Source organism: Dipodomys ordii, unplaced genomic scaffold, assembly GCF_000151885.1.
Source record: "Dipodomys ordii isolate 6190 unplaced genomic scaffold, Dord_2.0 Scaffold234, whole genome shotgun sequence".
NCBI lineage: Eukaryota > Metazoa > Chordata > Mammalia > Rodentia > Heteromyidae > Dipodomys > Dipodomys ordii.
This window is the reverse complement of record NW_012267450.1, coordinates 996,216-1,068,304: the sequence shown is the minus strand read 5'-3', so window position 1 is coordinate 1,068,304 and position 72,089 is coordinate 996,216. Positions and strand designations below refer to the sequence as shown.

At 37.5% G+C, this 72,089-nt stretch overlaps 1 protein-coding gene across 2 annotated transcripts; it reads left to right on the top strand.

Annotated features, from left to right (window-relative positions):
- The first annotated feature begins 44,800 nt into the window (after positions 1-44,800).
- Positions 44,801-51,217, top strand: Sec61g (Sec61 gamma subunit). 2 transcript variants are annotated; one of them, XM_013035965.1, is made up of 4 exons: positions 44,801-44,885; positions 46,634-46,736; positions 48,037-48,139; positions 51,039-51,217. In XM_013035965.1, the coding sequence occupies exons 2-4, from the start codon at positions 46,643-46,645 to the stop codon at positions 51,046-51,048; spliced, it is 207 nt and encodes a 68-aa protein (XP_012891419.1). In that variant the 5' UTR covers positions 44,801-44,885; positions 46,634-46,642; the 3' UTR covers positions 51,049-51,217. The 2 variants fall into 2 exon arrangements, with proteins under 2 accessions (XP_012891419.1, XP_012891420.1); XM_013035966.1 differs by having other exon boundaries at positions 44,866-44,889; positions 46,637-46,736.
- The last annotated feature ends 20,872 nt before the right edge of the window (positions 51,218-72,089 follow it).

Genomic DNA, 72,089 nt, shown 5'->3' with positions numbered 1-72,089 from the left:
TTCTTTCAACTCTTGATTTTCCTCAAATTAGGGATCATTTTAATAATATTACTGGTGAGTTTGTATCGATCATTGTTTCATTACCACTGGGTACAGATGTTTCTCTTATTAAAAAAAATCCATTTCCTGAGCTATGTGCCGGTGAGTCACTCCTATAATTCTAGCTACTCTGAAGTTGAGATCTGAGGATTATGGTTCAAAGCCAACCTGGCAGGCAAGTTTGTGAGACTCTTACCTCCATTTAACCACCAGAAAACCAGAAGTGGCACTGTGGCTTAAAGTAGCAGAGTGCTAACTTTGAGCTCAGGGACAGAACCCCAAGGCCCTGAGTTCAAACCCCATGACCACCACCACCAACCACAAAATTTAAAAAAATAATGCTAACTGTATTAGCAATGGGTGTCTATGGACTGACTATACCTTTTGGGACATTCCCTCTGACAGAACCAGTATGGTTAGAACAGAATGGCAAAAGTGGAAAGGCTAGCATGCTAGCATTTCTTTGCAGGCCAAAATACCCTTATTATACCAAACAGAAGACCAAGTTGGCATCCTAACTATTAACACTCTTCAGAGTTGGCCTGCTAACTCACTTATGATACCCACCAGCTCAGATCATTCTAAGACAATATAAGGGCTAGTGTTCACAAAGATGGGCTGGCAGCCAGAGTGCTAAGGGATGTATTCCTACCCAAGAATGCATGAGGAACAGCATTACAAACACGAACTGCCCACAGAGTGCAGGAAATGCTCGGCTAGGGAATGAATGGAGAGTCTCACTTCAGACTTCTCTTAAAGAACTGCAGGTGGACTTGGTATCAGTAGCAGAGTTAGGAAAGCTGGAAGGAAGGGAAGTGGCAGAGATCTTATTTCCCTATCTCTTCAACTGGTAAAATAGATACAAGGAAAAACAAAAACAGCCGGAGAAATGCAAATCATCTATTTCTGCAAGTTTCCTTAAGGGAGAGAGATTAGGAATGTAGTAAAATGAAAACTTTATATTCGCCCTGTTCTGTGGTAGCATGGTAGCAGCATGACCATCAGAAGTATTTTCTTTTCATTCTTTCCTTTTTAATTTTATTTTTTTTGCCCATCCTGGGGCTTGAACTCAAGGCCTGGGCTCTGTCCCTGAACCTTTCTGTGCTCAAGGCCAGCACTCTACCACTTGAACCACAGTGCCATTTCTATTTTGTTTTTGTTTTTTTTTCTGAGTAGTTTATTGGAAATCAAACTCTCATAAGGACTTTTATCCCCCAGGCTCACTTTGAACCATAGTCCTCAGATCTCAGCCTCCTGAGTAGCTAAGATTACAGGCATGAGCCAATAGCCCCTAACTCAGAAATATTTTCTAAACTGGAATTCCTTACAGGTTAAAGGGATACTCCTAATAATATCAGAAGATGAGGTGCAGTCTGGCATTCCAGGACAAATGTTCGCTGTATCAAGACTGGATCTTTCCCAATAAAAAAAAGTTATGAAAGAAATAATACGAGGCATACTGAAAAGGAACAGCAAATCAGTGACAAATGAGCTGTTATAGATAATGATTTTTATCTAGAAAACCTCCTTTCTTAGGTGTCTTCAAAAGATTCAGGAAAACATAACTTCCATGAACATGAATACATAGGAGCACACAGGCCAGGCTGAGGGCAGATATGAAAAAGGAGTGGTATGTTTCAAGTCCCTTTGGCAGGAGACGTTGCTTCCTGCTTGGCATTAGAGTTGAAAGTGGATACTCCATTGTTCGGCACTGTTTTACTTCCTATAAACACAACTACACATTCTTTGGCAGCTAAGTTTGGGAATGGATGGGAGCTTTCTAACTTTATATCCAAACCTCTGAGTTTTACACACACACACACACACACACACACACACACACACACACACACACACACACACACAGAATAGCTGAGATTTAGGATGGTGGTATAACACAGAGACTAAAAGCAGAGCAATGCTTTATGGAAATTATATCCAATTGGGAATCAAGCTGTTCAGTGTCTCAGCAGGGTTCTCAGACATTCTAATCTCTTCTATGTAAATAGGGAAACTCATCCCTACTAGTGAAAGATCTCTCGTGGAATATGATCCATTAAACAAGACAGGAAAAGTATGTACTTAAAGTGACTAAAGCAAAGATGACATGTCTGAAATGACTGTATGAAAGATACAGTTTCTAGCCAGGCACTGATGGTTCACACCAGTCATCCTATCTACTCAGGAGGCTGAGATCTGAAGATCAAGGTTCAAAAGTCCTTGTGAAACTCTCTCCACTCAAAAACTGGAAGTGGCACTGTGGCTCAGAATGGTAGAGTGCTAGCCTTATAGGAAAAGAGCTCAGGGACAGTGCCCAGACCCCCAGTTCAAGCCCACAAACAACAAAAACAGAACAAGCCCCCAACCAACAAAAACAAAACAAGCCTCCCCACCCAACTTTCATGCAAGGAAATTGTAAGATGTACTGTAGAATCCTAGAGTAATAATTGTTGGCCTATCATTGATGAAAACGGTCATAAGAGTAATTATATTATTAACAGCAATAAAATGCCCTATATTATGCTTATTATATAACAAACACTATATTAAGAACTCTACTGTTGGTGTGGTATTGCTCACAACAATGGCGAGAAGGCATGCTATCTGTATTACTCAAATGATGAGACACGAAGTAACCTATCCAAATTTGAACTTCCAATAAACCTGTGGATAGTATGTGAGTACAGTCTGTCAGAGGGCCACAATGTTGAGTATCATGCCAAACTCTTGAAGAGTCTTATCTTAGACACTTATCTAAACAGAAATGTTTTTGAGCCCACAGTTTAAGGCAGCACCACAAGTACACAACAATTATCTAAGTCTGTGATATATATGAATATATAATATAAATATAATGCAATATAAAATATGAATATATTCAATATAATTATATAATTTGGATATAATATATATATAAGTATATAAGTGTTCATATATATACAAATATATATTATTATACATACATATGTAAGGTGTAATATATGTCATATATGTTATATATATCATATATGTCACAGACAGATAGATAGATAGATAGATAGACAGACAGATGACATCCTGAAAATGACTATGAAATGGTTCCTTTTGGGATATAGTTCTGAAAGCAATATTCCTTTTACACCAATAAATTAATTAGATTATAATTTATAGTAAATATAATTAACCTCTGTATATTCATTGTTCACTGGTTTTCTGCAAAAAAATAGACATTTTGTGAGAGTTTTTTCTATGAATCATTTTCTTTTTCCCAGAAACCTATATCTAAGTTTAAAATATGTTTTAACAACTGAAAGTGGCGGGTTCAATCCCTTAATTCAGAGAGAGAGAGAGATAGAGAGTAGAATTCTTGGTATTTGACATAATTAAGTCATTTTCCAAGTTCTGTTTGGAGAATGGCTATCCACAGTTGGCAGTGAACATAGAACCAATTGGAAAACATACCATGTATAGCTATTTTATACACTGGCAAAAGCTAAGCTTTGAAATTCCAGACCATGGAATGTGTATAACACTCTCATTCTGTCAACTTAATAAATAAAAGGTGTATGATTCTGATTATAACATATATTCCCAGAAATGTATTTACATAGAGAAACATATGGTCTGCCAAGGGTCACTCGGCAGTGTAGCTTCTTCCTTTCTGTGGTGATGGGAGCCTGCAAGAGTCAAAATTCTCACGAGCAGCAGGAGCATGGCAAATCTCATTGGATGTACAGACCAGAAGCAGATGTGGCACAAGTCTTCTGCACAGCTTGATGAGGATTTCCTGAGCTAAGAAGATCTTGTGGCAAAACAAACAGGTATCTTTTACTTTTCAACTTATTGAACCAAGTGTGTAACTTGATAGAGTAGCTGCAAAGTCAAGACCATTCTCTTTTTTCAAAATGTGCCCTTTGTAAAGTGGAGGTGATTGTGAACATCTGGAAATATTTTGGGGAATAAATCACTACTCAACCGAACCATTAAATGGCAAGTCTTTTGGCAAGTATTCTATCTTAGCATTACTTAGAAATGAACTTCTGGCAAACCATGAACAACTGCTCTCCTATGAGATCAGCACATAATTTGTTGTATTCTTAGGATTATTTTGGTCAAACTATTTTGAGTTTTGCCTAGCAGGAAATGTTTAGGGAGAAGTAGAGATGACAAGCACCACAGTTTCTCAGAGTAGAATTATCAGTTGATACACACATGAATAATTGCACCAAGTCATAAAATGTTACAGGAAATTGTCTTTACATACTTGGTTAAGAATCATATTCCCTCAACACCAGAGTCAAAGTAAAAAAAATATGTGAAATAAGTGTATTTGATAGAAACAGAGCAACTCTACCAAGGACAACATGAAAACAGTAGAATGGGATTAAATACACAAATTTACACTTATCTGGAAGAAAATGGAACAACTATATCAGGACCTCTGATAAAGGATTCACTACTTTGTGTCAAACAAGAAAGGAGGGAAAAGGGAAAAAGAAAATTAAAAAATAGGTTTCCTATTTCGGTGCTCACACAAAAACTAGTAGTATAGCAAATGTGTATAAAGATAAAAGAAATCATAAACAAAACAACAGTAAATATAATAATAATAATCCAATGAAGAATGATAAACAAATGAACCCAGAGATTTATAAGAAAGCTAGAAGGAATCTTTATTAACTTGATTTTGTTCATGTATTCTTTCCTTAATTGTCCTTTAAAGGCCCAAAGAGTACTCTTTTAACTAACATGTATTTTGGGGCTTCCTCTGAAATAGAACTCTGACCAACAAAAATTACAGGCATTTTCCTAAGTGTGTGGGAGCATTTTTCAGTGATTCATGGGGTTGTTTGGGCAGCCTTACTTAATTGGTAAGAAAATATTTAAGATGGATAGAAACTCATTTTGTTAGGAAGAAAGGAACCTTTCCCTAAGCTTGGACACAACCACTGGGCTTAGGTCAGGAAGTGAAATAGTTTTTAATCACATATATACACAATAAAGGGACAAAATGACATTTTATTCTTAGCCAAAAGGTACAAGCACCATTCCTGTATTACCTCTGAAGACACAACTCATAATCTATGAAGAATGCCGATACCTACTAGCTGCATGGCAATCCAGTGATGATCATATGTCCTGAAGAATGTTTTCATTCTAAAATTCAGATGCTATGGGGCTGGGAAGTTGGCTCAGTGGTAGAGTGCTTGCCTCGCATGCATGAGGCCCTGGGTTCGATTCCTCAGCACCACATAAGCAGAAAAAACCGGAAGTGGCGCTGTGGCTCAAGTGGTAAAGCGCTAGCCTTGAGCTGAAGAGCTGAGGGACAGTGCCCAGGCCCAGAGTTCAGCCCCCATGACTGGATCCAAAAAAAATAATAATAAAATTCAGATGCTATTTCAAGAAGATAAATGGCTTTTCTCCATATGGTAGCCAGGATTTTTTTTTTGTCGGTCATGAGGTTTGAACTCTGGGCCTGGGTGCTATCCATCAGATCTTCAGCTCAAGGATAGTGCTCTACCACTTGAGTCATTGCCACTTATGGTTTTCTGGTGCTTTGAATTGCAGTCCTCAGATCTCAGCCTTCTGAGTAGCTAGGATTACAGGCATAAGCTACTGGCACCTGGTGGTAGCCAGGATTTTAAGCAAGTTTACTGCTAAGTTTGGAGAAAATATGTCAATGACTATTTCATTAACCTTCCTCATTTACTCGAGATCTTTTGCCAGAGATTTTAAAACAAGACAAAAATATCTTCTCATGTATTTGAGTTTTTATATTTTTATTTTTATTGTGTCGTGCTAGTGCTGGGGCTTAAACTTGAGGTCTGAATATTATCAGTTAGGTTTTTTATTTTGCTCCAGGCTGGTGCTCTACTGTATGAGCCACAGCTCCATGTTGGGATTTTTTTGGTTAATTGCAGATAACATCTCATGAACCTTCCTGCACAGGCTGGCTTGGAATCATGATCCTCAGGTCTCTGCCTCTTGAGTAGCTAACGTTACAGGAATAAATCACTGACAACTGGTGCTCTTTTTACATATAGAAATTGTACAATGAGGCTTCAGTGTAATATATCTATAATGTATATAATAATAATATACTTTGATCAAATTTACTCTATTACTTTTTCCTATCTCCTCTTCTTATATTATTTTAATTCATTAAATGTGTTGTCATTCATTTTTACTAGGGCTAATTTCCTCTTTGTCTCATTATCTGCTACCTCCTTGAAAATTTTAGCCAACAGAAATATTGTAGAACATTTACTGAATGATGAACCAAATGATAAGAAAATTACTATAATTGAGGATCAGATTTAGTCAAGGCAAAAATGATCACATACCAAATTTACACTACTCATATATTTAAAAGAATCTTGAAAGAAAAATAAGCATTTTCCTAGCTTTTATCTGTTAGACTAACATTACATATGAATTTTACATTCAACAAATATTTTGGCAACTATTTGTGTCTGATTCATTGTGGACAGTGGTGGCCAAGTGCATCCACAAAGTAGATAGGACCAACTGAATAAAGTCTTCTAGACCTCTTTCCTGACCTGGAGAATCTGTATGTCTAACTGTATTTGACCACGGTAGTGGATACATCATCATCTAGGTTTCCGAAATCCTGGATAATTCTTCCAAAATCTGTTGCTACTTCTCTTGTGATGAATATTTCATCCAAGGTTAACCCATGGCTTCTTCTTTGAGAATCTACCTTCAAGGCCAGGTGGATGAATTTGTAACATATGTTCACCAAAATCTGTTCATTTCTCAGCACCTTCATTACCATGCCACCTACAATGTTCAACTAGACATGTCTCTATGCAAACACATAGGACTAAATATTTAAAATCTATAATCCAAACTATTAAAAAAGTTCTTTTCTTGGGGCTGGGAAGGTGGCTCAGTGGTAAAGCACTTGCCTTGCATGCATGAGGCCCTGGGTTTGATTCTTCAGCACCACATAAGCAAAAAGAAAAAGCCAAAAGTGGTGCTGTGGCTCAAGTAGTAGAGTGCTAGCCTTGAGCTAAAGAGCTGAGGGACAGAGCCCAGGCCCAGAGTTCAGGCCCCATGACTGGACCCCCCCACAAAAAAAGTTCTTTTCTTGTTCCTTAACCAAGGAATCTATATGCTTACACAGGTAGTTAAGGAAGAGAGACTAGATTTTTTTCTTTAAAATGTGAAAAGGAAAAAGCCTGCAAATGGTACAACAAAAAACTTGTTGTTTCTGTCTCTTAGAGTTCATTTCAATAAGCATCATTTTATATGAACATATACACATAGCTATTGAGCTCTTGTGATCCTCTCCTAAGAATACCCTCCTTTGTTTCTCACTGTGTAAATGTTTAGAGTGCTGTTTAATTAATCATTTCCAAGTATAATTATTTGTCTTTTACTATCCATTGGATTTATTGTAGATTTATAGGCTCATTCTAATTATTACAAATGAAGGAAACCATGTAGCCTATGTTTCTTTGGGTCTGGATTACTTTGCTTAAGATAATTTTTTCCAAGTCTTTCAATTTCCTTACAAAGGGGACAATGGCATTCTCTCTGATGAAGCATAGAATTCTATTGTATATATATATTCCACATTTTCTTGATCCATTCATCCATTTAGGGGCATCTGGGTTGATTCCACATCTAAGCTGGTAAACAATGATGTAATAAACATTGTTGTGCTGGTAGCTTTTAGTGTGGCCTGGTTTGTGGTCATTTGGATAAATGGCCAGAAGTGGGATTGCTGGGTCATAGGGAAGCTCTATGTTTATTCTCTTTTGCCACTATTTTTTTTATTTTTGTACACTTTGTTTTGTGTATAAGTTCATCTGATTTGGGGAGAGGAAGAGGAAGCACAAAAAATTATGTAACAAAGGATGAACCAATTCAGCAATGATACTCACTAGACACTCTGCTGGAAATGAACTATACAACCTGAGGAGAAAGGGGATCAGGAAGGAAAAAATTGGGAGAAAATGAGGGAGGGGTGCCAATGTTCAAAAAGAAATGTATTCATTATCTGACTTATATGTAAGCTGTAACCCCTCTGTATATCACCTTTACAATAAAATTTAAATAAAAACGTGCTAAGGATTAGAATCAAGGGAAATTTATCAAAACTATTTCCTCCCTTCCTACTCATTTATCTTCTGTATCTCCAACATGTAAATTCTTCATAGTTGGATTGTAGCTAAAAAACATGCCAATTTATGTGTGTGTGTGTGTGCGCGCGCGTGCGCGCACGCGCTCCTGTGTATACTGTGTACTGGTCCTAGGGCTTGAACTCAGGTCCTGGCGCATGCGCATGTGTGTACTGTGTACTGGTCCTAGGGCTTGAACTCGGGTCCTGGGTGCTGTCCTTGACCTTTGGTGTTCAAGGTTGAGCCACAGCTACATATTAGGGATTCTTGTTGTTAAATGGAGATGAGTCTTACAGACTTTCCTGCCTGTGCTGGCTTTGAACTATAATCCTCAGATCTGTTTCCTGAGTAGCTAGGGTGATAGGAGTCAGCCTCTTGTGTCCAAGTTGAACTTGGTTAATTCTTACTTTAACTGTTTTATGACTATTTTTCTTTTATCTGGAATTATCTACTAAACACTAAAATGCCTGATATATAAGCAACAATTCCATTCTGTCTTCTCCAAAAATGTTTCTATATATGTTTGTTCAAGCAGACAGAACCCAATTAAGAAGGTTAAGGTATTTCAGTACCCAAATCTGACTTAAGTTTCTTCATGTTTTAAGTGTTATGGATACATAACATGTATCCATATGAAAGGAATTTTGAAGGAATTCTTTGCTATTAGCAATTTCTTTTCAGTTTTTTAACAGATGTCTGAATAAAATTCAGGACAGCAATCAGTAGCCAAGTTCAGAATTAAGAGGGGTGGTAAAGAAATCTATATTCTACAGATTTCTCATTCCTGGAAATATATAAGAAACTTTTAGAACTTCATACTGAGGTATTATGTTTTCCCCAAATATGGGCTGGGTAAAAGCTTTGCTTTTTGAAAGCAAGCTATCTTTTATTTCACAATATTTTCGTATGTATATGCTAATCCTGGAGCTTGCACTCAGGGCCTGTGTGTTGTCACTGAGCTAACCCACTGTTTCTGAAACGTAAGTTTGGATCTACAAAAGAGTAAGCTAAAAGATAAGAAACCAAAACAGCATTGTATTCTTCACTGTCCAAAAACCTCAGTGGCCAGCCTTATACTGGGATCAGAGACATCATACAGTGTCTTGCCAACTCTGGTAAAAATTCAAGATTCAAGAGCATCACCTTTCTGTATCCTCTTTAAATCTGTCTCCAACTGCTTCCTTCTCTTGGTGCCCTGGAGATCTTAGCTTTTGGCCTACAATCTTCTTGTGACTTCAGCTGCACATGAAGGCTTAATTACTTCTTGGTCTCTGGGTGAGGGGCAAAAGCAGATCATTCTTTGGCACCATTGCATTCACGGAGGGCTGAATATTCTTATCTTTCTAATAAACTTTGGACTGGCTACTTTCTGAAGGCTAGTGTTTGTCCTGGTCAACTTTATTGATATTACATACACTTCAATGAGGTGTATTACCAGGTTTTCTCTTGGTGAAAAGCTCATTCAGCCATTCATTTTGCCCAAATTAATGCTTGAACACCACAGTTTTGTACTGGACATTTTGCCTGGTCCTTTCCTTGGAAGGCCTTATTGTCACTACATTCCATGGAATGTAGTGACAATAAGCCAAACTGCATTTGTGACAGTCCAGTGATGATAGAGGAACCCACTACACATTCCTGAGGTGAAGCACAGAAGTTGGCATGGGTGGGAAAGGGAGAAGTTGAGTGTGCACCGACGGAGGTGAGGAAATTAGGAGAAATAAAAATGGAATACAGATCCCCATATCATCCAGTTCCACTTCTGTGGTGCTTGGGATCTCAGAAGGGGAGTTGGCCATCTGTCTGTGCTAAGAATGGATGTAGAACTGAAGCTTCTCTAAATAAACAACAAAAAAAATCACAATCATTGATGGAAAATGGAAAAACAGGCTTTGGAACGCCACTTTGGCTTGCATAATTCTAGAAAAACAAAACAAAATGTTTCCAGAATGGTGTTCTGGCATGTCTCTTTCATAACTCAAGTTTGTTGTTGAAGCATTTTTTGAGATATGGCCTAATGCCTAGAGTGAATGAATGCTGAGTGCCTAGTGTAAATGAAGAATGGGTAAATACAAACTAAAGCTACTTTATACTATATCATTGGCTGACTATATATCCTAATTTACAATGCAGCTTCTATGTGAAATTTTAATTTTACTTCTATCAATTCAAACACAGGATTTTCCCCCCTCAGATATGTAAGTTTTCAAAGTAATACATTCAGGTCCAACATAAATCTGCTAAGAGAGAATTCTGCAGAGAATTCCACTTCTTCTGTTCTGCCTTCTCTGAACCATGGCCAACACTTACAAAATGAAGACTTAAAAATTGGTGTTCAGTCTAGATCCAACTTAGGCAGAGTAATAATTCAGTGTCCTGTAGAACAGATATTCTTTATGCCCACAGCTTTTCTAGAGGAGGTTAAGAGCTGCTCTGGGAAGAATGGAAGTGGTTGTTGTCAATAGTCCTTATCTTTCTTCATAGACAGAAGGGCTCTGGGGCATTAGACCTGCCTCCCCAGCCAGCAATTAGTGACCATTTGTTACTTGAGCATACCCTAATGACCTACCAAAGTATTTGTTCCAAGTATATCAGAGCTATTTGGAAAGGTTTCTGATAATCACAGTTTGAAAGCATCTTTCTAGCTGTCCTCCATGATGTATTATTGCTTACTAATGGATTGGTTACCCAAAGAGATGGCATCAAAAATGACTTAATACTATACTGATGATAAAAGAAAATTTCTGTATAGAGACAAGTCTAAAAACAGATTCTCTGCTTTTACTCTGCCTTGGTGAATCTCAGGTTACACCATAAAAATCATTCCTTCCCTCCACCAAAGAACAATACAGAAGCAGTTTGAAGAATTGTTGTTTAATCATGTAACAAGAAAATCACACTGATTTCAACAGTGAATTCTTAGGGAATTTAATTCTTAAAAATATTGTTTTAGTCATATGCTGGTGGTTCATGCCTGTAATCCTAGCTACTCAGGAAGCTGAGGTCTGAGAATCATGGTATGAAGCCAGCTCAGCTCAGACAGGAAAGGCCATGAATTAAGTGCCAAAAAAAGCCAGAAGTAGGGCTATGGCTCAAGTGGTAGAATGCTAGCCTTAAGCACAAAAGCTCAGGGATAGCACCCAGGCCTTGAATTCAAGTCCCAGGACCAGCAACAAAGACAAAATAAAACCAAACTCCATATTCAAAGCCATTATGATTTGTACATAGTAGAATCCCAGCAAACATTTATGGATTTATTGATTATTGAATTATATTATCTCCATTTTTTAAAAAACTGATAATTAAGCAAGCTAATACTATTTAAAGACATCATTAAGTGTTTCTCTGCCCATGAAAAGTCATATAAATAAAAATTCAAGAAAATGTGGAAGGGGCGACATTGATTCAGATGCATTATATATGGAATTTTAACCTCTTATACAAGTACATAATAATAAAATTTGGAAAAGAGAAAATAAGCTATGTAATCTGTATAGGGATTGTACAAAGAAATTTAATGTCCAATTGAAAATCTCCAAAGAGTGGAAATAGTATTTAAATATTATTAAATATTACTAAAGAAAAACAAGAGAAGGCTAGAATATGGCAAACACTGACCTTCTGATACCCTGTTACTGGGAATATGATTAAAGAGTGTTGACCATTATTGTTGCTGTTGCTACTCTAGTCTTTATCTATAAAGTACACAGAAGAATCCATTAATAATGGACAAATAAGGAAGTCCTAATCAGTATTTTTCTCAGTGTTTAAGGAGAATTGAGAGTGATTGTTTTGAGAATAATTGGAAATATTTCATTAATGGAGCCTAGTCTTCCTGCTTAGCTGTTTTGTAATAATTTGCATTTTTTGAAAAGAAAAAGTCTTTATCACTAGGAAGACTCATTATGAATTCATTATTCTGTTGAGGTTTCTCTAGGATTAGAATAATCTTAAGCCTTTTTGAATTGGATTTGTATTGGAGTCGTTATCCATAGGAACAAACACTTCCTAAAGCTGTGAACAAAGTATTCACATATAAGCATCTTACTCAGCAAAGTCCCAACCTGGAGTCTTTGCAAAATCAGAGGACATTGCCCAATTGCTGTTCTGAGAAAACATGTTTGAAGCTTCCATAAACTTGAAATCCATGAATTCTTTTACCAAATGTATTATATTTGTGTATGCCTATGTTCTGGGGAGCAGATTCAGTCTCAAAGCAGTCCTTGACTCTAAAACCACCACGTTAGGGCAGTTTTGTCACAATGCTGTTCCTTTTTTATAGTTTCCCAAACATCCTAACTTTCTGAAACCTTATAACCTTGGATTAATTTCAAGAGATCTTCCCCTTCCATTGACATCAGAGTCCTTCGGCATGATTTTTTCCCCATGAAATATGCCTCCTTTGCACCCAACAAAGGAAGGTCTCTTTTCTTTAGTTTTCTTAGTCAGCTATTATGATACTGTAGTAGGATTCCTGTGTGTTAAGACCCCTGAAGGAATGAGAAGCCAAGCCTCTGACGCATCTGTGTGTCTCAGTTTTCAGCATAGCTTCTGGACTAGGGCCCAAATACGTATCAGATTCAATCAATACAATGGCTGTCCTCTCCTTTCACTTCTTCTACAACAAAACACCCCAGTTTCTGACTTGTACCATGAAATTTCCTGTCTCCTCAAGCACTTTACACATCAACTTTTCCTTGGGCTGCTTAATCCACCACCTAGGGCAATTTCAAGAAATACAGTTAATAGTGGAGAATTAAATAGTCATTCATCTCCTCTTAAGAGGTCAGCTTTGTGTTTACAGTCTGTTTTTCTCTTTCTCAATTATTTTGGCAAAATGAACTGAACAAATAAAGGATTTGGGAGTGTGAAATGATCAAATAGTGATCTAACAGGCAACTTCTAGTTAATGGGACATAGTCAGAAGATGGTCACTCTGCCAATGTTTGATATTTTATTACTATGTTCAAACTAATTAAACTTATTGCATTATAAGCATAGCTGGCTATTTCTATATACTTCCTTCTGGCCGAAAAGGTGTTGCATATAAAGTTTGATCATAAATGAAGATCGGCAGTGACATTTACTTTCCTGACCTGCAGAGCCAAATTAAAGTTTATATAGTTTTTTTTCCTTTAAGCCAAAAGAAATATAGGTTTGAGTCAAAATTGCTTTTATGAGTCCCATGTGCGAAGCCTGGGCGGAGTTCATAAAGGCGAGGCAGGTGCCAGAGGGCACTGCTCTTAAATATAGAAAACTATTTCCTTACCCTGAGCCAGGATTCGGCTACAATAAGATCATTCTGAGAACCAGGAAACAAAGAATGGGCCTCTGATGTCTTCAGATGAGAACATTATTCCTAGGACTGTAGTTTTTAATGCCTGGATATGGCTAAAAAAATTAGAGACATGTGTGTGTGGGGGGAATGGTATTTAGGGGAAGGTGATAAACCAATATGATTTTCACATGTTAGAAAGAATAGTAAGTAACTTGGGTCCCAGAAACTGAAAGAAGTTTTCAGACATAAAATGAAAGCCCTGGGCAACTTAGTTTCAGACAAGAGTCAGGGCTCTTTCTCAGAGTGGTTGTTAACCACTGGGCCTGGCTGGAAGGCATCCTGGCATTATCAGTCAACTGAAGAAATGACTCACTTGGCTGTGAGAAGAGCGCGTTGGGTGAAAGCATGTGCACAATGGGCGCCTTTTGGCATCCAAAGGGAAAATGAAGTACAGGAGTCCTCAAAGCACTTAGTGAAAAACAGTATGGAGGGCCTGCACAGGTGCCGCTGCAGAGGAAACCGCTGAACCTGAGGAGGCAAAGGCCATGTATGGAACAACCAGAGCATGTAAGCATCACTGAAAAGCATTGCTTCTTCTCTCCCATGTACAATCACCAGACAGTCTGAAGCATGAACTTCAAAATAAGCATCTTCAATGAACTTCAAGGATACCTTGCAACATTTGAGGTATAGAACTGTGCTCTATGTCTGCTTAAATTCAGTTTCAAAATTGTTTTTAGAAAGTGCTTACTCAAAATTTTCTTGACAAGTTTTAGAATCAAGTTCATTTGAGGCATGTATATGGAATTTTTAGGGAAATGTCCTCTACAAGAAGAGGGAGATGTTAGTTGGGCACTGGTGCCTCATGCCTCTCATCCTAGCTACTTAGAAGGCTGAGATTTGAGGATCACAATTCAAACCCAGCTAGGGATGGAAAGTCCCTGAGACTCTTATCTCTAATTAACCACCAAAAAAAGCTGGATGTGGAGCTGGGGCTCAACCTGTAGAGCACTAGCCCTGAGCAAACAAGACCTTAGACAGCATCCAAGCCCTGAATTCAAACTTTTTTTTTGTCTGTGAGAAATGAGGAACAGGAGCAAGAGTAACACTTCCTGCCATCTGCCTTAGGGAGCACTGCTTTTGTTAAATATCTTTTGAAGGCTAGTCTGTGATAGACAGGACAGTCCAGACACATGGTAAGAGATGTGGCTGACGAGATTGTTAAGGATCAAATCATGCTGGGCTTGATAAGCAGAAGGCAAGACTTTGAACTTTAAGGCCCCATCCTCACCCAGCAGAAAATCATCTTAACATTTCAAGCAATGGAAATGACATTATCATTTTACAAGGAGAGTTGGGTTTGTGGCAAGGCAAGAATTAACCAATGAGGTGAGCCGGAGGAGAATGGCAGAAAGGCTGAGTAGGGAAGAAGCTGTAAGGAGAGCATGATGTCAGGGTTATTGCAGGTTTCTGACTTGTACAAAGTAACAGAAAACCTAGGGCTACAACCTAGAGGAGAGGTCTGGGCCAACCAAGTTCATGAGATGCATGGGCGTGGTAGGTAGATGAGGAACCTGAACCTGGAGATCAGGCATGAAGAAGTAGCAGCAGCAGATATTCATTAAAAAGCTTTGACTTTCCAAAGCTCTGGAAGTGTTATATTCACTTTCCACTTATTTGGGAAAACACCAGAAAGTCATATTAGAGCAGACAGAAGGACAGGATTTTGTGAATCCATCAGAGCTGGACTACTACATTCATAGTTGAGAAGTAAAGTTTCTTTAAATAGCTCAGTTCACATTTTGAGCTTCAGCACCCTCTTCGGTGACTTGGTATCATTATCTCTGGGAATAAGTTTTTGTTTGTTTGTTTGTTTTCCAGTCCTAGGGCTTGAACTCAGAGCCTGAGCACTGTCCCTGAGCTGCTTTTTGCTCAAGGCTCGCACTCTACCACTTGAGCCAGAGTACCATTTCTGTGTATGTGGTACTGAGGAATCAAATCCAGGGCTTCATCCATGCGAGGCAAGCGCTCTACCACTAAGTCACCTTCCCAGCCTGGGAATAATTTTTATCAAGCTTAGAAAAGATAAAAGTGTAAGAATTGTAATCTACACTCTGAGGAAATAAACTAGATCAACCGCTATGGAAATCACCATGAAGGGTTCTCAAAAGACTAAAAACACATTTTCCCTATGTCTTGCCATACTATTATTGGCATAGATCTCAAGGAGTAGACGTCAGCATAAGTATGTTTCACAATTGCCAAACAATGGATTCTACCAAAGTGTGCAACAACAAATGAAAAAAAGTTGACATATATATATATATATATACACATACATACACACACATATATATATATATATATACACATACATACACACATGTATGTATATATAGAGAGATCTATATAGATCTATATATCTGTATTTACCAAAACTTTGTCATAGATCTATAGGATCTATGAGGAGAGATGGGTAGGAAAAATAATGGATGAATAATTTGAAATATATTTCGAAAGAGGATGAGTGTGATCAAAATAGGTTGCATCTTTGAGAATTGAATAAGGAAACTAGTTGCAATTGGTTTTGGTAGGGGAGAATGAGAAAGGAAGGAAAGGAGAGCGAGAGAGGACAAGACTGATAGGAATATATTGCAAGCATACATGAAAATGTAACAATACAATACCCCCCCATATAACCAATTAAGCTAATAAAAGAATAGAAATAAATCCTAAGAGATGACTGTTTCTTTGGACAGAGGAATCCTCAAGCATCTATTTTTTTATCTTCTGCTTTACCCTTACCCCATATATTTTTTCCTTGCTTTGTTAACAAACATTAATCTCACAACCAGTAAATTTACTCTTATATGCTGTTCTCCTAGTGAGCCTGTTTGATCTCTTCATTGGTAAGTGATTTTCCTTTGTTATCTATTCTAGAAAAATTACACTACAGGAATGTTGTAGAACACATCTGCCAGGTCTAGCTTTCTACCATCTTTGCACAGACCTTAAATGGTAAAGAAACACTTTATCATAATGTCAATCATCATTTCTTTTCTTTGTTTTTGTGCTGGTCTTGAGGCTTGGATTCGGGGTCTTGGCACTGTCCTGAGCTTTTGAGCTCAAAGCTAGCACTTGAGCTCCATTTCTGGCTTTTTGATGGTTATTTGGAGATAAAGAGTTTCATGGACTTTCCTGCCTGTGATGGCTTCAAACCACAATCCTCAGATCTCAGTCTTCTGAGCAGCTAGGATCACAGCTGTGAGCCATGGGTGCCTCGCTTCACCGTTTCTACCCAGTCACACCAAGCAGCTGAGGAGGACAAAGAGAATCTGAAGAAGTAGATTCTGCTAAACTTGGGAACTGACAAGAAAGTGAAAAACTAGAATGTTGATTGGGACTATCCTGGAGTGACTGATTTTCTCAGCTGCACTGATAAAAGAATGATGTGAGGAACTAGGAAAATATCCACCTGGTATTAACAACAGCATTACTTGAAGAAAAGAAAGGGGAAGACAAAGGGAGCAAATGCTAGATGCGGTGGGATTTGGGCTTCTTGGTGAGAGGTAGTGTGATCATGGTGCTTGCTTAGTTAAAAGTATGATCTAGAAAAGAAATTTCTTAAATATTCTGTTACAGAATCAGAGAAGAATAATTTGGGGAGAATTATAATGAGGAAAAAGTATCTCTATTTGGTATCAAAGTATACCTTAAAGTAGAAGAAAAATATACTTTAAAGTAGTAGAAGTAAATATACTTTAAAGTAGAAGATACTTTAAAGAAAAACTATCTGTATTTGGTATCAAAATATACTTTAAAGTAGAAGAAAAATATTAATTTAAAAAGCCATAGAAACAGCATGGAGAGAGCCCAAAAATTGACCCGTTAGTATAGGATTAATGAAATATCACTAAAACAGAAAAAACATACTAAAGAATCATTGGGCTAATTTCATAGTATTTTGGGGGGAAATAAACAAGCATTAAAAATCTCAGCATAGCCAGGCCCTGAGTTCAAGCCCCATGACTGACCAAAAAAAAAAACTCAGCATGTATCAAAAACCTAAATATCAGGGAAATCATAAATTAGCCAGCAGAAGCACAGGATTAGTTACAACTTAAAAGCAATAATAATATTTAAATATTGAAACCATATAAGGACAGAAAATGACAGATCCAAACATACAAAATAGAAAAAGTAGATGATTATGAAGTAGTCATGTAGTTGAGACCTTAATTTGCTAACCTTTAGCAATTTATCCTAGGAAACAGCAGGAGGGTTAAAAACAAAATGCTAGATTCATGAAAGTGTTAATTGTAAGATGATTTATAATTAAAAAACAATAAAAACAAATCAAATAACTAACAATATGGGAAAGGTTAACAAGTTAGTCATCCTCAATGGTATCAAAATTAGCCATCAAAATGGTAATGTGGAATACTATGAAATAACAAAAATGTTTGAGGTAGTAATTACAGTTATAGCTATTTCTATGGCTAAAGTGAAGTAGTACATAGAGAAGGTAAAACAATTCTCTTAATGAATTAGGAATATAAGTGATTTTCCCCTACAATTTTATGTAAGAGTTTAAGATACTCTTAGTACAAGTATGGGGAGTTGAAGCTGAAGAAATGAACAAGGAAAGAAGCACAACCCAGTCTCTAGGTCAGAATGATAAGTCACTCAAGTTAAAACACAGCCTGAAATATGTCTGGGTTGAGTCTGAGCCCCAAAGAACATTTCCTTTGCACCTTAATTCCCCAACTAACACCAAAGTTAATTTGTGTTACTCACAGGAAGTGGGTTTCCTTAGATGACTGACTTAATTACACCAGATGGGTCCTCTCCCTTACGCTTTGCTCCTCCTAGTAACTACATGCCACCATCATTTCCAGGCAATTATAATTGAGGACAATCAACCTAAGCTTCTTAAATAGATTGAAACAGATATTTTCAAAGTTTTAAAAAAAGATTTTTGAATCTTCTTAGAACAAAATGGTGTCACAGGACAGCACCCATAAAGCACAATTCCACTGACACACTATCTCCTCTTCCTCTTCCTTTTCCCTATTATCTCCCTTTCCTTCCCCTCTCTTCTCCAGTCCCCTCCCCTTCTCTCCTATACCCTATTATCTCCCCTCCCTCTTTCTCTCCCCTCACTCCTTTCCCTTTCTCCTCTTCCCTCCTCCCCCTCCTCCTCTCCCTCCTCCTCCTTTTCCTCCTCATTTTCTCTCACTCTTTGAATTTGAGTTGCACATTTCTTCCACCACACAATTCATCGCTATTTTTCCACTCATGAATAAACAAAAAAAAAGGAAAAAATAAAGAGAAACTAGACCTAAGACAAAGAAATAATGGCAGGAAAGTAAAAGAGGTTGATTGATGACAAACTAAAACTGGAAAAAAAAGTGGAACTATGGAGTTTCCACAAATAATCACCAAGAATTTGGAATTGAGGGAAGGGATTTTAGAGAAATGTTCTGGGTTAGAGATTGGTAGGTCAGATTTTAAATATACTCATACATACAAATGATAATGATGGGTGGTGATAGATGTGGTAATTAGTTTGATCATGGTAATTATTACACAATGCATATGTATATTAAATCATCATATTATGTACCTAGACTGGAATGTCTTTCGAACTGGCTTGGCAGCTAAAGCATGCTTCTTTGACATGTAATTGATTAATTTCATAAAAACAAAGCCAAAAGCCACCATTTCATAAAACAAGCCAAAAGAATTTGACTACCACTCTCCTATTCCACAAGTATCCTGCATTCTAATGACACTTTTGAGCAGAGGTGCAGGCCTTAGAGTATCTCTCATCCTAAGAAGATGGAACATCATCATATCAAGGGCTTTCTAAATGAAAGGAGATCTAAGTTAAAAGCTCATTGCTGAGAGTTCCCACCAAGCAAAGAAAATGAAAGCTTGAAATTATTTAAAGATTCAAAATACAGAATAGTTTTTGTAAAAGAGTTAAGAAAAACACAAACGTACTGGAAAGCATAGTTAGCAGTTGTTGGTCATGAAATACTTAGTGAAGTAATAGTGGAAATTTCCACCTACTTTAGCACTTCAGAGTTAGGCTGAAAAGCCCAATCAGAATCAGGTAGAAACTTTGACATGAACAGAAGCAAACATTGACCTGTACAGAAAAGATTGCTGGCTGTTCAGCCTAAGTTCATGCTGGCAATGCCTATATCACGGCTGTAGCTTTAGTAGGCACAAGGAGGCACAGGTATGCAATGATGCTTCAGAAGTAAAAGAAGTAGTCTTCCTTGCAGATGACACTGTGTGGAGTTGTTACACCAGTCCTTGGCTGCCTGTATGCAGGCTGCTTTCACATGTGAGGAAAAGGAATTCCTACACAGTGTAAACTATTTTTTGATGTGGGCAAAAGGGAGCCCTAATACATTGTTGGAAATGTAAACTCATTCAACCACTCTGGAAAATAGTATAGAGGTTCCTCAAAAGAAACTAAACATAGAATTACCTTATGATCCAGCAATCCCACTCCTGGGCATTTATCTAAAACATTACAAATAAGGATACAGTAAAGCTACCACTGGCACAGCCCTGTGCACTGCAGCACTATTCAAACAAAAGGACCTGGAGAAATTATGTTAAGTAAAGTAAGTCAGGCCCAGAGAGACAAAAGTTACATGTTTTCTCTCATATATGGAAGCTAGAATTCGTTTATAAGTGGTTTATAATTAGTTTATAAGTGTATTTTGGGAGGTAGACAAGTGTGCACAAATGTATTAACTCAACTTTGGTAGATTCAGGGGAAGAACCCGGTGCCGTTCCATAGAAAGGCTAAATCAAAGGCCAACAAAATAAGTATCAGGAAACAGGTACTTAAAAGGAATGGAATGGAGTCAAGGGGAGGGAGGGAGAGAATTGAAGAGAAGAAAGGGAGGAAATGCAATAAAAAATTCAATACATATCCTACAAACTTACAAATATTGAGGGAAGGGTAGGTTGCAAGGAGGGGTAAGAATGTTCAAAATGCATTGTAGTTGTAAACTGCTTTGTTGAATGACAACTCCTTTGTACAACTACGTGAAGACAATAAAATAAAAAATAGAAACCCTTTCTTTCTCTATTAGCTCAAGCTCACCCTTCTGTTGCATTCTTGTCCTTGCTCAAAGATACAGGCTCAGATTCAACAAGAAAACAAAGCTCCGCCCAGCTCTACAACATCTTCATTTCTGAATGCCTGACCTTCATTGCTAAGCTCACTGTGTCTCTCTAGGACAAGTCCCCAGGAATCACAAGGCCAAGTATTTAGAGACAGGATGACATACTGTTTTCCTACAGGTACAATACTAAATATAAAGTCCTAGGTGGATGAGAAGAGGCTGTGCATGGAATTCAAGGCCTTTCAGCTCTTCGCATGCTGTCTTTTCATACTGCTTCTTCTGCTGGTCCTGTCTTGTATGTCCTATCCCAAACGCACTGGTGGTTTGTCCTCTGTGTCCCTCAGATTCTCTGCTCCCTCTGAGCCTCTGATAGAGCTTTTTCCATCAAGAGCCACCTCTCATCTACATCTTCAGCTATGCAACTGCTTTTATACTTCAGATCTCTGCTTAAATGGTATTTCATCCACACAAACCTCGCTAACTCTGTATTAATATCTTGATTTCATCTTACCCCCTTCACAGCATCTATCACGCTGCATTGCAATTGCATGTTCACTTGTCTGGTGATTCCTGTAGACAGAAACAATACATTCTCAGAATCTCATGGAACACCATGATTTCCATTAGTAATTGATAAACAACAGGCTATAGGAAGACCTATGCAGATCACGGTTAATTTCAGTGGGTGACCTCTATCATCTCTAGCTTTCTCAGAGCTTCAACAAGCTTTTGTGAGACCACCCAGATTCCCACTGGGCCCCAGCTGCAGCCGTTTCATAGCAACGGGTTTGCTGGACTAGATCCCAATTTAAGGGTGGGAATGGGGAAGACTTTCCTGTGGACCACTGGTTTCATTATGCGTATCCTGTTTGTGTCATCCACTAGACCAACCCAATTGAGTATATGTGCTACTCCCTCCCATTCAAGTTGTAAGGGAAAAAAATAAAAAAACAAGAGTTCCAACGTCATAAATTGAAACAAAGGAAAAATAATGGTGCTTTGGAAGAGACTGATGATTTTGACATCTCCCATCCACACTCATTTACTCAGTAGAGCAAACCCTTCTTAGTAAAGTAACACAAAGCACAAAAACATTTGCATTTGAAAAGTGCAAGTCCAAAAACCTCAGCCCTGTAAAGAAGCAGCTGTGGTGTAGAAGAAAAAGAGAAAAGTTTTGGACTAGGATCCTAGAGCTCTGGGCTTGAGGCCTGGCTTTGCTTTTTTCAGTAGTTCTGTGACTTTGTTCAATACAGCCAGTCTGGGCTTGGGTTTCCTCTTTGGTCAATGAGATGGTGGACTAAATGATTGCTAAAACCTCAAAGCAACTTAAACATCTCTCTTTTTATGGTCTACAGTAGACCTAAGTGGCAGTTTTTAGCCACCTGCAAGCTCCTCTACCAGCTCACATCCATGTGTGTCTAGTGGTATAACAGTGGAAGACAGGGAAGCATTATTCAGGTGTGTTTTCTCTATGCTTACCTCAGAGGAAATAGTGGCTGGAAATAATTTCAAATCTAAAAATCACTGAAAATGGGTGAAAGGCGAGTCTTAGAGTGATCTTAAACACCATATAAATCTCAGAAGTTCCTTACTTATTTTATGCAACAAAAACGTCTTTCTCAGGAGCACTCACAAGTCAGACAGAATGTGATGGGATACGTAGCTCACCTATCTGTAACTTCTTTCCATTCCAGCCAGTTTGGGGTTCTTTAAGATTGGCTGCTAGTGCTGTCTGTTGGCAAATAAGGTGTGCTTCTTCATAATTCATAGTATTATTTCCTTAGAATGTCATTGAAGGCTGTCATTAATAATTCAATTATCAAGGATAAGAGTTCCTAACAATAGTTAGCATCCTAAATAGTTCCTAAATCCTAACAAGAGTTAGAATTTAATTATATCCTACTGTGTACATGGTGGAAAATTTATATACAACAGTTAATTCTATCCTGCATGTACTATGATGGAAACTTAGTATACAATAACTATCAAAATGCCCCCTTAGTATCTTTTACAGATCAGCAAAGCTAAAATAAAGGAAATACCTTGTCGACAGAGAAACAGTGGTGGAGCAGAAGCCGGAAGCTGGTGACTGTGACTTTAATTTTTCACTGGCTTTTCTTCTTGCAGGCATCATTTTCATGACTTTTATATTCTTCACATGAAAACAAGATTTGTAATAAGTATAGTCCCTCTAAATTAAGTCTCATAAATTTAGAGCCACCTTAGTATTGAAGGAATCCTATCTCATTCAAGAGGCTTTGAGGTGATTCCTGCTGATATAAGACTCTGTCCCCAGCTGCTGTAAACTCTGGGTACCTATTGAGGTTTAGAGAGACTGGATGGAAGGTATGATCAACTGGTTAGAACACAGAGGAAAAAAAGTAAGAAGGATTCTGTGAAAGTACATACAACTAAGGTACAGAAAGTGGTGATACAGAAAATGTGGAATAAAGAAAAGCTTTTATAGTCAGAGATTGAGAGAAAAGGTGATATTCATCACAATATCCAAATGAAAATAAACACAGGAATTGGGTGATAGGAACAAAGGGTATGTGGATGAGTTGAGTGTGAAGAACTTGTAGGGAAAGTAATTGGAGCAGAAACAAAAGTTATTCAAAATTTGACTTAAATTCTATATTTAAGTGAAATTTGAAGCTATATGAGCAGATGACATTAAAAATGATAATCTAAAAAATCAATACACAAATACATAAATAATTAACCAACCTTGGGTCATATAGGTTGAAACATTTTGAGCTGAATGCAAATAAAAATACAATCTAACAGAAAAACAAAGGGATAATGTAAAGTATGAAAGAGGCAAGAGATTGAAAGTGGAGAATATTGATATTTACGAGGTGTTCTAAGAAACACACAGGAGTAATTACAAATACAAAGGAGGAAGAGGCAGAGAGCAAAATAAAACTTGAGATAGATGACGGTGAAAAGAATTTTAAGGAAAGATTAGTTACAGTATAAGACTTCCATTTGTCTCAAACTAATTATTAGTTGACGAAAGTTGCTCTAAAATTATTGCAACAAAATGTGACTTCAAGAAATTTGTGTAATTTCTTTATTATGAGTAATATTTTTAATTCCCAAAAGACTGGAAACACGCATATTACATTGGTGGAGGAAAATTATTCTATTAATGAACCATGGTAGAGGCTGCTAAAGATTTATTTTTCTTAATTTCTAGTTTTTTTAATTGACATTCTGAAAATACTTCCTACCAATTTTACAACTCAATAATCTCTCTACTCTAAGGGTTTATAGTTGTGAAATAAGAGCAACTGGAATGTTGACTTGAACTCCAGAGAGCTTTCTTATAATGAGAGATGCTCAAGGGATTAATTTGGTCAAGTACTTGATTGATGTTTCAGATTGTAGTGTTAGTCATTCTCTTCAGGAGTTAGCTCATCATACACTTTTCCCTCATTTGAGACTTTATTTTTTTTTTACTTTTCTAATTTATCATCATCCCAAAAATGGATCACGATGTCATGAGCATCACAAATACTGACCTTATAATAATGAAAATGACCTTGCTATCCATATTGCCAGAATCAGTTCAGAACAGATTGTGATGTTGGCTTGAGATAAACAAAATGAAATGAAATTTCCCTTGGTATCAACAGAAACTGAATCATGCTTCTCAAAGCATCTTAATATATTCCTCTGATAAAAAGTGAAGGCTGCCAGGCACTGGTGGCTCACACCTGTAATCCTAGTTACTCAGGAGACTGAGATCTGAGGATCACAGTTCAAAGCCAGCCCAGGCAGAAAATTCCATGAGACTCTTATCTCCAATTAACCACTAGGAAGCTGGAAGTGGTGCTGTGGCCCAAGCAGTAGAGCACTTGCCTTGAGCTGAAGAGCATAGCGCCCAAGCCCAGAGTTCAAGCCCCATGACCGACCAAAAAAAAAAAAAAAGTGAAGGCAAAGCATGGGTTCTGATATCAGAATGGTGCACATCAACTTGACAGGCACAAAGCACAAGCAAAGGAGGGGCAGCAGAAGGTTTGCTTGTAATAAAAACAGTCATGAGAAGAACTTCTCAACCTTATAGGACACCAGAAATGGTGCTCAGCCTTTACTTTTTACTCTCAGACCTACAAGGAATTTATACACCCTTTAGCTTACTTGTCCTACTGAATTTCAAGTAAATATAGTTTTTCCTCCCACCCCAAATTTCAATTCCTTTTTTACTCATTTACTTCTTCAATACTGATTCATTCATCCATCCAGTCATTCAACAAGTTGTTACTCCCCTGCAGCCCAACAGCATAGTCTCCACTTTGATTGTGTTTTTGTGTCAGTGGGGAGAGACTTGAGTGGACGCTGTTTCCTAACTTCTTTGGATAGTTCAGCAGTGACCTTGGGAAAGACATCTATGTTAGTTTAGCCACAGAATCTGTTAATGACTAGCTGCCAATTTCTGGAAGGCTCATCTTTCCAACAAAACTACCTCTCCAACCAGGAACCTTATCTGATCTCAACAGGTATTCCTTGACCACACCTTTTCCCTCCAAATACAGACTTTGAATGTGTAGAACATGTCAGAGGTACTGCCCTTCTTTTATCTTCTTAGCCTTGGGATATACAGACCATGTATGCCCAAACTTAAGGCTTTAGCAAGTAATAAGAGTTAGGAAGAGTATATGTGTTTCCTTACTTCTCTGAATGTTTTACTGCAATAAACTCTGTTTTAGCCAAGGGCCAGTGACTCATACCAGGTGGTTGAGATTGGATGATGGTAGTTTGACGCCAGTCTGGGCAGGAAAATCTAGGAGACTCTTCACTCCAATTAACCAGAAAAAAAAACCAGAAACAGAACCATGGCTCAAGTGGCGGAGCTCTAGCTTTGATTAGTAAAGCTAAGGGACAGTACCCAGGCACTGTGTTCAAACCCCAGTCCCAGCATGCAAAAAATAACAACATACAACCACAAAACCCCATTTTAAGTCAATTTCTTGGCACCACAACAATTTCTGAAAGTAGTACATGTTATAAAGGAAATAAAACTGTGAAATCAGAGAGGGCTGAGGCTGTGTGTGGATGACTTAGGATAACCAGGGAGGACCTTGTCAATAGAACTAAATCAGAAATGATAAAGGACAGGTAGCTAAGCAAAGAAAGCAGCAGTATGGAATCCTGGATGCAAGAATGGCTATGACACATTTCAGAGAAAGAAAACCAACCAGCACCACAGTGAATGAACATAACACAGTCGGGGTGACCAAAAAGGTGATAAGAAGATCCACAGGAGATTAGACTTTATCACACGTACAGAAGCAGTTATAAGCGATATTAAAAGGGAAGGACCATCATGACTTAGTAACATATTTTAAATTTCAATCTCATATTTTGAGGAGAATGTCACACCAGAATATCCATGGATACTTTGAAAGAGATCAGGAGGCTACCATAGTGCTCCAACTGGGAGAAAAGTAGAGGAGGAGCCAAGACTGGATGTGCTTCCGGTCCTGAGGATGAGCGCTGACTAGATTTTAGGGTCTGAAAAGTGAAGCACTTTGGAAGCATTAAATGCCTTCTGGACAGACTATCCTAGCTTTTCTGGTACAAAAGTAGTTAACATACAAAGAACAAAATGTTTATTTTGCTTACACTTTTAGAGGTCCCAGTCCATCATCCACTGGCATTGGCCCATAGTAAGACAGTACAAACCATGACGAGAGCATTTAAGGGGAGCATGGCCAAGAGAAGAGAGAGGAAGAGGCAGAGATAACAGTCTTTACAATCCTCTACAAGGGTGTACCGCCAATGACGTAACATCCTCCCACCAGGCCCCACATCCTAAATGCTCAACCACCGTCTCTATCACCATTGGGGGAAGCATGGACTTCTGGGGGAACATTCAATGACCAAAGAATACCAGTGCTTCAAATAACCTGAGTTCATGATCCTACAAAGTAACATAAAGGCAGCCAGAGAAAGGGGTGAGGGGGGTGGGGTGGGCAGGCAGGCAGGCAGGCAGGCAGGCAGGTAGGCAGACAGACAGACAGACAGACAGACAGACAGACGAGAGACATAGAGAGGGAAAGAGAGAGAGCATTAGGAACTGAAGATTGACAAAGACTAGTGTCTCATGTAACTATGAGTTTGGAAAGGCCAATATCAGAGAGAGGCAAGTAATTCTGAAATATTCTTGGGAAATTGTTATTACACAGTTCCAGTCATTTAGAATCTCCTTTAGGGGAAGTACAACAAACTAGTGATCACTATAGAAAGGGGATAAAAAAGTCTTCTCGCCAGATTTTAAGAGAGAGTTCACAGAGAAAATAATTAAGGTTTATGAGAAGCAAACTCACAATCATTTATTTATTTTTGTATCACTACTGAACTAGAACTCAGGACCTAGGGGTGGTCTACATTTTTTACTCAAGACTGGCATTTTCCCATTTAACCTACGGTTCTACTGCTGACTTTGTGTTGATTAATTGGAGACAAGAGGTTTCCCACCTTCCATTCTCAGTCTCTTGAGTAGCTAGGATCACAAGAGGGAGCCATGGGCGAAAGGCTATCAACAGCCATTTTATAAGTATTCAGGCCAGGGGCTGGGAAAGTGACTCAGTGGTAGAGCGCTTGCCTTGCATTCATGAGGCCCTGTGTTTGATTCCTCAGCACCACATAGGCAAAAAGAAAAAAGCTAGAAGTGGCGCTGTGGCTCAAGTGGTAGAGTGCTAGCCTTGAGCTGAAGAGCTGAGGGACAGCGCCCAGGCCCAGAGTTCAGGCCCCACGACCGGACCCCTCCCCCCCAAAAAAAGTATTCAGGCCAAACTCTCTAGTTGACTTAGAGGTCCCACACCACTAGAATTTACCTTAGAAATTGAGAATTTAATCATAAGATTCCAGATAAATCACAAGAAAGAGATGGCAAGCAAACTAATTTTTGCATAGTGCATAAGCCAACCACTTTTCACACATGTCTGTAAACCCCCTCTCTTCCGGAGAAACAAACTAATGCTTGGAGATTGAATGGCATTAGGAGGAGAAAAGTCAGGGGAAGGAAAATATTGTAGCCTAGAGCTACTTCATTCCAGATTCCATTTTCATCTCCCCACAGTGCAGAGAATCTTGGTCAAGCATCAAGCAGGGAGGCGAAGCGCTATTACAATGTGTAGCTATTGCTTCTTCTCACCTCTCATACATGCGAAGTGGAGGGATCAGTTAGAAATTTAAACCTCCTACAGAGAAGCTGAGGTTCCATACCATTTCTCTGACTTTTTCTTACTAGCTCCTCCCTACATTAAAATTAATGTGGCTGTTCTGAAATCTTGTCATTTCGTTCTTGAGTCAGTTAGATAAGTCCACTGAGCTCTTCCCTGAGGACTAACAACATAAAAATAGGAAGTTCCAATGCCCTCTCTTCTGACTCCATAGGGTTATTTTATACATTGTGAATCCAGAAATTATAGCTATTTTCAGCAGTCAGCAGTCAGAACTTTGTCATTACTGAGTATTAATGCTTTCAATAATAATTTGGAGTCAGATGGATTTTATTAATAGACCAATTTTCTTTGCACTATTGAATTTTGTATCTTGGTGCTCATTATGAATCCAGCTATGGTCTCTTTTTGTAAAAGGTTTGGTTGGTGCCTGGCTCACCACAAATTGTAGGTGCATTTTCCATATCAAAGGTATGTGTGGTAGGAAGTTTGCTTCTGCACTGCCCTCTAATGGGTGTCTGCTGGAAATGCAAACCAAAGAATATTACGGAAATGTCAGGCACTCTAGCAAGAGGTTAGGCCATTTTTCAGACAGTTCAGTTGAGGAGTAACAAATTGTAGTACACATGAATCTCTCCAACAACAAATATCTTGCGGATTCCAATTTATTTACTTGTATTAGCAATTACAGAGAAACAAGAGCTCTAAATAAACTCTTGAGATGTTTAAAGGATCTGTGGCATATAATGGAATAAAAATAATCATTAAGATATTAGATAAGACTTACAAAGGTCATTGGGAAAGAAAGCATTGAGGAGCATAATATCAACAATTTATCAAAGCCAGATCCAAATGCTACTTAATGAAAGACAATTGACTTATACATCTCCTTTCTTGTAGTAACATCGCCATCTTGTGTCTATTTCTGATAATATATAATTGCATTGTGTAATATCTTAAAAGTACTGTAATATTGTTTAATTCAAAACTTCTAGGACATTTTAACTGTTGTTTAAAGACTAAAATACAAAAATAAATACACTTATACATATATAGAAACTCTCTTAAGAAATAACTATTGTTGTATAAGGATCAGTCAATAAAATACATGCTCCCAAAAGTTCAAGGAGTTGCAAGAACTGTATACACTCCCCCCCCAAAAAAAAACAACCAAAAATTAGAATGCTTCCATCATCTTCCAAAATTGCCTTTATGCTTGCTTACATATAATCTTTATTTGGGGGGGGGTCCAGTCGTGGGGCCTGAACTCTGGGCGTGGGTGCTGTCCCTCAGCTCTTCAGCTCAAGGCTAGCACTCTACCACTTGAGCCACAGTGCCACTTCCGGCTTTTTTCTTTTTGCTTATGTGGTGCTGAGGAATCAAACCCAGGGCCTCATGCATGCAAGGCTCTACCACTGAGCCACCTTCCCAGCCCACATATAATCTTATATATAGTTCCTGCCCCAAGCAACCACCAATCTGCTCTCTGCCCCAATACATTAACTTTGCCTTTTCCAAATTTCATATAAATGGAATTATACAGTCTATACACTTTTGTGAATGTGTAAGTGTAGGCTTTTGTTATTTGACATGGAAGTTTTGAGATTTAGCCTTGTAATCGCTATCTATATCAGTACTTCATTTATTTTACTACATAATACTATTCCCTTGTATCTATATATCCCTAATTATTACCTGTTCTCTTATTATATACCTTTGGGCTATTTCCAGTTCTTAGCTAGTATGAACAGATTGCTGTGAGATCGTTAGGGGTGTGTCTCAGTGGTAGAGAAAAAAACTGAACATAAACAAGGCCCTGGATTCAATCCTCAGAAATGGGGAAAAGATTATTGTAATAAAACATATGTTAAGTGTGTGTGAGTTTACTAGTTTCTCTTGGAAAATACCTAGAAGTACATTGTTTGATATTTGAAAAAAATGTATGCTTAACTTTATAAAGAATAGTTATAGTATCTTCTGATGTAGATGAACATTACCATTCAAACAATATTTGGCATCCTGATTCTTTTTAGCTTTATGCACTCTAGGGGTATAATATGTCAACCCCAAACAACTTAAACTAGAACTTTCCCATTAACTAGTAATGCTGAGCATTTTTCCATGTGCTTATTGGCTATTTGAATATATTATTTGGTTAAATGTGTTTAATTCATTTGCTTTCTTCCCCTTAGAAAAATGAACTGTTCTCTCATTTATAAATATTCTACATAAGTCTTTTGCTATATATAGTATATATAATCATAGACTAGAGAAATTATAGATAATATGTAACATAATATATACTATATAGTAAATACTATACAAGATTTTATATAATATATATAGTGTTATACATTATATATATCATGTTTTAGTATATAGTATTCAGAACAGTATAGTTAGTATATAATATATAGTATTTTTCCAAAGCTTTAACTTACCCTTTCATATTCTTTTGTTCATTTAGAACAATAAATATTATAGATTTAATAAGCCGAATTAATCTTTTTTTTACATTTAAAACACTGCTCCTCCAAAAGATTTGCCTATAATGAGATTAAAAATGTTCTCTTGTTTTTCCTAGAAGTTTTATAGTTTGTCACATGTCTCTATGATCTTTTTTTGTGTTTTGTGTATATGATATGAAGTACTATGGTTTTTGTGGCTTATTTCCATAGGGATATCTGGGTATGCAAACACTATTTGTTAGAAACACCATCATTCTTTCTATTGGTGTGTGTATGTGTGTGTGTGTGTTTGTGTGTGTGTGTGTGTGTGTGTGTGTTGTGATCAAACACAAGGCCTTGCTTGCTACTTTCCTTAAAAATCAATTGACCATTATTGTGTGAGTCAAATACTGGACTCACTTGTTGCTTTTTTGGGGGGGGTCCAGTCGTGGGGCCTGAACTCTGAGCCTGGGCACTGTCCCTCAGCTCTTCAGCTCAAGGCTAGCGCTCTACCACTTGAGCCACAGCGCCACTTCTGGCTTTTTTCTTTTTGCTTATATAGTGCTGAGGAATCGAACCCAGGGCCTCAGAGGCATGCGAGGCAAGCCACCTTCTTGCAAGCCACCTTCCCAGACCCTTGTTTCTTTTCTTTTCTTTTTATTTACCAAATCTGAAGATTGTTTTGTGCTTACTCTTGCTGCTGTGTAGTTAGACATGAAGATCTTCAAATTTGTCCTTTTAAAATGATTAGTTTGCTCACTTTCATACTTTGAATTTCTTCATGAATTTTAGAGCTAGTCTAAGAAGCTTACAAAATAGCTAAGATTAGCGATTTTAAATCTCCAAGAAAATATTAACAATTTTGTTTGCTCCAATTTTATATTAATTTGGAGAGAATGGGTTTATTAACTATGTTGAAACATCTATTCCACAAACATATTATTTTCTGCATGTATTTAACTATTCCTTGAATCATTTTGTCATTCTCAGTGTATAGGTTTTGTATATATTTTGTTAAATTTATCCCTATATATTTTAAGATATATAAACATAGTGGTATTTATTTTTCATTTTCTAATTTTTTATTGATAATGAAAACACAAATTACTTTATTGATTGCCATAGTATTCTATGAACCTTCATAATTCACTAGTTAGTGCTCATATTTGTAAAGCCCTTAGAAATATATAATCATATAGTATACCATATACAAATTAAAGTTAATAATTTTGTTTTCAAGATAAAGGAAGTGCCCTTCACTTTGCTGTCTTGCTTGTTTTCACCAGCTACAGTGCCTAAGACTTTCAGGGCAACGCTGAGTAGAAAGAATGGAAATAGAGCCTTTCCCCAAGTTTCACAACGTCTACAGAACAAGGTTCAAAAAGATTATTCCACAATGGAGGAAAAAATAGGCTTGGACAAAAATCAGAAGGCTCAAAGGAAAGTTGTGCAGAATATATGAGTACTTCTTAGCTATATAAAAAATAAAACATAAAATGCTTATGTGTATGGGATTAAGTTAACTATAATTCAAGAATCACTTTAAAATTGTTCTAAGGTTAACATTTAATGTACTGGTACAAAATTTAAACTTGATTTTCTATGTCTATTATAACAAAGTTGTATTAAGAATATTGTCAGATCTAGTAATATTTGCACACAAAAACTAGCTTAGGGGAAGATATTACATTTTTATGAACAAAAGTGCTGGCATTTTAAACTGAACCTTATCTGAATTTGAGTTCATTTAAATATCTGTGCAAATGTCTTTAAATGAGCCCCTTACAAATGTTGTGAAACAAGCAATTATTTTGATTAATTCTAATACAATTAGTTCCTTAAATGTCTATGACTAGAAGTGTGTAGAACTCTGCCTCAACTTAATCTGTATGCTGTGCAAATGTGTAGAGTAAAAACAACCAAGTTAGCATGTATAAAATAACCAGCTAATGCTCCCTTTCCTCCAAAATGTGTGGTGTCTCACCTACAACATACAAAAGTGGTCAATATAATGTTAATAATTAATACCATACAAAGAACTAATTTGTAAATTGAGCAGCCCTGCTATTTAAAATCTCTTTGTCATCTGAATGACTGCCCCTGAATATATGATACACACTTGTCCATTAGGAGATAACACTCTGGGGTCACTAGCACTGTTCCCTAACTTGTAAGAGATCTAAACATTTTATTTTTTTGGTGCTTGTATCGATATTATCTTATCTAGCCAAAGTTTATAAATTTCACCTTAAGAATAAAAGATAGCTGGGTGCTGGTGGCTCACACCTGTAATCCTAGCTACTAAGAAGACCGAGATCTGAAGTGCAAAGCCAGCACTAGGAGAAAAGCCCACGAGATTCTGATCTCCAATACACTTGATTTTCTATGTCTATTATAACAAAGTTGTATTAAGAATATTGTCAGATCTAGTAATATTTGCAGAAAAAGCAAGAAGTGGCACTGTGGCTCAGGTGGTAGAGCCTGGAGCAAAAATAATTCAGGGACAGCACCTAGGCCCTGAGTTCAAGCCCCAGGACTAGCAAAAACAAAAATCAAACCCAAAAGATGTAAATTTATGTGTAATATCTGTGTAGATGTTTTGATAATAATTACTGTTGGTGCCTTTCTATATTTACTGTATTTATTTATGTTTTCTAAATGTTTAAAATGTAAAGGTTAAAATGTAACAGGAGAACACTTCACCATACTAGTGTGCTCAAACTTAAATTTGTTAGTGATGTTTTGTTTTGCAGGCATGTGTCTATATATTCCTTGTAACAAGGAGAGTTTTATGAGGCTGACAAAATGCTGTCATTCACAATTATACAAACTGATGTATTCTATAGAAATAATTTGATTATTTTTATCAATTGCAAACCTGGATTTTTTTTAATCTTTAAAAGAGTAACCATAGTTATTCTAAGTTTAGCATTACAGTTTTGGTCCATTAGAACATTTGCAACCCATTACAAACCCACAGAAAATTACCCTAGCAAGTAGTTATTTGTCAGATGAGACAATATTTTGTTAGCATTTGCTTTTTATTGGTTTTATTCTGTATTTTCTGTAAAACTTTAAACCTGTCAGATGGTCATCCTCTGCCAGAAGTTTCTAACAATACAAATCTGAGCAGAGCTTTTTAAATACTAGGGCATCACCTTTAAGACCAACAGAATGAGACTTAATAAAAATGTCAGGTGAGCCCAGCCTAAAAGTTATTCCTTATAATCTCTTGTGACTTAAATTTGACCAAAAGGGTCTTATTGACAAGGATTCCCTTATGCTCTGTCCCTTCCCTGCTATTAGAGAGAAGACTAGATCATCTAGGGAAAAATCGAATCTCAGGGATAATGTACTTTCAGTAACCACAAGGTGATTAACCAGTAAAATCTTCAGAGAAAACTGTTCAGAAATAAAGAATTGAAAGAACAAGTGCTTGAAAAAGTGAGGAAACTGCCAAAATCTAAATGGAGTCTGTTGTTCCATTCCTTCCAAGAAGGAGAGGTGTTATGCACAAATGCATATCTTACATTAAAAGCCCTCCCAGGTGCATCTCATGATCTTCTATTTAAGTAGAGATAGGAATGATTGATTCCAATAGCTCCAAGTGCATCTCTTTAGTAGTCTGTGCTCATAGAGTTGTTTGAAAGAAGATCTCTTATGCAATTTATTTTATTGGATGGCCTCTGGTTGTCTTTACTTCTGTATTCTGCTCTCTCATGGTGTTTCTAGTTTTAGGCTAAAACAAGTACATTTCTTCTATTTGGCCCCTTCTTGTGTAAAGTCACACTTGTTTAATGCCCTCAAGATTGAGGAACCTTCAAACATAAGGGAGAAATTATAGGAGTTGCTTAAAAGTCTCCTTTTTGCTAAGAGTAGTGATTCCTTCCTTGGACCCTGTAGTTCACTAGAAGCAGCAGAAAGGCGAAGCATCTAGCCTCCTCCATTTTGCCTTGCATAATTCTTACCTGCAGTCCCTTTACAGTCATCTTGGAAGCCAGGAAGTAGTGGACCATCTACTGAAACCAGGTTTTAGACCAAGGCCCAAATAAGTCCCAAATTAGGTCCAGCCACTCATCCCCATAGGCCCAATAAAAGATATGATAAAGGGCAGAGAAAGATTTATTAAAAGGCAGCCATGAGAAGACAGCAGTACTTCATTATCTTCCAAGGTAAAGACATTGTGTTTTATATTAAGTAGGGAGAATTAGGGGCTGGAGATGAGAAAGGTACTCATAGTTAAGAAAGTCCCAAGTTGCAGGAACTTGGAACTTTCCCAGGAGGATTTTCATAGAAGTTATTATCACTTTATTACTGGAATAAGGAACAAAGTGGTCTCCTGTTTTATGAGCCTGTTTGGTTTAAGATAATAATGACATTGTTTTCTTAAGGGGGCAGTTTGCCTTCCATACAAGATGGTTATCATTGAATCTGGTCTCTTTTGGTGACTGTAAAGTTAATTGTAACAGAGAACAGCTCAGATAAGGACACGGATACAAAGTTGGGAGACTTTTAATTCACAGGACCCAGCAAAGCTTCTGGCTTTTAAGTTGACTCTGACACTACCAGGTATTGATGACTCTGATTTTAATGAGTCATTTTAAGGAGTTGAGAAGGGAAATTTGGAATAAAAATGTTAAGAGTAGAAACATCTACAGCAAGACATAGAGTGGAGGAAAGAGAGACACTGGGTCTATGTAGAACTGGAAAAATACTAGAAGAGACCAGGGTACTCTTTTCCTCCATGTTAAAGTGAGTATGCTTTGGACCAAGTGAATTTTAGGTTAGAACCGGGTCAGATTTCAGAAGAGAAAATAGAATACAGCTAGAACTGGCACTCTGCCTTTCCCCAATATGCTCAGGTTATGTAAAATCAGCACAGTTTCCAAGCTACAGTCCCATGGAGACAAACAGCATTCTGAAAAAAAAAATAGAGGGCTCCGAAGATAATTCAGTTACACTAAGGAGAGGGGATATGCCAAACAGAGCTTCCCAGGAAGCTGTAAAATAAAAGATATGACTTTATTATGGTCTTCCTTGTTGAACTTAAAATCTGTATAATAAATTTTAAAAGCTCTTTTTTCAGTTAAGTTATATAAACATAAAACTGAAAGATAAATACATAGAGATAATAATAGCATAGGGAAGACAGCTAAATAAATAGAGTAGAAGTCCCACAAAATAGAATTTCCAAGAATAAATTAAAGACCTTGTCTCCAAATACACAATCACCTACTAAGATACTAGGGTTAGAACTTCAACAAGTGAACTTTATGGAATAAACAGCCCATGATATTCTCCATATACTATACAATGTAAAGAAAGTGTGAGTGGATACTATCTTATTTCAGTATTTAAGTCCTGTGGAATGTAATGGAGGGGTCAGGATCACTTACCCTCTTCAGCTAAGTCAACTTGCTATAACTAAAATGGGACCAAACAGATCTCGGTCAACTACTTTGTCTTGGAACGTACTAAACTCAGAATATTGACAAAAATGATTAGTTGAAGGAAAAAGTGCAGGAGTCTCATTGTTGCTTAAGTACAATTTTACACATAAAGGAAAAACATAAGGGAAACAAAACAATGGAATGACTAATTTCTCTCTATCACCTGTAGATGCTAAACTTACAATATTGTTAAAGTAGGTTTAGGTTACCAAAAAAAAAAAGTAGAGAACTATCATAACTATTTATATATCTTCCCTGCATACTTTGTCTATTACAATATCTCCTCCTCCTCCTCCTCCTGCTCCTCCTCTTCCTGCTCCTCCTTCTCCTCCTCCTCCTCTTGTTCTTCTTCCTCTTCTTCTGTTGGTCATGGGGTTTGAACTGTGGGCCAGGGCACTTTAGCTTAAGGATAGTGCTCTACCACATAAGCCACAGTCCCACTCCTGGTTTTCTAGTAGTTAATTGGAGAAAAGAGTCTCACAGACTTGCCTGCATGGGCTGGCTTTGAACCATGATCCACAGGTCTCGGCCTCCTGAGTAGCTAGGATTACAGGCATGAGCCATCGGCTCCCAGCTTACAATATCTTATACCAGAGCTTATTGTACTTAGCTAACTAATATGGTAAGGTTACTAACATGCACAAAGAGTACAGTTCTAATATAATGTCATGTGCCACCACTATAATGTCATACAGAACTTAGAACTACGCTAAAAATTTGTGCTTCAGTAATTCTCCCTCCAAGTCCGGTCCTGGCAATCAACCACTAATCTTTTTTTTAACTAATTATTTTGTTTATTTACTTAAACAATTTTATTGTTATTATAAAGGTGATGGACAGAGGAGTTACAGTTATGTAAATCAGATAAAGAGTACATTTCTTTTTTTGGGGGGTCCGGTCGTGGGGCCTGAACTCTGAGCCTGGGCGCTGTCCCTCAGCTCTTCAGCTCAAGGCTAGCGCTGTACCACTTGAGCCAAAGCGCCACTTCCGGCTTTTTTCTTTTTGCTTATGTTGTGTTGAGGAATCGAACCCAGGGCCTCACCTACAAGTTGTAGAGTTCATTTTCAACCTAGTGTAGAGAGAACAACTGCTGCATTTATTCCCCATTTGCCCTTCCATTTTAAATATATTTCATTGTTATTGTAGAGATGATATTCACAGGAATTACAGTTCATCAGGAATCAGGTCATGAGTACAATTCTTCAACCATGTCTCTCTTTCCCTTGCTCTCTCCCAGTTTTTCCCTCCCATCCCACTCACAAGATGTACAGTTCATTTTCCACATACTATCTACAAAAAAAGAAAAAGAAAACAAAATCAGCAGCAACAGAAACAACAACAACAGCAACAATATTGTTTCCTTTTCTTGGAGTTTATTTAACAAATCTTATTTTATAGGATCATATGCACACAGCTATTGAACCTTTGAGATCCGTTGCAATGCAAACCCTCCTTTTGACTCAGTGTGTGAATGTCTAGAGACCTGTATAATTTATCTTGTCCCAGTATGTTTTTTAATCATTCAGTGTGTTTACTTTATAGGCACATTCTAATTACCGTAAATGGGAGAAACCATGCAATGTATGTTTCTTTGGATCTGTCTTACTTCACTTAGTACAATTTTTTTTCCAAGTCTTCCTATTTCCTTATGATTGGTTCAATATCATTCTTTCTGATGGATGAGTAGAATTTCATTGTGTATATATACTACATTTTCTTGCTCTGTTTGTGCCCTGAGGGGCATCTGGGTTGATTTCATGTCTTACCTATGGTAAACAATGCATCAATGAACATGATCATGCTGGTGGCTTTAGTGTAGCTTGGTTTATGGTCAATTGGATATATGTCCAGCAGTGGGATTGCTGGGTCATAAGGGAGCTCTATGTGTAGTCTTTTGAGGAACCTCCACACTGTTTTCTAGAGTGGTTGAACACATTTATACTCCTACCAACAAGGCATTCCCTTTTGTCTGCATCCCCTCCAGCACTGGTTATTGTCAGTTTTCTTGATAATGGCCATTTTAACTGGGGTGAAGTGGAATTGCAATGTTGTTCTGATTTGCATTTTTTATGGCCAGAGATATCGAACATTTCTTCATGTGTCTATTGGCCATTCATACTTCATCTTGTAAGAAGTCTCTCAGTCTTTACCCCCATTTATTTATTGTGTTGCTGAGTTTTTGAGGGCTTATTTTGGGGGGGTTAATATTTTGAGCTCTAAGTATATTTTAGATACGAGACCCTTGTCTGATGTAAAGCTCGTAAAAATCTTCTCCCATTCTGAAGGTTTTCTAGTTATCTTGTTGGCTCTTTCCTTTGCTGTGTAGATGTGCTTCAGTTGGCTGCAATCCTATGTATCTAGTCTTTCTTTGATTTGTTGTAATTCTGGATCTTAGGAAGTTTCAACCTATGCCTAGTGTTTTAAAACTATCCTAAAGATTCCTCACCCAAACTAATATGAGTTGATCCAAAACTTTGGCAAAGTAGTTAAAAAAATCAACCTACAAAAATCAGTAGATTTTATGTATGCCAACAATGAGAAGAGTGAGACTGAAATAACAAAAGCAGCTCCATTTGTAATAGCCTAAAAGCAAATAAACAAACTAGGAATTAACCTAACCAAAAAAGTGAAGGCCTTTATTGTACAAACTTTAAAAATCTGAAAAAAAATTGAGGCAGATTGAAGGAAATGGAAAAACCCTCCCATGCTCTTGGATGGGAAGAATTAACATAATAAAAATGGCACTGCTGCCCAGAGCAAATAACAAATTCAATGCAAAATCCCAGTAACTTACTTCAAAGAAATAGAGAAAGAAATCCTAAAATTTATATGGAATTTAAAAAAATGCTGAATAGCAAAAACAATTCTTAGCAGGAAGAACAGTGCTGGAGGAATATCAATACTGAATTTCATACTCTATTATAAAGCCATAGTAATAAAATCAGCTTAGTACTGACACAAGAATAGGTCTGAGAACCAATTGAACAGAATAGACGACCCAGAAATAAGCCCACAAACATATAGTCACCTAATATTTATTGATAAGAGAGCCAAAAACACAGGTTGTAAGAAAGATAGCCTCTTCAACAAATGGTGCTGGCAAAATTGGCTATCCAAGTGTAGAAAACTGAAGCTAGAACCTTATATAACATGGTGCACCAGAGTCAATTCTAAATCATTAAAGACCTCAACCATGAAAATATTACAGGAAGAGGTAGGAGAAACACTAGGTTTCCCAGGTACTGTTTGAAATTTCCTACGTACCTCCATTTTTGTGCCTCCCTTTATACTCCCAAGGACATATAAATGAATGAACAGAAGAAAAAGAAAACAAAAACAAAAAAAAGAAAAAGCCCTCTTGTTTCCATTTCCTGAGTTCATTTTGATAAATATTATTTTGTGTGGTCAAATGCACATAAGCATTTCACCTTTCTGTTCCTCTCCTAAGAGTATCTTCCTTGGTCTCAATGTCAACCACTAATCTTTTTACTAACTATAGTTCTGCTATTTCCAGAATGCAATCTAGTTTGAATCACCCATTATGAAGTCTTTTCAAAGTAGATTCTTCTTTTACTTAGCAATATGAATTTCATCTTTTCAGTATCTTTTCGTGGCTTGATCACCTATTTTTTTTAGCATTTAGTATCATTATGTTGTCTAGATGTACCATTTAATCATTCATCTATTACAAGGCATCATATTTGCCTCCAAGGCCTGGTAATAATGAATTTGCTGAAATCAGTTGTAGGTATCTATGTGTCAGTATAAACTGTCCTCTTATTTAATACTAAGGAATGTAGTTGCTAGATGGTATGGAAGACTGCAACAAATATGCCAAGCTATCTTCCAAGTGGTGGTACCATTAAAATCAGTACGCTAGAGATGTATACTTTCCTGTTTATACAACCCAGTTCACAAAGCAGAAACAAGATGAATAGATTTTTTAAAATGTGGTATGTATGCACAATGGAATACTATTTGCCCATAAAAAGAAATGAAATTCTATTATTTGTGGTAACACTGAAGAACTGGAAATACATTATGTTGGGTGAAATAAGCCAGACATAGAAAGAACAAATACTGTATAAACTCACTCACAGATGACATCTAGTAAAGTTGATCTCAATGAATGAGATAGTAAAATGGTTAGTGAAGCTGGGAGGGATAGGAAGAATAAGGAGCTGTTATTTGAAAGATAGTAATTACAGATGAGTAGGAGGAATTTTTAAAAAATGAGCCCTTGCCTGTGGATGTAGTTATATAGTGCTTGCTAGCATAAACAAAGCTCTGGGTTTGATCTCTAGCACCAAAAGGAATTTAGGTTGTTAGGGGACAGCAATCTGGGGAGAGAGACATAGGGGAAAAAAACCAGGAATGACTACCACTGGTTCTATGGAGTTTCTTTTCTAAGTGATGAATACGTCATAAAATTTATGTTGGAAATGATTGCAAAATATGAACACACTATTAATTACCATTTATTTGTATGTGTTGGGGCAGTTAAAAACTCCTAATGATATACAGGAAAAGAAGTCCATTAGGGCAGACTCAGACCCATAATCTTTATTGTTTTATCAATAAAATGATGAAGAATGCACCAAAATCTTTCAAGATGAATCAAAGAAAAAGGTTTACTGGAATTGGCAACATAGCACATGCTATCTAAATCTCTTGGGGCACTCCGTGGTCATATTCTACTTATTATGCTTTGACAAAATTAGAGAACAATTTTTCCTAGTACTAAAAATGCCACTTCATTTTCAAAAGATGTGAGAAAGAGGAACTTTATTTGGCCTGATCACATTAGCTATAAAATATTCTCTTTATATTTGTGTCTATGTCTAGTCTTAATTTTTCCTGGGAAACAATTATTGTTTTCATAATTTTATAACACTTCAACTACATGTATATTATACATCATATCTGTGTGTCAGTTTACCTTTTTTTGCATGACACCAGTGAAGTAATATATACCATAAAAGGTAGTTGCATTGGAGATCTTGGTTCTTCATAGATCCTTTTCTTTTTCTTTAACATTTCTTGCTTTAGGTGGGGATTCAAGACTATAAATGGAACATCAACTCAGCTTTTAATCTCAACATCATTTCATCAATACTTTTAAATTAAGTAATTTGAAATTTCTGCTATGTATGCATTTGGTTTGCAATCATCCTTACTCATGTCAAAATGAATTTTTTATAACTTTATTAATCTGCATCGATCTTTTTGTATCATAAAATTTCAAAGAGAGAATCTATTCTGTGAATAGTCATACACCAACAACTATGAGTTGTGATCAGTTTTATCACTTATCAGTACTTTTATCTGTCCACAAAATTACTTTTTAAATCAAATGAAGTTGTAGACCTTGATAAATTTCATTCCTAAATAGGTCAGTAGTTTCATTCAACTGGAGCTCAGACTTTGCTCCACAATTTTTTATTTTGTGAGGTGGAATGTACGGAATGGAAAAGTCCTATTTGCTATGAACTGATACTTTCTTCCAAAATTCCCATGTTGAACCTTACCATGACTTACCATAATGCAAATCAGTTGCGTCATAGGTAAAGACATCAGGACTATGATGATGAAGTCTTCACAATGGGGCTTTGTGTACTTGTAAGAGGAAGATAACTCTTATACATTCATTTTCACCATGTGAGGATAAAATGCTGTCATCTGTAAACCACTAAAAGAGCCTGTGCCAAGACTTGAACCAGGTGGGTACTTTGATCTCCCAACTTTCAGCCTTCAAAACCATGAGAAATAAACATTGTCTTTTAATCATCCACTTTTTATAGTCTGTTATAGCAGCCCATAATGACTCAGACACCTTCATAACCTTAGTCCTTGTCAAATTACAGAATATTACTTTCACTTCCAAGCCTTGCTGTGCTCCTCTGTTCATTTCCCAGAGGTAAGCACTGTTATCATTTGTGATTATTTTTGCTACCATGTATGTGCCATGACAGAACTGCCTATAAATGGAATAATGCAGTGTGCACTTTTGTAAAAGCTTCCTCCATTCAATCTTTTTCTTTATTTCTTGTTTTTGTTTCTTGTCTTTCTTTCCATTTTTCTTTCTTTCCTTTCTCTCTCCTTTCTTCCTTCCTTCCTTCCTCCCTTCCCTTCCCTTCCTTCTTTCCCTCCCTCCCTCCCTCCCTCCCTCCCTTCCTCCTTTCCTTCCTTCCTTCCTTCCCTCTCTCCCTCCCTCCCTCCCTTCCTTCTTTCCTTCCTCTCCCTCTCCTTTCTCTCTCTCCCCCCTCCTCCCACACACACAGAGGAAACAAAAGGTGAATCAATTTGTTTTGGGTTGGCCCTGGTCTTGAATTCAGGGCCTGGGCATTGTTCCTGAGCTTTTGTGTTGAAGATTAGTGTTTCAGCACTTGAGCCACAGCACTACTTCCAGCCTTTTGTTGGTTAATTGGAGATATGAATCTCACAGACTTTCCTGCTCAGCCTGGCTTTGAACCACTATCCTCAGTTCTCAACCTCCTAGCTAGGATTATGTGAGCCCCTAGCACCCGCCCATTTTCTTATATCCATCACTGTTGGTTTAAATAGCTCTTTTGTTCCCTTCTCAATCATGGAGTGGTATTCCACTGTGGCACTATACTTACATCTTTACCAAACTTACATCTTTACCAATCCTACTGTTTAGGGCTTTATTTTGCTACTATGAATAAAGCTGTTATAAACATTGCTGTAAATTTTTTATTTTTTGAGTAAGTAATCAGAACTGAAATTGTGGGTATCAGGTGCTATATGCTTTATGACAAACTGGGAAACCTTTTCTTCAAGAGTAGTATACCATTCTACACACGTAACCATGTATGGGGTTTCTAGTTACATTTTTACACAAATCTGAATTGCTATACTTTGCACATTCAAGCATTCTTGAGTATGTGTGGTAGTGTCTGGCAGTAATGATATATTGTAATTTCATTGTCATTCAGTTCAAATTATTTTCAAATTTCCTTTTTGGTTTCTTCTTTAACCTATGTATCATTATACAAATATGCTGTTTAACATAATCCTCCATAGTTGGGGATTTTCAGTAATATTTTTATTTAAATGTAGATGTCTAGTTTAAGACTGGTCAGAAAAATCATTGCATGATTTGAATCCTTTTAGGCTTTCTTTCTTTCTTTCTTTTTTTGTGGGGAGTCCGGTGGTGGGGCCTGAACAATGGGCCTGGGCGCTGTCCCTCAGCTCTTCAGCTCAAGGCTAGCACTCTACCACTTGAGCCACAGTGCCACTTCTAGCTTTTTTCTTTTTGCTTATGTGGTGCTGAGGAATCGAACCCAGGGCCTCAGGCATGCAAGGCAAGAGCTCTACCACTGAGCCACCTTCCCAGCCCAAGGCTTTATTTCTTTGTTTTAGGTTCAAAGCAAAACTGAAAAACATACAGAGAACTCCTAGGTACTCACTCACTACCCTGACATATGATCAAAAGTTCTTATCCAAATGGAATGTTTGTTACAACTGATGAATTTACATTGACACCTAATAATCACCTAAAATCCACAATTTATACAGGCTTTGTTCTTGGTGTTGTAGATTCCATACATTGGACAAAGTAGGATGACATGTATCTACTGGAGGTTGAGTTCCTGAATGGCATTGTCTGACTTGGCTCTTCTGTCTAATAATTCTCAAAGATGAGGTGAAATATCCTAAGGCAAGATGGAAATGTGTTGGAAAAATGGTGTGACTAATAGTTTTGGTGTGACTAATAGTTTTGTGTTGCATGTCAAAGCAAAATGCCGGAGACAATACCTGTTTCACAGAATTACTGACTGCAAGATATGGTGGGTATGAAGTAAAGTAAAACAACTCAAAGCCCAGGTTCTAGATATTTCTTGACCTCTCTTATCCTGATGATGGTACATAAATAACCAGGGTATCTGAAGAAACACATAGGGATTCAGAGGAAGCTGAGAGTGCATTGTATCTAGGGAGATATGAGAATTCTTAGTGGTTCTTAAACCTCAGTATGTAAATGTAAACATCTAACCCAGAAAATTCCAGATATTGGTTAAATACATTGTGGTTAAGGGGTCAGGAACATGTATTTTAAAGTTTCTATATATTGTACATAGTTACTGTGTATACCTTGTCCCATTGTATTGTAGGTGGTCAGACTCAGTCATTACCTCAACCTATACCTCTGTATATGGTAGATTCCCTTACTGGGCCATACACTCCAAAAGGGTATGGCACACCATCTTGGGCTTATTTACAACACGCAGCAGTGCATTAAACACATTAAGGGCTCAAACAATAATTGTACCAAGAATGATTTATTCCAAGCGCCTAAGTTGTCCTGTTGGTGGGCTCACCAGTCACCAAATGCCTGGATTTATAATATTTCCTGCAAAGCAGAGGCACTATGTCAATAGCATAATTATTTCACGCATACCTAGAGTACTCAAAATGATGGCCCCTGTTCCAGCGTATTTCCATGATTGACAGCGCAGGGGAGTGGTTGTTTTCAATTAGATCGGTCATGCATTCTATCATATTGTTATCAGCCTCATTCATCAACAATATTATGGACACACAACAAGAGTGTACAGCAAGGACACGCACACACACACACACACACACACGATCCAAAAGTAGGATGGTAGGAAGCAGGATTTAAGAAAAATCCATCATTTCCTCAAGTGGAGTCCATTGAGAAGATTCCCTAGTTGGGGTCCAATAAGATACCAGACTCAGCAAAGGCCGCAAAAAGATGAGGGTCTGCCTATGCCAAAAGCCTGAGGTCGGCCTGAGGAGGTCCGACCGACAGTCCAGAAATGGGGGGCGGAGAAACGTCACTCTCCAGAAAAAGGGGGACGGCCAAGTCAAGACGCTCCAGACGCCCCGCCCACCGCCCTTCACGCCCCGCCCACCACCCTCGACGTCACGCCCATATCCTTGGACGCTTCCACGAGTCGTTCCCCGTCGCCCCGCCCACAGCCTTCGACGCTTCACCATGACGCTTTCAACGCTCCGCCCCTGCTGCAGCTGATTCCAAAAAAAAAAAAACAGGCTGACAAGCTGGCCTGTTCGCGCCTGCGCACTGACGACTCCGCAGAACCACCCAATTGGCCGGAGCAGCGAGGGCGGGCCGTGCGTAGCGTCTGCATTTCCGGTTCCGGTGGGCCGCCGGCAGCCCTAGTGCTACGTGTCGCTGGCGTGACGGCTGGCCGCCCGGTAGGTGACGGTCTGTCTCCCTGCGGGTGGGTTGGGGGGGGCGAGGGTCCTCGCTAGGGGCGAGCTGGTGTGGCGGTGGGCAGAGTGGGACCTGGGTTCCGGCCGTTGACCTTCTGGCCCCACACGGCCTCCGGTGGAGGGAAAACCCCCGGTGGCCGCTGACCACCCTGGAGCCGGCGCGGGGTGGGCCGCCCGCGTGCCCGGGTGGGAGGCCCGCAGCGGAGTCCGCTGTCTGCGGCTGTCGCTCCTGTGAACTCGGGACCTGGTCGCTGTCTCTGAAGTCCAGGCCGACGCTGTGCCCCTGGAGCCACCGCTTCTCTTCCCCGTTATGGCTCTTTGCTGGGGGCTTCCAGAGCCTTCTGCGGGACGCCGTCCGATGGCAGCGCTGGGCTGCGCGCCCGTGGGGAACTCGGCCCCGTCCGAGTTGTGCGGTCGCGATCCTCGGTGCTTTGCAGAGTTGGTTGAGCGTCTGGGACGTGGAGGGCGGCGTTTGGTCTACTGTGGATTTGAAGACCATTCAGCGCTCCAGAACAAAAAGGGAAACACTGAGGGAAACAGGCGAACACCGCCCCCCCCCCTCGCCCCCAGAATGTTTGAGGAACCTCCCCTGTGCACCCGAAGTCTTTCAAGCTTAGGTTATGTTTCCCACTACGTGTTCTAAGCGCTTGGCCCAGTGAGCTGTCATACCAGCGGCTCTCCAAGCTATTTAAACCGGGTAGTAAAGTTCAAGGAATCGATCGACTGCCTCCCCAACAGGTGTGCCCAAACCTGAACGTTTCATAGCGTCTCAGAATCTGCATAGTGATTTAGCTAGTTTTTTTTTTCCTTCTTCTTCAGTACTTCTCTGTGTTTTAATCGTGCCCATGCAGTAGATCACGAAGATAATAGTGAAACAATTTTGTTTAACACCATGGTTGTTTGGAATTAAAACAGGGGGAAAAAAATCTGGATAGTTAGATATTCACATCAGGCAAGGATTCCATTTGGTTTAGCCAGTCTCTGGTTTTTGAAAATTTTCTTGTCTCTGTCATCCCTCACATTGTATTTTTCCTTAAGTACATTGTATAAACTGTATTTTTTTAAAATGACATTCAAGTTGGAATTTAGGTTTGTATTCATTTTAGATTCTTGCAGCACCATAGTTGGCATTCACTGCACTAGACTTAGTGATTTCTGCATCGCTTAAAATACAAAAAAGGATAAGTGAGAATTGCAGAGTGGGTAGGGAATGGGTGTGTTGTTGTTACTTGACCCTGTAATAGAGGCAGACATGTGATATTGAAAGTGTCCCTTGTAAATGATAACGTGGATAAAACTGTGCTTTTCTTACTATATTTGACATTTTCCTGGAATTTACAAACATAGTGTCAAATTTTACAGTATTCGTTTTGTTACATAAGATGGAATGAGCTGTCAGGTATGAATTCATGGTTGGTCTCATATCACTTCAGCAAATTCTTGTATGATAAATAATACTAGTTAGTATCTCTTTTTTTTCTTTTACAATACCTTAAAAATTTTAAGATTATCTTTAGTTGTACAAAGGAGTTTCAATTCAGCATGCCAGTTTATGAGTATAATGTACCTTGCTGAGGGTCACCCCTTTCTTCATTCTCCCATCTGCAACCATCTCCAAACCCTTCCCATCTCTCTCAACCCCACCCATGCCTTCATTTTCCTAGTTCTGTTTTCACACACACACATATTGAATACTGTTTTCTCATTTTGTGTTTTTTAAATTTTTTAAGCAGGTAATCATGGATCAGGTAATGCAGTTTGTTGAGCCAAGTCGGCAGTTTGTAAAGGATTCAATTCGGCTGGTTAAAAGATGCACCAAACCCGATAGAAAAGGTAATCACATATTAATCATCTTCCTGTTTAGTAATGGTTCCATTAGGATGTACCTCTGTGATAGAATTACCTGATTCTGTCCTCAGCACCACACATACAAATAAACACACACACACACACCACACACATACACATAATGACCATTGTACTACTTTTGTCAACACTTTCACTGATTTGTTTTAGTTTACGTTATTGTTTTAGATCATTGTCATTTCTTATGTACAAAGTTACTAGATTTTCTGTTTTGAATTTAAAAATGTTCATCATGGCCTTATTTTTCCTGTCACAGATAAGTTGTCATAATTTATGATGTTAGAATTTTTAGTGTCTTTCATATTTCTACTCTGGAAAAACCTTTGGAGTCCTCTCTGAGCTGTCTTGAACCTGGAACAAAAACCTGATGTGAGGGGCTGGGAAGGTGGCTCAGTGGTAGAACGCTTGCCTTGCACGCATGAGGTGCTGGGTTCGATTCCTCAGCACCACATAAGCAAAAAGAAAAAAGCCGGAAGTGTGGTGCTGTGGCTCAAGTGGTAGAGCGCTAGCCTTGAGCTGAAGAGCTGAGGACAGTGCCCAGGCCCAGAGTTTAGGCCTCACGGCCAGACCCAAAACAAACAAACAAACAAACAAAAAAACCTGAATCCAGCAATATATTTGTTGCCAAGCTTGAAAATTTATTATTTGTCATGCTTTTGTGTTTCTACTTTTGTTCATGTTATAGTATAGTAGTCTCATTAACAGTTAATTACTGCCTTTGTAAGTATGAGGGAAGATATGCCAGGTAGTAAGAGACTAATCTAGGTAGGTAGTCAGAGCAAGCTTCCCTGAAGAAATGAAAATGAAACATACCAGTTGTGAAACTTTACACAAAATTGTGCTTGACTTAATTTGATTCTTCAAGCCTTCCTATTGGCACTAGATCATTTGTTTTTAATGTACCACAGAAGTTATGATTCTGCTTTTATACACTATTACAATAAAATTGTTATATTAAATTTTTAAAGAAACATGCAGTTCATCCTATCTTACATCCTTTATCTTTTGATTGTTTGATCATTTGCTGAGATGGACAGATGTTTTCAGGGCCTATTGATGAAATCACTATAACAGAATGCACTGTGTATGTGTGTGTGTGTTACCAAAGTATGGAATTGAGAAACCTGTCAAACATGTTTACCTTTTTTTTTTTAACCGTGTACTGCTAGTGAGGAAAAGTATACATTATAAGTTTATGCCACTAAAATATTTTCTCCTATACTTTAAATGACAATGCAAAAAACTTAATGTGCCTTTTTACATTTAGAATTCCAGAAGATTGCCATGGCAACAGCAATAGGATTTGCAATAATGGGCTTCATTGGCTTCTTTGTAAAATTGATCCATATCCCTATTAATAACATCATTGTGTAAGTAAACTTTATAAAATATACTATCTAGGAATAAATAAAAATGTTAAACAGTTGAATTCACAATTTGTTTCATTAATACAGAGATATTTTTTCTCATCTGTTTATTGAGTCGAGTCTATTAATGTCCATTGATATTTATTGTCTTATGTGGTACCAGTGCCTTAAAAGATTTTTGTATCTTACATAGTATTGACAGCAACTCTGTGAACTAGGACTCAGAGAATTTTTATGTGAGTGTGTGTGTGTGCGCGTGTGTGCGTGTGCACGCACGGGCAAGTGCGTGCGTGTGTGCGTGTTCTGGTCCTAAAGCTAGAACTCAAGGCCTGGATGCTATCCCTGAGCTTTTTTTTGCTAAGGCTAGCTCTCTACCACTTGGGCTACAGCTCCACTTTTAGCTTTTTTGAGGTAGTTACTTAGAGATGAGTCTCATAGGCTTTTTCCTACTCAGGCTGGCTTTGAACCTCTATCCTCAGATCTCAAGTCTTCTGAGTAGGTAGGATTACGGGCCATTGGTGCCTGGCTTATGAGTTTAACTTTACAGGGTGAAGGAAGTATTCAGTGACAGAACCAGAATTCAAATACACTTCTTTATTCACTATGGTGTTGATTTTTAAGGTGGAAAAGAAATACGCTCTGTGTGAATATCAATATTTTGACAGTTCTGTCTTTGAACCACATTGCCTACATTCATAGTCTCTTTTTTGTTACTTAATAGTTGTTAGAGTTGTGGGCAGTTTTCTTAACCTCTCTGTTTCTAGTGTGCCCCTTGAGGGGAATAGTTCTTACTTGGGCTGGATTGATGGTTTAATTCAGGTAAGGCCCTGAGTAAAGGATTTCATTGGGAATTGAAGTTGTTACTGTAATGAACTATTGGTAGTGGGTACGAGGAGGTGCCCTTTTCAGTGACAAAATGTCTACTACCAGGTAAAATTAAGTTGTTTAGTTACTAAGCAAAAGTACCACAAAGTGACATTTTAGGATCATGAAGAGTAAGAGCTGAAAAGAAGCAAGGCATTAAAATCTATCTCAGTTCAGAAATCCCTTTTAATGTTACTAATGAGAAATGTTAGTTCTGGAATTGGGAGATGTTGTAGAGAATATGGCAGTAGAATTCAGAAAACGGAGACTACCACTGGACTACAATTGCCTAATCAGTAAGAAAGAAGTGGCATAAAAACCTCTTCTAGTCAGCTCTTCTTGCTTCCCACTCCATATGCTTTAGTGACATGGAGTTTGTTTACTAGTCATTGCTCTCACTTAGTTTTGCCCTCCAGTATAACATAGCAGCCTAACAGTTTTCTTTCCCCAACCTTCAGTTGGCACTATATTTTTATCTCTCTTGCCAGACATCATTGACTGACTGCCATATTAAGATTATGAGTTCTGAAGCAAGCCTGTTTGGTTATTTATAATCCATACTTTTTTTTTTTTCATTGCAAGTCCTTTACTTCTAGAATACATACTTTTTTTAAAATTGCAAGTCCTAGGGCTTAAACTCAGGGCCTGGGCAATGTCCTTGAGCTTCTTTTGCTCAAGGCTAGCACTCTACCACTTGATTCACAGCACCACTTCTGGCTTTTTCTGTTTATGTGGTACTGAGGAATCGAACCCAGGGCTTCATGCATGTTAGGCAAGCACCATACCAGTAAGCCACATTCCCAGCCCCTAGAATATATACTTCTGGTAAAACCTAGTTTTCTACCCTCAAGTCTGTTAAAACCACAGAGTATTGAATTAAACCACAATCTTTACAAACCTTGTTTTTTTTCTAGTGGTAATAATAGCAATAGTAATAGCTAGTCTTTGGATAGAATATTGAAGCAGTAAGCACTTAATCCTAGGCCAGAGAATATTCTTGCTTAATGTGACTGAACTCATTTAATGCTCAGAAGAAACTGAGGCATAGAGAGAATAAGCAATGTAAGTTACATGGCCTGTAAGTGGCAGAGCAGCATTTGAAACATTTACGAAGTTGTTCAGAAAACTTTCTTGTAGTTAGACTTTTTTATTGCTTAAGAATTGCTTGAAAATCAGACATTTTGTAAGAAAGCCACAGAAAATGTATACTTTTCATTATATACTATGATAGTTACAAAATCAAAAGAAATCTTTTCCTACTTGGTAAAGCATAAATTTCTGTTTAAATCATTTGGAGATGGTGGCACATTAAATACAACTATAGACTTTATCATTGAGTTGAATTGTTAGCACATTTTTTTCTTTATACTTTCCTTTTACAATTACAGAAGTCAAAAATAATACCCAGTATGTAATAATTTAAAGAAGTTAAGTATTTTCTGGTCTTTCAGTTAGGACTACACAATTTAATATAGTTAAAATACTAGCAACAAAATATATATTGCCACCTAGCATAGAGGGATTTTTTTTCTTTTGCTTATTTAGCATTGTAGTATTAAAATGTATGTACATTTGACAGTATTACTTTAGTGTTTATATTTTAAAAAGCAGAAGGTCTGTAGAAAAGCTTGCTTTTGTTTTTGTTATGATTAAACTAGGTTTTTGAGTGACTATTGAGAACTAGTATTTTTGTCTCAACTCTTTTTCCTCAGTTTGTTAATATCAAACTGAACAGTTTTCATCACACTATCCTATTATGCAATTCACATCATGATCTAAAAGACATACTACACTGTGTCACGTGATACTTCCCAAAGGAACATTATGAGTTTTAAAATACATCTGCTTCTGAGACTCTATCATAACTCAGAGTCTTTTCTGTTCCAAGATTTAATTGTTGAGTGTGCCACTTTTTAATGCTGTCTTGGGGGAAAGTTGGATATGGTTTTCAAATAACTGGCTTTGGCTCCATAATGTTGCATTGCCAATCATTATTGAAGTCTCTGCCTCAGGTGACATGTTTTCTCTCTTTTTACAGGGGTGGCTGAATCCACTTTGGAGACAATTTCATCATGGGGATTAGTGAGTGAGTGAGGGTTTGAGAAGCTCGCGAAGTAAACATTCATCTAAATTCTTGGTGTTTTTTTCTGGTTTTATCCCCCTTCCAAGATGTTTTCTATTCCTAAATTAATTTTGAAATAAATTTTTTCCATCACAGATGTTTATGAAGTTTTAATCATAGAAAACTGACTTTCTTTCTTTTCTTTCTCTCTCTCTTTCTTTCTTTTCCTTCTTTCTTTCCTTCTCTCTCTCTCTCTCTTTTGAGAATTTTGGTTTATAGGAGAAATTGAAATATTGGAATTTTGGTTTATAGGGGAATTGAGATATCTGAAAATACTGTACCTTGGTAGTGTTTCTCTGTCTTTGTGCACTATAACAAATACCTCAGACAGTAATTGGTAGTTTAATAGAGATTTCTTTTTCACAATTTTAGATGGTGGTTCAAGATTTAGATGTAAAGTTTGATCAAGCTCAGTGTCTGGTGAGGGCCTGATCTTGATACCTTATTGTGTCCTTATGTGGCCAATGGGAGGGAAGAACAAGAAGCAGCCTCAGTGCCTGGAAACCTTTTGTAGCGGTCCTAATCCCACTCACAAGGGAGGAACCCTCCTGTCTTATTTGCTTTCTAAAGTCTTTACTTGTTAACACTGTTGCATTGGAGATTAAGTTTCAGCATGAATTTTGGAGGGACACATCCAAATTATATAGTATCTGCTGTATAATCTGTGATGTAGGCAGCAAGTGAAGGATATTATATGATAAAGATTTTGAGAATAGAGTATTAGTTTGGTTACACAGCTTATGTAAACATGTGAAGGTACTACTTCAGAAAGCTTCCTGAAAATTATGGTTAAAACTCAGAAGTGAAGCTGTATGCTGACTCACCCCTGTAACCCTATCTACTCAGGAGGCTGGTTTAAAGCCAGCCTGGCAGGAAAGTCTTGTGAGACTCTTATCTCCAGTTAACCACCAGAAAACCGCAAGTGGCACTGTGACTCAAGTGGTAGAGCACTTGCCTTGAGCTGAAGAGTGCAGGGACAGCTCCCAGGCCCAAAGTTCAAACCCTACAACCAACAAAAAAACCCCAAAAATCTGAAAACTTGGAAGTGATATTGAATTCTTCAGAACATGGATTGCCTGTGTTCCCACCCCAGGAGCCTTTTGAGGAGGCTGTTTTACTGGCTTAATACGATTGTCTGCATTTCTAAGGATAATGTTAGGAATTAATTTTCACTAGAGAATTTTTTTTTTTACCTAAAACGTTTAGATTTTAAAATATCTCATGTAGAATGTCTCCAAATAAAACATGCTTGTTTTGGCAGAAGTAATAACATTGTACTATTGAAAAAATGGAGAACTTTTGTCTACCATAATTTTATACATCATTATGGGAGGTATTTAATATTAAAAAAGAATAAAACAAGTATGAAACGTTATTAGCAGAAAGCTACTGGTTGCGGTTGGACTTACATAATATCTTCTGCATAATAATATTTATGCTTTATTATGAAGGAATTGATTATAGAGACACAAAGTTCAGGATCAGAAAAAGCAATGCACAAATATATAAGACTGCAGGGAAACACAGTAAATGTTAATATGGCTTTGTGGGGTTGAATTAGGGGTAACAGTTTCTACTTTCCAGGCTTTTAAAAGTTGAGATATAATCCACATGTAGTAAACTAAATATATTCAAGATAACAAATCTGGAATTTTGTGTTTTATAAAGAAGCCACGAAATTGAATCTGATATATTTTCTTTAAAGCATATCCTTTTTAAAGCAATAAAACCAATAGTGCTGGGTGCTGGTGGCTCATACTTACAATCCTAGATATTCAGAAGGCTGAGATCTTGGGTTTGTGGTTCGAAAGCTGCTTAGGTAGGGAAGTATGAAAGGCTCTTGTCTCCAGTTAGCCAGTAAAAGCTGGGAAAGCTGTGGTTCAAGTGATAGAGCACCAATCTTGAGTGAAAAGCTACTGGGTCACACCAAGACCCTGATTTCAAGCCCCCAAATGGCACACACACAAAAAAAGATACTCCAGAAATCAAAAACCATTTTGTTGCTAGGCATGATTGCAAAAGTCTTAATCCCAGCTCTGAAGCAGCTGGTGCAGCCTTCTTTTATTATAGACTGAGACCTTTTCCAAGAAAAGTAGTTTCAATGAAAGTTTATTCATTTTTTTGCAATTGTGTACCTAGTTCATTTATTTGTTCCTTTATGCTTAAACCAAATTTCTATGTTAGAATTACTACTATTGTTGTTGGTGGTGGTGGTGGTGGTTGTGGGTCTTGAACTCTGGGCCTTGTCACTGTCCTTGAGCTCTTCAGCTCAAGGTGAGTGCTCTACCAATTGAGCCACAGCACCACTTCTGATTTTCTGGTGGTTAGGTATTGAGCTCAGGCCTTTTTGCTAGATAACTACTCTACCACTTGAGCCACACTTCCACCACTTTTTGCTTTAGTTTTTAGATAGGATCTCTTGCCCATGCTGTTTTCAGACCTCTAGTCTACATCTGCCTCCGGAGTAACTGGGATTATAGACCTTATACCATCAGTCTCCACTTATTTTTGAGAAAGGGTTTTGCTAATATTTTTGCTTAGTCAGGTGTGGAACAATAGTTTTCCTCTCTCTGATTTCTGAGAAGCAGAGATTGCAAGGATACACCATCATCTCAACTCCCCAAGTTCTCTTAAAATAATGGTAATGTGTAGATACTCTGACTGAATGAATAAGGTTCTGAAGTATCTTAGTCTGATTTGTATTGCTGTTAAATATCATAGATGTATATGCATTTAAAAGTAAAGGAGTTCATTTTTTACAGTTCTGAAAGCTGGGAGGTTCAATATCCAGGTCCCAGCACCTGCAACATCACATTGTCCTATTGTGTTGGGTTGGGGAACAAGAGATAGAACTGAAGCTCTTTTTATCTTTCTTTTTTTTTTTTCTTTTTTACTGCCATTCACTAGGGCAAGGAGCTCATGCTTACTGAGGAGAAATTCAAGCTATGAAGTGTTCATTGTGGTTGAACAGTATTTTTCAATGGTTTTAATGTTTACTTTTTGTGCCAGTCTTGAGGCTTAACTCAGGGCCTTGGTGCTGTCCCTAAGCTACAGTGTTCAAGGCTAGCATACCACTTGAGACACAGCTCCACTTCCAGGTTTTTGATGTTTAATTGGAAGGATGACTCATACTTTCCTGCCCAGATTGGCTTTGAACCTCGATTCTCAGGTCTCATGAATAGCTAGTATTACAGCTACAGGTTCCTGGCTTCTTTGGTTTTCATTCAGAGACCGAAGTCTTTGCACTGTAATGGTAACACACTGCTTTTGACAGATTGCCTGTTTAAATCTGGAATGAAGGGGTATTCTTGGAAATCAAAATGCAGTTAAGCCTTGCCAAACCATAAAGATGGCATCTTGAAGATATTCATCTCCTAAAAAGGCTAGAAATACATGTATTTGTGTGTAAATGTGGATTTACATATTAAACACCTATAGAAATTTTTGCAATAGATATTGCTACTGCTGTATGTATTTTGTTACAAGACAAAATGAATTAACATTATTACTATTATTATTACTGTTATTGTTACTATTTGTGTTCCTGGAGTTGAACCCAAGGCCTCATGCTTGCTAGATAGGTAGGTGCTCTACCATTGAGCCTCTACTTCCACCCTGTTTTTTAAAAAGCATGAGAACTATAAATATACTTACGGCATACATTTGGGCTCCTCTATTATCTTAACTGTTCTTGACACATGAGTAGACAAGTTACTATTTAAATATTTTGTATCTGCCTGTAAACAAAATAAGGGCTGACTAGGAACTCTGGTATTAGAACAAAATAACCTTCAAAAGCAATAGCTTAATTTCTTAAATAGAAAGTAATGTTTTTTTTTTCTTCAACTATACTATACTCGTGTAAGAGCTGGAACATTTGTGTTATAAAACACTTGAGGGAATTTATTAAACATTTTCTACATACCTACGGCAAAATGACAATCCCTCTCATGGCACTTCTGCCATTTCTATAGTCTCCTTTACTCACAATGTTCACCAGAGTAAATGTGCTTTAACAAAAAAGGCATCAAAAAACACTGAATATTAGCTGTGGTGGTTAATAACTTTAATCCCAATTGTTCAGGAGGTAGTGATCAGGAGGATGAAAGTTTGAGACTAGTCCAGGAAATAGCAAGACCCCCATCTCAGCCATAAAACTGGTCATGGTGAGACACATGTGTGGTACCAGCTTTGAGCTGAGGCTGGCATTGGTGAAACAGGAGACCCTACCAAAAATGTTACCAAGGGCTGGGGGTAGATGTGATGCCTAATTCACGAATTATAATTTACAGTTCATTAATCAAAGTATGTCCAACTGTCTCCTTTTCAAAAAAATTTTATAAGGTACTAAGAAACACTTGTTACCATCTTTTTCAGTACCTGTACATGTTCATGGAATAAAGTTTCAAATGATAACACACCCTTCTTTGTAGGATATGCTGTTTATATTGTCTATTAATCATATTCTTCATTTTAAAAAGCTTGTACTTTATGAGGTGGAAGTTTTATTTATTTAGATATATCAGTACCCCTCCTTTCTGCCTTCAGAGTAATCAGGTTAAGTAATGAACTTGTTCAATGGACATCGACATGTTCTGAGGACCAGAGATCTTTGAATGGGATAACGTAAGCCCTTGGGTCCTTTACATGACCAGAGGCCAAGTGACAGAATCTCTGAGATCGGAGAGTCTCTGGTCATCTAGCATGGGAAATTAGAACAGTTTAATTCTTATTTCTTAAAGGAAGAATGTACATTTCTTACATACAACATTTATAGTCTACAATTCATGTCTGCTGCATTCTGCAGTTGAAAATCTTTGTACTTTCCAGACATATTTTGTCAACCAAAGAAGGAGCAAGGTTTGGAAATGGTACGGAAGCCAGTATTTAACAATACCCCCCCCCCCATCCCTTCTCCCTCTCTGTTCCACTCCCTAGAAACATACATTTATTTCAATTGTTCTGATTAAATTCTTAGTCTCAAAGGCATACTGAGATTATTGAGTATTATTCCTATGTGAATTTATTTAGATGGTTGTTGATTTCTTATGATAGATGATATTTTAACCCATATCTGTCATTTTCCTCATTTTTCTTCTATCAAACCACTATTATTAATTTCTCTCATAGGTTGCCAGCTTTGTTACTTTTAAGTACTGTGTTCTACCTTCCCCCAAACCTTATAGAGCATCTCCCCTGCCTTACTAGTTTACAGGTGCTGGCCCATACAAATTTTATTTCCAAATACTCAGAATGTGGCTTCAGCTGTAAAGAGTCAGATTTAGTGCTTTCAGCCATGCTGTATCTTTCTGGTTTATGTGACTGAACTCTGATCCTCCTTGAGTGGCTGTTGCACCCATGTCTGGCAAGCACCACCATTAACTCCTCAAAGCTAGATGTCATAAAGGATTCCTGAGATGACCAAGATGACAGTTTCTGCATCAGCCTTGAATGCCTTTTCATCTCGTTCATGAGATCCCAGTATAAAATGTCCTACCTTGTGTTCCATTTCATATATTCTCTCTTCTTGGCTGGGCTCCCATCATCTCGTGAGCTTGTAGAATTAAATTTATTTTGGAATGATTGGCAAATCCCTAGTCACTGTGCTTGGGGTCCTTTCTGGGACCAATACATGTTTCAGAGCAAAGTATTTCTATTTTGCCTGCATGAATACTTGTGGCCAGTGTTCTTTGTTTATGATTTTTAAAAAGGAGGCTAAGCCTTTGTTTATTTACAGCATTGTTTTTCAGAACAAGGTATGTATTTAACCGATTTTAGTTAGAAGATATCCAGTACTAAATTTATAGAAATAGGATCTTCACACTAGATTATTACCTTTCATTGTTGGAACAAGTTAGGACTTTATTTTAGCAACAGGAGCAATGCAGACATATTGATTGGGAGAGTCAATGCTGAAAGAAAGGAAAACAGTTCTCAGTCTGATGTCTTGAGAAGTAATGAGATGATCCTAAATTGAAAACACTAGTTGGAAAAATGAGATTATGAATATATGGATTGCAGGGAGATTGAGAAGGTTACAATTTGGACAAAGGAGAGCAAGGCATAAACCATTGTCACCACTTACCATCTGCTGTCTTGGGTTATTTGTATGTGTGTGTGTGTGTGTGTGTATGTGTGTGTGTGTGTGTGTGTGTACACGCTCTGCACCAATTATCTGCAAAATTACATGAAAGCTGCTTGGAAGATTTAAAGGCATATGTGGAACCAACTTTATTAGTACGAAAAGAAGATAGCAGAAGAGTATAGGGTTATACTGGATAAAATCCTGGTGCTGGCTTTTTAGCAGCTACAGGTAAGTTTGAGATAATTATGTTATCTATAAAATGGGAAATACGTCTTATGAGGTTGTGAACTTTCAATTGGTTATCATGAAATTCTTTTCACCCTGGGTAAAAGTAATTATCCAATAAATGATTATTAGTCTGAAATGGATGATAATGTTTTCAATATTATGTACAATGTGACTAGGGGATATTGACTCCCACAAAAACAACAACCAAATACATATTTTCTATTTAGTAAAAAAATGATATGGAAAGCATCTGATACACTCCTCAGTTATGTTTTTTTTCTTTTTCTTTCACATAGAAGTTATAGCCACACTTTTACCTCATTTTTCTCTGGGTAGTATATTTATGTTAGTATGAACAGCATACTCTTTGGTTTATCTGTATTTGAACTTTATTATGTAATTAGATCTATGCTGTTTGTATTCTCTTGTGACTTTCCTTCTCATTGACAATTTTTCTTGATGTATAAATCTTTATGCATATGTGTAGTAGCTAGAGCATATTTATTCTCACTGTTGTATAAATTATATCATAAAATTATCCCACAAATTAAAACTGAAGGATCTGATGTGTCTGTGTTCAACAATATTGAAGGGTGGACTAAGTGTTTGCATGTTCATTTTTGAAGCTCTAGTTTTTCTTAGTATTGCGTTATAACTTCCTTCTTGTGTTTGTGGTAAATGATGCTGGTGAAGATGATGATGATTATGATGATGATGATGATGATGGGGTATGTGTATGTATGTGTGTGTTTGTGTCTTGGAGCTTGAACTCAAGGGCCAGGTACTGTCCCTGAGTTTTTTACTCAGGGGCATTGAGCCACAGCTCCACTTCTGGTTTTAATCGGAGATAAAAGTCTCAGGTAGGGCTGGGAAGTTGGCTCAGTGGTAGAGCGCTTGCCTCGCATGCCTGAGGCCCTGGGTTCGATTCCTCAGCACCACATAAGCAAAAAGAAAAAAGCCAGAAGTGGTGCTGTGGCTCAAGTAGTAGAGCACTAGCCTTGAGCTGAAGAGCTGAGGGACAGCGCCCAGGCCCAGAATTCAGGCCCCACGACCGGACCCAAAAAAAAAAAAAAGTCTCAGGTAATTTCATGCCTGGTCTGGCTTTGAATTGTAATCCTCAGAGCATAAAAGGAATACAAGTGTGAGCCATCAGCACTTGCTGTCTGGTAGACAATTTTCTATAGTATCATCGAGTGAAGGAATTCTTAGTAGTATCCTTGATGTATCAATATTTTCACTTAACATTTCTAACAGACAACAGTTATTATTTACTGTTTAGTTTTTATAATTGTTGTAATCAGCCAGGATTTCATGTTCATAGACCAAATGCTTTCTAGACACCATCAAAATATTTGTCAAAAATATGATCTTTGGGATCTTTAAACCTTGAGAATGGCATGAACTCATCAAGAGAGTGAAAGCAGTAAGAGAAAAAAAAAGTCCAATGACAGACCTTTAGAAACAGCAAGTCAGAGCATGTGTCAAAAAGATGATCCCAAGAGTCTCTACCTTAGATTTCAATCAGTCAGGAGATGTTGGGCCTGGGATTCTATGCTTGTTACAATGTTCTGACATTGTGATACTTCACATAAATTAGGATCAAGAGGTGTTGCCCAGCTTACCTCTGCAGCTGAAGCTCAGAGCTCAGAAACACTGGTCATTAGCTTGTGTTAGCACATGTGTAGTTGTCAAGTGTGTGATTGGGTAGTTACTCCAAGCCATTCCCCAGTAACAAGGGCAGACAAATCCCAATAGAATGCTTCTAAAGTAATTATGGTTGTACAGCTATCCCACTGCTCAGATCAAGGAACTCTGAAGAGAAGGGTGGAGGTCAGTAAAAACAAACATCTTTGGGATTTTATTTTACTTATTTTTTTTAAAAAAGGCAACTACCAATGAATTGTCTATTTTAAAACTTTACTGTCTCTATGAGGAATTATTTCCAACTGACATGGGACTTCTGCTAACTTGTAAAATAAGCCTATTTTACTTTGTATTTTGATTTCAAAGGATCTAAACGTCAACTGAATATTGAGATATTTTTCCTTGGTGAATAGTTTGTATGGTAATTTCTCACAGAGAAGCATACTGAAGTTTGTAGTTGCTAACATAGAGAAGATTAGTTGAGGGATAGATGTTTGAAGGATAATCCAGTTTGCTTGGGGGTTTATGGTCAGCTAGAGTTATTAGAGTTATCCTGGGCTGGCATTTCTGTGAGATGTTTGGGCTAGAGAAAAAAATATTAGAGAGCTATCAAAGCAGAGACTTTTTAAGCCTAAAGATGGCTTTTAAGAAGCTTTCAAAGGAGTGACTGCAAGAAAATAAGTATTGGCGGCATCCTGGGGGGTTGCAATGTTTAAAAATTTCAAGATAAGAAGGAGTCATGGGAAGAGACTGAAGAGCAGGCAGTGAATGACCAAGGACTTAAACCCAAGGGCTCTATGGAGTAAGTGACCAATTTAGTCAATGCAGCTGGTAGCTTTTGTCAAGGGAAGACTTATATTTGACAATCAAAGGTAGAAAGTAGATCTTTTTCTTTACAAGCTTGATAAGTAATATGAAAAAAGGACTATGGATAGCACTTGAGTCTTTTATAAAGAATAGTTTAAAGCAGGAATGGAGATTACTCTAGACTAAGATAGAAGAAATGTATTTTCAGGGTGACAGAAGTTGTCTAAGAGAGGCCACTGAAAGTTGATAATACAGGGGTGAAGAGAAATATGTACCACGAAGAAAGTATATGTGTATACAACAGACCTTTCTGTGTGTGGGTATGTGTGCTAGTTCTGGGACTTGAACTCAGAGTTTGGGTCCTAAACTTTCATGCTCAAGACTGCCCCTCTTCAACTTGAGCTACACCTCTACTTCCAACTTTTTTGGTGGTTAATTGGTGATAAGAGTCTCATAGACTTTCCTTCCCAGGATGACTTCAAACCATGATTCTCAGATCTCAACATCCTGAATAGCTAGGATTAAAGGTGTGAGCACCTGAATTGGACATTTTTTCAAAAAAGGAAGACAAAGAGGTTGGAAGTACAAGTTAGAGAGTGATATAATAATGCACTGTGGCAGTTCATCTGGGAAAGAAAAAGGTACAGTTGGGTGGGGAACAATAGGCCTTGGGTACCAGTGCTGTAACCAAGCACTCAAGAGGCTGAGACAAGAGGATCATGGCTTTGAGGACATTTTGTGCTACAAAGTGAGAACCACCAAAAATATTTAAATTGGGGCGCTAGGAGGAGTACAATAGAAATATGATAAAGAATCAGTGATTGAAAAGTAGATTCTGGGATTTAAATTATGAAGGAATTATAGTAATTGGTAATGACCAGTTATGGTGCTAAAAAGACCATGTGACTGGACGAAGATAGGCTGAAATTCACGATCCTCGTAGAAGAAGAAGTAAGAGTTAAGAAAGCCAGTATTGAAAAAGACTATCTTTGTGGTTATTACAAATCACCAAGGATTATAATAGAGGCAGCTTTACTTCTATTAATATTAAATATTAGTAATAATACTTAATACCAATACTATTAATATTTAAGACATGTTCTTATTTAGGTTTAGTTCTATTTACTCAGTGTAGTTTTGTTTCAGGAAAGATGTATTTCCTTTTTTTCATGGTTTGACAGAAAGTAATTATTTTAGTTAATTGAATTTCAGCTTCAAGAGTTTCTCTCTGTGTAATATGTGTGTGCATTTCCTTGTAGATGCTTAATGTTTGGTTAATTTAATTCAAGTAAAACTACTTAGTATGTAGTATAACACTGTATTCATAAAGATAAGAAAATGTATGTGGCCATTCATCATTCTGGTATTATTGTTTAGCATTATGCAAGTATACTGTTCAAACCAGCCAAGAAGATCAATATTCTATTAGACCAATAGTAAAAGTATTCTATATTTGTAGTGCTTATAAGTCATCTTAATTTCATGCTTTTACAAGATAGAAAACTTTTGCATTTATCTTAAGATCATTTGAAATTCATATTTGCAGTTTCACTTTTTTCTCTCTTCATGTGGATGCAGACAATTATTATAGGATCAAATTTATTTGCTATTTAATAGCCAGTTTCGCTTACCATGATCTTTATTTGATGTAAAAGAAATAGAGCTTCAATAAATTCTTTTGTCAATAGAATACAGTTATCTAGGTGATGATTTAATGGAAGAATAGTGTCAAAAGAACTGTATTGGAAGAGTTATTTTAAGACCAAAAGAAAGTTTTATGCAAAAAGTACACTGAAGCTGAGATTTCATTAACCTGTGCTTAGTAGTAAGCAGCAGCTCTCTTTCTCCTTTTCCTCTTATTTCATGCCCAAGTAATCATAAATATAAGTGGTATGGATGATAAATATGCTTTATCTCTGCAGAATAAAAAAGAACATTGTATTTAGAGAAAGCTTTAGTTATGTTTTAGAAATTTTGCAGAAAGCAGCTGCAAATAAGAAAGCTGACACACTATTTGACTCCTCCTAATGTGTTCTTTTTCATAAAATTTGCCACATCTGTGGGAAAATTCTACTGTAATGCATGGAAATGGCTTTATTGTCTGGATCTGGACATTCATAAAATAAAAATATTAGTGCTATAATATAAAATGTGTTATTTTATGCTCATCATAAAATAGGTTAACAAGTTAGTATTTGTTCCCTTTTTTCTCCATAGCTTACAGTCAGCATTTAGGAAATGTCAAAGGCATGAAAAGTTTCACTGTTCATGGTGATTATTGCGGAAACCTTTATCTAGCATCAGTTCTGAAGTGATATCATTTGTTTTATTTTAAAATGCTGGATTTAAAGACTCCTGGGTAAGAAGCTGAATTCATTTGAATGTAAAAAGAAAGCCTTGAGTTAGTTTCTTCAGTTGGAAGTCTATTGGTTATTTTCTTGTATTTGAAATTGCTGCAAAAATCCAACTAAACAAACAAAAACCCACTCAGAAGAGGAGCACATATTTAATAAAAGAATACTGATCTTGAATACAGAAAATCTTTTCAAACTTATTTGACAAAATTAAGATTAACTGTAAACCCTTTAACCCAAGAAGAGACCATTCTCTTCTAAAATGCGTGTTTTGGAATAAAAATTTTAAACATCAAAAAGTGCTTAATTTAAACAAACTTTATGTCAATTTAGAAACAATCATTTTCTATGGAACTTTTTTCTTACATTTTATTTATGTAAGACAAATGCCCACTGCTCTTCTGGTTGGCTTTTCAGTGGCAAGTCAAATTACTGGTCATTAGCTGAGTGTCCACATTATTTGCTGTTATGTAACAAAACCATCTTGGAAAAGTTGCCTTAGACATTAGTCATTTTCAGTTAGGCAGTTCTCCTGAGTATCTTGTATTAGATCTTGTGCATGAACATTGAGCTGAAAGTTTAGCTCTGGCTGGACCCTTATTCTAAGGGCTCTTCTCCATGTGATCACAGTCATTTAACATTCTATTTTGTACTTCCTTGTATTCAAATGGCTGAGCTCCAAAAGGATAAAGCTTTAAGTTACAGTTCTTTAAGAGCTAAAATTTGGAAATCTCAAAATTTGACTTTCACCATTTTCTATTGTAAAAGGAAAGCCATAGGTCAACTCAGACTCCAGGGAGGTGAAACAGATTGCATTTCTTGATGAGATGAAACATGCTTGTCCAGGAAGAGAAAGAACTGATGGCTCTGCTTTCACAAAACATTGCCGGTATTCCTGGATCCTAAGATTTGTTGCTGAGCTCTGGGATGAAATATATAAATTGAGTCAATACAAAGACTTAGTCCCTGTCTTTGTAGATAAAATAAAAAATAAACCTCTGGTAATATAGCAGATTCAAAAACAGAGCGCACTTAGTAATTTTCAGATTACATAAGATTCTAAATGAAAGAATGTTAGGTATAAATAATGCTTGCCTGTCTTTCTCCCTCCCTCCCTCCCTCCCTTCTTCCTTCCCTCCCTCCCTCCCTTTCCTTCCCTTCCCTCCCTTCCCTTCCCTTCCCTTCCTTCCTTCCTTCCTTCCTTCCTCCCTCCCTCCCTCCCTCCCTTCCTTCCTTCCTCTCTGTCTCTGTCTCTCTATAATACTTCGGTAGTTTATGCATATGTCATGCAACCTATAAGCTTTACTAGAGACTGGCTCTTAAATATGTACACAGGTAGGTAGAAAATAGAAATGGAGACAACTCCATCATCTTTCACATAATAGGTCTAAAATTTGTAGATGATTAACAAAGAAATCTTTAAACTTTATGAAAATATCTATTAAAATATATAAACTCAAAAACCAAGTAATCTTATTGATATAGGTAATGATTTTGAGGTGGATAATAAAAACTGAAAATTAACAGTAAAGCTAGTTATATTTATACAGTTTGGGGACCCAACAGAAACTAATACATGTCTTCTTTGTAATGATACTCTAAATATATATGGCACATAAAGTGCTCACAGTAAAAACAGTTTCCCAGGAAGTCAAGCTCACAAATAGCTAGACATTCAAGGTAGTCATATCTAAAGCTATTCTTATCTGTACCTGTCAGTGTGGAGAGAGAGACATTTCTCAGAACATCTAGAATAGTACTCCAGACAATAGAAGAAAGCTCTATTATCAGAAGTGGAAATATGAGTTGGAACAAAACATTGACAGCTGGATGCTGGTAGCTCACATCTGTAACCCTAACTACTCAGGAGGCTGTACTCTGAGGACTACAGTTCAAAGTCAGCCCACACAGGAAAGTCCATGAGATGTTTATCTCCAGAAAAGCTAGAAGTAGTGCTGTGACTCAAGTAGTAGGACATTGCCTTTAACAAAATAGCTCATGGACAGTGTGCATACCCTGAGTTTAATCCCCAGGCCCAGCATAAAAATAAAATATGTTGACCAATATCATGATGAATTTCTATTACATGCTACCGGAAGGATGCAGCAAGGGGAATCATACACAAAAATCCTGGTGAAGAAAAGCAGTTGTGCTCATGACAGTGCTCCAACATTGTGTCTCTTAAGCTGCAAAATTCTAGCTTACAGACTAGGCTACACTTGGGAATATGATCATTAAAAGATGCAAGAAACAGAACAAGCCATCACTGAATAATTGATAATAAAGCTCTCTCTTCTTTGGTGTTCCTTGCAGTGGTCCACAAAGTCATCTGGAAAAAATATTTTTGGTGCCAGATAATATGTTAGATGCAAAGAGTTTATTGGGTGAGTTGGGGTAGTGCCTGGTTTGAAATCCTAATTGTATATAAGAACCAGAATCTCTTGCAATATCTGCACAAGCAAAGCTTCTAGAGTAATAGCCAGAGAGAAGTCCAGTTATGAGTTGTTTTGCTTAGAATGCCCAAATACAATTCTTTTAGCCAAGATATATTTTCATATGGAAGGAGTTAATTTTAACTATAAGCAATGTTGCCTAAGTACTAGGTGATATTATATATTTATCATATCTTTAGGGGATCAGATTTAGAGGAGCTGGGAGTCAATTGCTTATGCAGAAAGGGGAAAGGATCTTTTAACTTTCATTTATGCTGCTTTATATCAACAATAATACCAATCCTACTGTTTGTCACTGGGCTGCAAGAAGGAAATGATGTTGGCTTCAAACTAGATTACAGTTGGAAAAACCTAAATTCAAAAAAGCCTGAAACAAATAGTGACAATAAAACTTATATGTGATCCCAACATGAGCCGACATGAACTAGAATGCAGAACCCCACATGATCAGAGCTAACTACAAAATTTAGGTTAGCTCAATTTTCTCCAGGTCCTTTCTCTACCAGCTCTAAGACATTGTTTTAGGTTATTAAGGTTACAACACAGCTATTCTTTTTATTTATTTATTTTGCCAGTCCTGGGGCTTGAACTCAGGGCCTTGGCAGGGTCCCTGAGCTTTTTGCTCAAGGCTAGCACTCCACCACTTGAGTCACAACATCACTTCCGGCTTTTTCCATTTTTGTGGTATTGAGGAATTGAACCCAGGGCTTCATGCATGCTAGGTAAGCACTCTACCACTAAGCCAGATGCTCAGCCCAGTTGTTCTTATATGACAAGAAAAAGAGCAATCTTCTGAGGAGATAAATAGAATATTAGCGTATGGCTATTTCCTTTTATTCATTTGGTAATTCTTCTGATCTTTCCAATCTGAATGGAAGAGATATGGCCCCTACATTACTCATCTTTTCTTCTGTCTTCTTCCTTAGCTGTAATAACATTTTGGGGGCAATCTCACATTCTACATTGCATTCAGTAGTTACATATATGCTTTGTTTGCAGAAAGTTACAGGATGTGAAACAGAACATACTCTTTGCATAATTGGTGATACATATGAGTTTTGTTGGTGATAGTGTCCCGATCCATCTCAGTTATTCAATCCTTTCCTCCTAGTTGTCCTTCTTTTTATAAGCAGATTAGCATAAATGCAGCAAAGTTCATACTTCCCAAGCATTCAATTTAATTTTATTATGTGTATCCGCCCATATAAATATGACCCAGATGGTTTCTGGATGTTGGTGGCTTATGCTTGTAATTCTAGTTCATCAGGAGCCTGGGATTTGATGATAATGGTTCAAAACTAATCTGGGCAGGAAAGTCCTGTCCAATTAACAGCTCAAAAACCCCCACAAATGAATCTGTGGCTAAAGTGGTAGGGAAAAAGCTAAGGTACAACACTCAGGCCCTGTGTTCAAGCCCCGATGTGGATACACACACACATACACACCCACACACACACCAAACAAATGAATGAACAAAGAGAAAGGAAAGAAACCTACCCATCTCGTGGAGTAGAATTTTTCTTTGCTTTTCTTCTAATCTCTCAATATTGTGTATCTCTGTTTGGAGCTGACATTATCTTCATATAAACCATGACTTGTGCTCTCTCTCTCTGTGATATATGTGTGTGTGTATGTGTGTGTGTGTGTGAAAGAGAGAGTGTGTGTGAGAGAGGAGAGTCATCCTTGAACACAGAAATCAGTGATACATTTGGGAGACACTCATATAATGAATACTGTGTTCACTGTTAATTAGGGGGATTTCTAAACAGTAGGATGGCATTTGGGGGAACACACCAAAGATCATACAAATATTGTGGGGTGAAGGAAAGGAACATAAAAAGATCAGTGGAAATTTGTCTGGTTGCTATTAGAGAATGTATCTTTTTCTGTTATAATCCAAGGCCCTCACCTGCATTCACAATCAGCTTTGTGAAAGAAGGACAAAATACATGGTAAAATTCTGGATATATTGCAAAAACAATGCTAGGGGAAGAATTGAAATGATTGAATCATGGTTTTGGCAATAGAATATGATATAATCACCCTAGCAATGGACAGAGTTTTTAAAATTGTACATCAGTTTAATGGATATCTGTTATAAGTCCTCAGAATTCATACATAAATGCATATATTTATATGTATAGTTGCATTATTAAAACTCCATATTTATGATTATGCCTTGGAATTTCTCTTATAATTCTTCTTCACGTGAAATATATCTGCACAAACCTTTAGATGAAAACATTCATATACTTTTTCATCTTAATCTGAATTGCTCTGACACGATGAGAAAGAGATTGATATTTAGGCCTTATTAACTGTCTATGATTGTTTATCACATAACGTTCTATCTTTTCCACTCTGGTTGATAAATATCTGCCCTCCTACTTGTTCAGTGTGATTTACTCCTTGCTGTATGCGTGCTGGCAGGACATAATTAGTATTCTATCTATTAAAATCTTTTCCTTCCTATAACTGAAGAGAATAGCATTTGGAACAGCTCTCTAAGACAATGAAATTCTCTAGCTTTTATCATCTGCTACTCCTTTCCAAGAGAACAGGCAACTTGTAATTTGTAACTCTTAATTACAATGACTTCTGAATGATCTTGAAGTTCTTTAGACTCTCCGATGGGGGCTGTGGTGTAGAGAGGGTGGCATGCTTTGTGTGTATGACACAAAGGGCCCAGGTTGAGATACACAGTAAGCCAACCAAATCACTGGTGATTTGGTGCCAAGCAGCACTAGCCTAGGAACAACAGTGATTTATCTCATCCACCTACCCGGATAGGGTGACTTGTTTATTCTAAAGGGTCTTGCATATTCTGGCTTTCCTTTTATCTTTTTAATGTTTTTTTAATGGCATAAACCATGGGTATAGGAGAAAAAAATCTGTTGGCATTTTGGTTTTACCCTTCAGTGCTAATTTCATTTTTGATGTAACTTATGATATATCCAGAATCCCCTAATGAATACTTCTTTGTTGGATATGTGAAGCTTTGATTCATGTATACTTCATGTAGTGATCAAATCAAGGTAATTATATGCATCACCTTATTGGCTTTTCTTTGGGTAAGAGCGTTCCACAGCCTCTATTTAAATCTGCTACAACTTATATATATGGGCATTGGCGGCTCACACCTTTAATCGTAGCTACTCAGGAGGCTGAGATCTGATGATCAAGGTTTGGAGCAAGCCCTGGCTGGAAAGTTTGTGAGACTCTTATCCCCAATTAATCACAGAAAAAGCAGGAAGTAGTGCTGTGGCCTAAGTAATAGAGGTAGAATGCTAGCCTTAAACAAAAGGAACTTAAGAACAGTACCCAGGCCCAGAGTTCAAGGCCCAGGACCAGCAAAAAGCAAAGCAAAACAAATGAAAAAACCTTTGTAATAGATACTCAGTTGTAAGTTTTTTTAAGCACTTTTTTTTCTGAATGAAAGAGGTCTTTATTTTTCATATGGCAAATTTAACAGTCTTTTCAAGCTAAGGCAAGATATGTCTAGGATCTCTGTCCTAGCATGTTGGAAATGAAAAAAATACTATATAATTTGTCTTATTAATCTATTTACAGTGTGTTTTCCTATATATTCACAATGAAAGTTGTAGACATGGAATTTATACATCAATCTAGACAGTGAGTATTACTTTAAGGACTTAGACATATCTAAGAATTTAAAAATAATATTTGGTCTGATCAAATGTGATAAAATAGAATCTTGGAATTGTACTATGAAAGTTTTCTTTATACCTTACACTTGTGTTTGGATGTAATTATGGGGCCTCTGTTTTTGATACTATAGTCTTGAACCTTCAGGTAGCTCTAGATGATGAACATGGAGTTCTTTGATTTGAAATCTGGCTGAAAACCTGGGCGTTGAATCTGTTTCAAGGACCTTGAAGGTGAATCATATTAATTGCCTTTTATTTTGGACCAGAAACTCAGACCTAGACATTAGACCTGGACCTCGGCCTAATCTTGGGCATGGAAGTTGATTACGAAACTTGGATGTGGAATGGTATAGTTTCTTTGGCATGACCTTAAATCTGAAACTTGGGCCCCTACCTTATTCATGGAACCGAGACTGGAACTAGACCTTGGACCTAGATGTGGAACTCTGTACCACAGTTCAATTCAAATTGAAAGCAAAATTTACTAATAGTATATAGGTTGTACTCACTGGCTTTTAGTATAGATTAATTTTAACATCCATCTTTCCAGTATAGATTAACATATGGTAACCTGTTGTACATAGTGGCACTTTATGGTCTTAACCTATCCTAGTGCTCAAATAGCTCCTATACTTGGGTATCCCAGAAATTTAAATAAGTTATCTTGCTCCTGAGAGCCTTACTAAGTATAAATTAAGTATCAACTAAACTCTTACAGAAATTGTAAACATAAAACAAAAGAGGTGGCGCTGGGAAGGTGGTTCAGTGGTAGAGTGCTTGTCTTGCATGCATGAGGCCCTGAGTTCGATTCCTCAGCACCACATAAGCAAAAAAGTAAAAAGCTGAAAGTGGCACTGTGGCTCAAGTGGCACTAGCCTTGAGCTGAAGAGCTGAGGGATAGCGCCCAGGAGTTCAGGCCCCACGACCGGACCCCCAAAAAACAACAAAAAACAGAAGAGACATACGTTTATCTTACTTAACAATCAAAAATATTGCTTTGCTGAAATTCCCCATGGTCATAATGCCACTTGCCTTAAAATACCCCACAGTGGGTAGAAATGCCCTTACTCAATAAGTAATAAAGCAAATGAATACTAAATTAATTAATAATTTAATTAGTAATAAATTAACACTAGATTGTCTTTAGCATTTACATTTATACTTACATTTAACATTTACATTTACATTTGGCCAGCGAAACTTTACACAAATGAAAACCATCTTCTTATTGACCTTCTTGCTTTATTGCAAAAACTGGACAACTGGACCATCTGATTTCACCCCATTTATATGGGAAAGAAACTTCACATTGTCTTTGAGTCTTTCTTATTTCCTAGAGGAAATAACCCATTTCCTGGATTAGCTGGTTTCCTGGGGATCTCCTGAAGCAGGGAAGTTTGCATATTTTCGTGGATGGCATCAACCAACACAAATCAAGAAGGAGACCAATGAAAGAGGAAGTGCTGGATATCCTTGACTGATGTCTCAAAACTAAATCTGAGACAGAAAGTTCAACATAGTTGGCTGAACTTCAGAAAGACATCTTAGCACTGTGTTCTCTGCCCAATGGTTGACTTAACCTAATTTTATGGACCAGTGCTCATGGATATTGTCTATGATCTTGTCGTGAAGTTAAATTAATGATGACAAGAATACTTGTTTTAATACTGCCATTCTAGGGCAAAGAAGTTTTTAATTTCTTACCTCACAGTCGTTCAAAATAAAACTTTGATGTTATTCTAATATCTAGATATCCCCAAAGTCCTATGAGGGTCACAATTACTACTCCATAATACCTCATACTTCAAAGTGTGAAATATTAGTGATAAAAGTCAAGGGATTCATTTCATGTTTGAACATGTACAATGCTGAGCTCTTGAATTTGGCACCCAATGACAGTCAATGAAAATTTGATCTCTAGACTCAGGTTATAAGCCTCATAAAGCATTATAATGATTTATTTAAATTGTTTTAAATTCAATTATGAAAAATATGGTATATATTTCAGTCACTGGTCATTCATTAGCCATGAATAAAGAGTTTGACTCCATTTTTAATATTTGGCTACTGACAGCTTTTTAAGCTTCCTCCTGTCTGTAGTTTGGTAAGCCAATAAGTGGGGGGGTCCGGTTGTGGGGCCTGAACTCTGGGCCTGGGCGCTGTCCCTCAGCTCTTCAGCTCAAGGCTAGCACTCTACCACTTGAGTCACAGCGCCACTTCCGTTTTATTTTTCTTATGTGGTGCTGAGGAATCGAACCCAGGGCCTTGAGCATGCAAGGCAAGTGCTCTACCACTGAGCCACCTTCCCAGCCCACCGGTAAGCCAATAAGAAAGCCCCAAAAGTTCATACTTTTCAAATCCTGGCCTATGCTCTCACCCTGGCCTCATCGCTAAATATGATAATACCTCAAAGTACTTACTCATCCTGGCCCTCTCAACTACCTTAAGAGTATCTTAAGCTCATTTACTGCTTTCCTCAGAAAATTTCACTTTGTGAGTTAAACACCATCCTACCACTTTGGTGAATATATGGCACAATCAGTTTTGGCATCTGAATCAGTTGTGAAGGAACTTAATGCTGTATTTATACAAGAAAAGTGAGATATTAGGTACAAATTCTAGGCAAAACGAAGTACCAGAATCCAAGATCTTGGACTACTTGGAAATCCTAAATCCTAAGCAAATCTAAGTTCAAGATCCACTTTCTGTATCAGTTCCAAGTTAAGCCCAAAACATAAGACATTGATCTAAGTATGAGATTTGATCTCCAAATCTAAAACTCAGATACAACTTCCAAAGCCCTATTGTGACCAAAGACCAGTGACTCTTTCTTACGAACCTAGCTTCTCAGGAAACTGAGTTCTGAGGATCATGGTTTGAGGCCAGCAGGAAACTGCGATTCTTGTCCCCCAATTAATCATAAAAAAAAGCAGTAAATTGAGCTGTGGCTTAAATGGTAGAGTATAGCGCTAAACAAAAACCCTAAGGGAAAACATGAGGTTCTGATTTCAAGCCCTAGGAATTACACAAAAGCTAAACAAAGTCCATTGTGAGATCTATATTTAAGCCCAGTTTCATAGCCAAGTTAAAGTTTGATGGCCAGGTCAGAGCATGTTCCAAAATTTAGATCTCAGATCCAGTTTCCAGGTTTAAATCAAGTCCAAGATATAGGTTTAGATATCAAAAGTTGATATCAAAAGTCTGGCTTTCAGATTTGCATCTGCAGTTCTAGTACAAGGTTTGAGTATAGCACTTGTGTGAATGTGAACATACAAGGTCCACCACATTGAAAGTAAATAAGAAAAGCTGATTTCGGTCTAAGTCTGAGGCCAAGGCTGAAGTATTGTCTGCTGTAAGAGCATGGCTTCCAGTATCCAGCAGCAAAATCTATTTCTAATACAGAACCTCAAATTCTAGATCAAAAGTCCTAGTTTATGGTTTTAAGTTTCAAGACCAAGTTCTATGTGCACAGCCATGTCCAGTGGACTGTAAAAATCTGATTGCGGGGATCAGGTCCATAGTGTCAATTCACCACCTACCTACTTGATACCACATTCTGCCTCAGAGCCACTGGAGAGAATCTTAGAATACATTCTAAATATATCAGAGGTGGATTTCCTCCTTATCAATTTCTGGTACTAAACACATACATCACACATCCCTTCCATGTCATCCCTGCCATGCCATTCACTACCTCCTTTTACCCCATATGCTTGCTACTTCCTACA

Bases quoted from the DNA above. Each gene is read 5' to 3' on its own strand.
- Sec61g (XM_013035965.1), top strand. From the start codon at position 46,643: ATGGATCAGGTAATGCAGTTTGTTGAGCCAAGTCGGCAGTTTGTAAAG. The intron at 46,737-48,036 runs GTAATCACATAT...TTTTACATTTAG, and splicing joins CACCAAACCCGATAGAAAAG to AATTCCAGAAGATTGCCATG.